This window comes from Emys orbicularis, chromosome 8, assembly GCF_028017835.1.
Source record: "Emys orbicularis isolate rEmyOrb1 chromosome 8, rEmyOrb1.hap1, whole genome shotgun sequence".
Taxonomy (NCBI): domain Eukaryota; kingdom Metazoa; phylum Chordata; order Testudines; family Emydidae; genus Emys; species Emys orbicularis.
In genome coordinates, this window is record NC_088690.1 from 98440312 (window position 1) to 98512400 (window position 72089).

A 72089-nucleotide genomic window follows, 5' to 3' on the forward strand; every position below is an offset into this window, starting at 1 on the left:
TTAGCTGCTTTCAGTTAAGTCTGCAGCTTTGGGGCACAAGGTTCAGACCCTGGGTCTGTGTTGGAGCAGACTGGCTTGTTTAGCTCAACAAGACAGGGTGATGGAGTCCCAGGCTGGCAGGGAAAGCAGGGGCAGAAGTAGTCTTGGCACATCAGTTGACAGTTCCCAAGGGGGTTTCTGTGATCCAGCCCATCACAGGAACTATACTACTGCATCAAGGAGAAAATAGTCCTTTGAGTGTATTCTAATGATCTTTTAGGGTAAGGCCATTAAGAGAACAGAGCTTACAAGATTCCTTTAGTTGCTGTACTCAGTCAAGATTATGAGCAGAGGGAAGGAGTGCAGACTGGCAACAAGACAGTTACTGAGATCTGTTTTGCAAAGCCAACCTGTCAGGACAATTGACTATGAGCAGAACTATGGATGAAGTCCGTGCATGTATTCATTACCTCAGTTGCTGAGTGAATAAAATGGAGACCTGTCTTTGGGAAATAACGATGCCAGTGTGTATTACAAGAACTCCATGGGAATGCCAACCATTTAGGAGCTGTTAGGCTGGCTCAAATGCTCAGGCTTCATTGCTCAGGGCAAGATTGCACTTGAGAGTCTTAGGAGTTTATGGCTACACTCAGATGTCTATCTCCCTAAACCTTCTGGCAGATTATGTAAGACACCTATTACCAAAGCACAGATTTGGGTGGGGATCGTTTGGCCTTAAATTCACCTTTTCATTCTGGGCTTCCAGTTCCTTTTTATTATCCTGTCCCTTCTTACTGCACATCACCAGCTACATCACGGCCCTGCATTTCTGCAGCTGTGTGATATATACTCCGTAGGCATGCACCTGGGTTCTGTGGTCACCCACTGGAGCATGCTTGAGGACTGAGCCAGATGAAAAATGTCACTTATGTGATACCATCGGGTTCTTTCCAGTGGGAGGTTATGGAGTGCTGATGCTGAACTCTATATTATTTTGAAATATAACCCTGATGTGGTCAAAAAAAAGTCCCTTATCAGTAAAATCCAGACTTTGAACGTGTTGGATTTATCCCAGTTTCACCCCTTTTAGAATGGCCATGTAAATAAGTTGAGTGAACAAAAAACTAAAATGTATTGTTGCACTGAAGAGGCCAACTTCTGTCCTTACAGGAGGTGACAGGAGGTAACTGAGAATAGAATCCAGAAATTTCATAAAAGGGAGAGAGAGGGAGAAGCAAATGTCCCTAATTGCTCCCATCCAATCTCAAACATAATAGCTTTGCAGTCAGGCCTAGGCATTGCACAATCCAATAAATTAAATAAAACAAAATGGGCCCGGCTGTAGTTAGTGTTGCCAACAAATTTATCTTTGTAGCCTGGTTTTCTTATACAGATGTGTTGCATTATGGCCACACTGGTTTTAATTTGCCGGACTGGTCTGGAGAGAGGTGATTCTTAGATGCACATCATTTTTCAAAGCAGATTTTTGAAACAGAAAATCTGATTCTTCTCTTACTTACACTGGTTTTACACCATTGACTTAAGCTGAGTTACGATTGATTTATGCCAGTGTAGCAAGTGGAGATTTAGGCCTAAGTTTCATGTTCCTTTTATTAGTGACCATTTTACCTGAGTAGTGTTTAAGGTAGAAGGAGAAATTCTTTAGGAATATCAGAAACAGGAAGTCTTGGGGAAAATCAGTGGGAGTCAGTCATCTAAAGGTGGGAGTCTTTTTTTTTTTTTTTTCTTTAGCTTGAGTTTTTGTTTAAATTTCTTCCCTGATACTAGATTTAAAAAATTCTTGATTCAGACTGAACGTGATTAAATCTAAACATATACATGATCATTAATTATTTTCAATCTGACATTTCAAGAGTCTATTCGTTAAAAATGCTCTTGAATAGTGAGTCTATTCTGGTTGCCTGGAAAAATAAAACACAAAATCATGACAAGAATAATTTACAGGATCAAATGAACTAGATCTGGAACATGGGGGTGGGAGTCAAGATGGGGAGATAAAAGGGATGGAGTGGGAAAGATGTGAAGAAGAAGAGAGGAGCATTCAGAAAGGAGCAGATTTTATTGTATTTATTTATTTATTTTATTTATTTTACTAGAACATTCCCCTGTGGAAGTGTTTTCAGAGATAAGAAACTGTTTAGTGCAGACAAGAATCAAGATAATTGAAGCCGCAAGAAATTTGTGAGGCCAAATAAGGAACATCACTGACGTCAGTGATGATAGAGACGTATATGGTGGGTGACTGTTCTTATTAAAAAATCAAACTCAGCTAGATGCTGAGCATTGCTCTCTCAGAGCATTGTTGTGAGCAGCGAGTTCTGATCTTCCTTGTTAAATCTGTGGCCAGAGATCAAACCCATGATCTTCAGTCCCAAAAGGTATGCAAGATAAGAAGCTGCCAAAGGACATCCTAGCATCACTGCTCAGGCACCATTCCCTCTGAAGTCTGTGGGAATCTTGCTTGAGTAAGGATAGCCAAGATTTGGCCTAAAAAGTAGAAGTGATCTGGACATAAGTTGTTGGTCTTGAGCAGTTTGGAAAAGGACAAGACATTTGCAAGACTTCAGAGAGTGCAGTGAAAGCAGCAGATTTGCAATACCTTTGTTCCTGCACACCATGGGGTGAAATTCACCCCTTTGAAGAAGCCCCACACAAGGTGTGTGCACCACTCCAAGTCCCACATAGGCCCTATTTTTGGGACATAAGTGGTGCACAGGCCTTCTGTTGGCTCTCTGCAGATGGGTGAATTTCCACCTCTGCTGGTATGTTACAACCTAGCAATGTTTCGCCTCAGCTTTTGATATCTTACTCTCAAGGATGAAGCTTATAGGTAATTAACTGTAACATAGGTTTGGAAATCTCACTAACTGCCAGATGTACTGTATAATATCTTCAGATGACAATGTTGCATGTCAGATATGGATAATTGGCAAGGAACATATATACCTTTACAGAGTAGGTGTCATCATCAGCTGTATTTCCTTATGCTACCTCTAATTTTTAAATCAATTTGCTGCTGATGAAATTGAAGGCCCTGGAGGTTCAAATCCTTGATTATAATAGCAATAGCAACATTTAGATATTTTATCTCCTTTTTACAGAAGTGGAAACTAAGGGTAGGTCTACACTTACCCGGTAGTTCGGCGGCAAGCAAATCGAACTTTTGGGTTCGACTTATCACGTCTTGTCTGGACGCGATAAGTCGAACCCGGAAGTGCTCGCCGTCGACTGCGGTACTCCAGCTCGGCGAGAGGAGTACGCGAAGTCGACGGGGGAGCCTGCCTGCCGCGTCTGGACTGAGGTAAGTTCGAACTAAGGTACTTCGAACTTCAGCTACGTTATTCACGTAGCTGAAGTTGCGTACCTTAGTTCGAATTGGGGGGGTTAGTGTAGACCTGCCCTAAGAGGCAAAGAGATTGTATCCTGATTTTCAGAGAAGCTGAATCTAAATTGGCATACAAATGACTTGCACAGGCAGTCTGTGATAGCGAAGGCTCCTGAGCACGTTCAGTCCTTGGCCTTTTGGCTGAGATTTCCAATAAGATCGTCAGCTAGTATCAACTGTGATGGTGATTTTTGTCCTGTGACTGGTGACTGTATTTAACAGCGCCTCTATCTGTAAGACACACAGACCTATTACTGCAGACTGTGCAACTGAATGGAATCTGAAGAATTTGGTCTAATATTTACCCTGGGTATTTGTCCCTTGATAAGGAATGGGTCATTCACAATCATGTATATGACACAATGTGGGCAGGTTAGTAACAGTGTTTGCTTTGTGTTTCACGCACTTATCGCTCACATTCTTCTGAGGTCTGTTGCACATTGTGACTTTATGCAGATGAATAGGAAAATTTTCTTTCTTCTCTTATTTCCAGGAGCTGGTTTTAAAAAGGCAATCTTATCCATCAACATCCTTTATTTTTTGTTCATGTATTTATATTATTATTTGTAATGCGATAGTGCCAGTCATGGACCAGGACCCCACTGCGTGAGGCGTTGTACAAACTGAGAACAAAAAGACAATCCCTGCCCCAGAGAGTTTGCAGTCTGAGAAAGGGCTGAGAATCCCTGACATGCTGTGCCTTTCCCTAACTTTAACCAATAACATTGTACCTGCATGCCACAGCAAACCTGCATGAGTATGTGGGGAAACATTCACCAAACACCAATGAAATAAGCTGACATTTGCAATATTCTTTTGCTCAGTGACTACAAACAGATTTACCTATAAATCTTGGTATTGAACAGTTATTTATTCCCTCTGACGTCCCTCTCCATGGGAAACAGTGCACCTGACTGTCCTCTCGCTTATACTGCTTTGACTCCTGTGTAGCTCCACTTGCTTCAGGGAATTACTGCAGATTGACTTCAATGTGAGGGAAGAATCAAGCACAGAGTCTTTATAATGACCAGAGAATAACTAAGGTAGACTTTTGGCTACAATATACAGGCTGACTTTATTGCAGCCTTTCTAAAGGCTTTTGCACTTTGATTATACAGTAGCTACCAACCCCTAAACTTAACCAGGCTTGGAACAGTTGATTTCCCTTCCCCTAAACCCAGGGGCGGCTCCAGGCACCAGCGCAGCAAGCGCGTGCCTGGGGCGGCAAGCCACGTGGGGCGGCCTGCCGGTTGCTGTGAGGGCAGCAGTCGGGCTGCCTTCGGCGGCGTGCCTGCGGGAGGTCCGCCGGTCCCGTGGCTTCGGCGGCAATTCGGCGGCAATTCGGCGGCGGGGACGCTGAAGGCATGGCACCAGCAGACCTCCCGCAGGCATGCCGCCGAATCCACGTGACCAGCGGACCACCCACAGGTGTGCCGCCGAAAGCCACCTGACTGCTGTGTTTGGGGCGGCAAAAACCATAGAGCCGCCCCTGCCTAAACCACTGCTCCACCTTGAGCTCCTTGCCTGGTTAATATGTATTATCTTTCAGTACATTCCTCAACTGTAACATGAAGAGCCAGATTCTTAGCTGGTGTAAACCTTACTCCCAGGGGCATTCTGTGCCAAAAAATTAAAAATTCTGCGCACAATACTTTAAAATTCTGCAAAATTCTGCTAATTTTATTTGTCAAAATAACACTACGTAATCATGCCAGTTGCAAATATTTTGGCAATTTATTTCAAAATACCTGTTGGCAAGTATGCCTGTAACAATATAGACACACACAAAAATTCCCCCAGGAGTAGAAAGTTAAAGAAACTCCAATGACAACCCACTTCCTCTTTCTCTGCCCCCTATCTCCTCCCCCCCCAAGCCCAGCTGGGGGGCCAGACACTCACAACCCCTCCCCCCCAGAGCCCACCTGCGGGGCCCCCAGCCAATACACCTGGACCCCTGCCCAGAGCTCAGTTGCGGCCCCCACCCCCTTTCCCAGACACCCATATCCCCTCCCCCCAAGCCCAGGGATCCAGAGGGAGAAACAACCTGATGCTCAGTCCCAGGTTTGCATGGAGTTTCCTGCATGTGCCCTCTCCTTCCCTCTGGGCATGCTGGGAAATGCAGCTGCCAGGAACCCTCTAGCTCCCTCCCCATCCCCCCAGCAGCGTCTTCTATGTGCAAACTGGGCTCTGACGAGTCCAGTGGCCCCTAGTGGTGGCTAGCAGCACTGCAGCCTATTTCTGTGGGGGAAAGGAAATTCTGCGCGCACAATGTTAATTTGTTCAAAATTCTGCATTGTGCAGTGTCGCAGAATTCCCCCAGGAGTAAAACCTGTTACATCAACTGAGAACCTACACCGGATTTACATCAGCTGAGACTCTGGCCTGAAGTCTTCCTGTATTTCCCAAAATATGAACAAATACTTCTGATCATATTGATAAACAAGAAACCAATTTCTATGTTGCTTTACAAGTGGATCTCGTCCCAAGAGCCCTTTCTCAAACTATGGGTTACCGAGTCACAATACAGTTGTAGGTCCTGATCCTGCAAACAGATTGACCCCTGTAGGAGTACTCATGTGAATAAAGTTTTACATATGTTTAAGTGTTTGCAGGATATGTGCCTTCGTCTCAGCAGTGACATCGAATTTTGTCTGGGACAAGTAGAGACTCTTCACTAATGTAATGTTGATTACTAGATTGTTTGGAGGAGCTGAAAGCATTTTTAAAAATTCCTTCCTATAGGCTTCGCTTCAAGGGTGAATTCCATTATCTACAAAGGATTCTTTTCAAAACAGTGAGAAACTGTCTTTCCATTTTAGCTTAGCATATTGGTGTTGTCTGTCATTACTCTTAAATAGTGAAGTGCTTTATTTTATTTTATTTTAGTGTAAGCGTAGCTGTTTACAGTTCACCAAACCATTCTCTTTTCTACCCTACCTCCACAGCCGCTCTCTCTTCCTCGTACTTGTTTCTACACAGATACGTACATCCAAATCTCTTGGAACAAGTCTGCAGTGCTTCCTTTAATCGTGATTATTATTCTGTTTCACAGTGGGGGGGAAGAAGATGATCATAGAGCTATGGGATTGATACCCCAGGATGAGGAGTTGTAGCATGAATAATGTGCAAGCCATCCCCTTCCCTCTGTCTTCTGACACTTGGACAGTGTCTGTCACAATAATTTCAACCTGGATATGAGAAATTACAATTGAGATATGAATTCTGAATCCATGCCAAGATCATCCAGCCATTCCAATGGCATTTCTTTTCCCAACCGTGATCTATCATCAAGTGATGGACACTTGTTTAGAGGATACCTTTTCTTTTCTGGTGTTGAAAGGCGTGAACAATATATAATAAAATGTTCAGGTGTGAATATGAAATTTACTACTATAAAGCTCCCTAAAGAACAGCAGATATACAGTACATATAGAAGGACCAGAGCTATGATAGGACCCAGGAGTCCTGAATCCAAATCCCACTGCTATACTCTCTAGTCTACATTTCTTAGGGATAATGACTGATATTTATATAGCACCTTTCAACCACTCAACAATGTTTTTAATAAATTAGAGTAATAAAAAATGCTGTTCATCAAAGACTGGCTGTCCAACATGGGGCTGGCTTTGTGGATTGTGTTGAAGGCTATTGGGGCAGCTTTTTGAACTGTCTAGCATTCGCTAATTTTTAACCTGATTATGTTTGTCTTGCTGGTTGAACAATGAAATCTGTCTGTTACTCTGCAGTTCTACTTCAAATAGGAAACCGTTTTGGGCAGGGAAGGATTTTGCAAGTATAATGTACTTTACTTGCAGACTGTCAGGATGCATTGTTCTTGGCTGACACAGTGTATTCACATGCTTGAAGATGGCGGTTTATCATTTTAACTTCAAATGTGGCAGTCAGGGCAGAAAATCAGATTAGCAAACTTGAGTTGCTATGAACTACCCCCTCCACATGCCTCCCCTCCCATGTAATTCTCTCAGACACAGTGTACGTAGTTAGTGACAAAAACAAAGGGAAGAATTGGATGTGATCATTTTCTGTTCTGCTTATTGTAAGCCATTTACTCTTTAATGAATACAGTAGCATAAAACAAACTTACTGTGTCTGAGCAGTGTCTCAGTTACTGCATTGTGTGTGATGGATTCGTTAATCATTATAGTTTGAGTGTCTATGTAGTTCAGTTTCTATCATACTCAAAAACTCATGCTATATGAGTTTAGGGCCATATTTGGTAACTGAGACAAAACCATATGATTATATTTTTGCAGCAAATACTTTATGGGCTGTGTGCTTCCTCGTGCTGTACACTATGGAGAGGACAGGAGAGCAAAGGACCAGAAAACCTAGTAAAACAGAGCTGGAATTTGCAGAAGGCTGCACTACATCCTCCCCCCTTTTCCTGAGATCTCAGCGGTTGTTTTGGAGGAACACCATGAAAATTGTTGGGGTTAGGAGCTGTGCTTGGCTTGAGGGTAGCAGCTGCTCGAGATGGTCTCCTGATGCCCTGAGGAAACTTTGTATTTTCAGATGGATAAGTTCACTAACACTAATGCTGCTCAGAGCATCAATAATTTCCACTCCATTAAGTTTATTCCTTCAGAAGGAGTGGGAGCACACAACGCAGTGGGGGGTGGGGGGAGGCCAATAGCAGTATGAATCAGTGGTATGCCATGCTGTTGGAGGCAGAGGGACTGGGGAGTGGGATGGATGGGGAAGTTATGCTGCAGGGATGATCCTAAATCTGCTACATAAGGGGCAGGATTTCCCATGGATCACTGGGCTCCATCTGTTTGGTATCTAATGTTCTGTGCTACTTCTGCCTGGCCACTAAGCCCCTCCCAGAATGGACAATTTGTTGGGATTTCCATTTTCAGAGTTTTAGAATAATTCCCCCATATGTCCTGATTGCTTTCACTGATGCTGACCATATGGCCGTTTGTGCTTTTAAACATCAAGCTCAGTGAAGACAACAGTGAAGCCATTTGAGAGCAAAATCCTTACTTCCAAAATCCAGACTAACATGGCTACCCCTCTGATACTTAAGGGATGAGCATCTGCAACTCCCACTGAACTCCATAGGAGCTGCAGGTGTCTCTAAAGAAGTTCTGAGGCCCCTCAGCTCCCATTGAAGTCTGTAAAAAGGCCCAGCGTTGTGAATCTGCAGGATCAGGCCTGTATTTTAGAAGGCAGAAGCATTATGCTAACCAGGATTCCAATACTACCTGGTGTTAAGAGCCTCCTGCAAGGTGGTAGTTGCCCCTGACCTCTATTGACTACCCAGGGGGAGTTGAGCGCTCTCAGGATCAGACCCCAATAGATTGTGTGTGCTCTTAGAGGAAAAGAAAACCTACTTTTTCTTTCAAATTCATTTATACTGAAACACCACAAAGAAACATTGGAAAGTTTCTTGAATGCTACTCAGTTTTGTGTTGCAGTATATGGGGGATGGGTATCTGGGTGGGTTTAAAAATGTTTTAATCGCTCAGTTACAATGAGCCTGTTGTAGTCATTTCTGGGATGACTGGGCCTGATTCTCCTCTCACTCACAATGGTGGGAATTAGGTGCAATGCCACTGAAGCCAAGGAGAATCATGCTCATTGTCTGCAATGGGTTTTTTCCCACTAGGTTTAACTGCATTAAACTGCAGTTTGATTTTTTTTTAATATTGGGATTGACACAGCTGTGTTTTAAAGTCAATAAGATTGCACAGACAGAGAAGGCCAAATATGTCAGGGATTAGAGTTTATATAATGTAGCTGCTGGGTTGGATTGGTTACTCATTGATTGGGACAAACGCTCTCATTTCCAAGTGCTGCTACTTCCTACTTTGTAAAACACACTAGGTGGAAATGTGCATTTGATTAATTAATGAAATACTAGATTAAAGTTGAAAATATTAAATATTTAATTGCTAGAAGAGGAAAAGGTGTGGTTGAAAGATATTCATCAAGAGGGGTGACAGTCCATTAAAACATTCATGGTTTGCCACCTGCTTCTATCTAATGAAAGCCAAACCTGAGCAGCCACATGAGATTTCAGAGTTTTATTGCTATTGGGCTTGATTGTTGGAAGAGCCCTGGACTTCAGTGGGACCTGAGAACACTCAGTTCTCAAGCAGTGTGCAGGACTGGGCCCTAAAATAGGTCAGTTTTCCTCTGCATACACAATACAAGATGAACAGGCCATAGCCACTGAGTTTTTCTTTTCCCCAGGGGTGTTCCAGCCCCGCTCTCCCCAGAGGTCCCATCCCCACTCCACCCCCTACCCCGAGGTCCTGCCCTCACTCCACCTCTTTCTGCCCCAGCTCCATCCCCTCCCTGAGGCCCCCTCCAGCTCGCTGTGCTCTGCACTCCCCAAACCCCTCCCCCAGCTGCCGATGAGCTGTTTGACGGCGTCGCTGATGAGCTGTGGCTGGAGGGTGCAGAGCACCCATTATTTTTTTCCGTGGTGCTCCAGCCCCGAAGCACCCAAGGAGTCAGTGCCTATGGAACATGCCACTGACTGTTGAGTAAGTCACTTCTCCTATACTTTCAACTTGAATGATAAAACTAAGCTTGCCAAAGACTCTCATATGTTTAAAGAAGTCCACGTGCACATATATGGACACTTTTTTGCACATACAGGCAAAAAAACCAAGCTATACACTCTGGAGATGGGGCAAACGGTTCCTCAACCTTCCCTGTCTCAAATATCAAACTAGAAATATTTCTTTCATTCAGATGTGATTGATTTTACTCCATTGATCAAGAGTTTTACAATCTGTTTAGAGTAAATTCTCATATACTGTAACTCAGTGTGTAGTGAAGAGGAATGAAAAGCCCACGTGTATCAGTGCATCATACTGTGTATATTGCTATTCTGGTTCGTGCAAGCCTCTGCCTATTTTGGTGCCTGACCCTAGCTGCAGCCATTGTTTATGTGAGTCAAGAGGAGTACTTGTATTAATAACGGCTGCAGGACTGGGTCCAGAATGGAGCTGGTCAGTAGGAAAAAAAATGACTTCACTAACTAAGGCTCAGTCTTACAGCACTTATTATGTGAGTTTAACTCCCACTGATCACCCAGGAGCAAATGTAATAAGGTTCCACTGTTTATGGTGCTGGAGTCGGACCTAACTGAAATGCAGTTAGATGCTAAATATACAGGATGAATTGTTTTTGATAGTGCACACAGTGTGTGGAGTACTTAATTACTGCCTGCTAGGGACATCAATTCACCTCCAATTGGAAGGTGACCCCTAAAAATTCATTTTGTCACCTGTCCACATCATATTAGCTGCATTTGGAGGACCAGTGGGACCTGTGCTCCTTGGAAGTGGGCTAGAAGTCTGAGGGGAGTGAAAATGTAGGGGAGAGGGGAACAGAGAGGGGAATGGAGGTGAGAGAAGTGATGAGGAATAAACTGAAATGTTTAAAAAGGGATAAAAAATATGACAAATAGTCTGAAAGAAAACATGGACACAGATTGATTCTCAGCAAGGGAGAGAGGGAAATACCCAGAGACCCCTTGTTCCTCTCCAGAAAGCTTGTTCTAGATACACTTTGAATCATTGATGTTTCTAGTAATTCCCCTGATTTTTGGATGGGAGATGGGCTGACATCTCTCCCACAGACCTGACCCACTCTGGATGCTATAGACTGACTTCATGTTTCACTTTGGAAAAGTCCATTCCAAAGTAAGAGTGTCCAAGACTAAAATGGTCATCCCAAAGTGAGCATACATGTCTCACAATTACTAAACCTATTCACAGGCATGAATCACTCAGTGTAGGGGAAATCTGCCCCAGGGGTTCAAACCATGCTTCATATTTATTAAGTGTTGCTTTAGGCTGCACTGATGGAAAGATTGTGCCCGTGAATTTATAATGTAACTAAACCAGCAGCACTGCATGCTTTGTTTAGTGCAAGGAGAGCTGTTCTCCCTGGATTGTCAGGAGAATTTAGAGACACGATAAAAAAAATCTCTGCTACTCAGACAGGCCTTGGTCTAGTCTGGACAAGTGTTGTACAGAATGCCAAGAAAGTTAATTGATTAATTAACAGCAACCAACATAATCTAAAGAAGTCACCCCAAACAAGAGCAAATTAAAGAGAGGAAGAAAACTTATCCTTAAAGGAAGGATAAGATTTGTCCTTGTTAATTGGCTGCAGCTTAGGGTCACCATTCTCCATCTGTACAGAGATATTTGCCAGAAATTTAAAATGTTTTTATGACCTATTAACTGGGCTGCTAATATTTTAACAGCAGTAGAGTACTCCATGAATAACTGTACTATGCCTTAGGACTTGTGCCAGAGCCTACAACCTTTACTCACAAGAGAATCACTTGCACAAGTATACTCAGTAGGATTTTTCAGATCTCTCGTTGTTACACTCTCACTAGTGGCAGGGGGAGTTCTAATGCAGATAGGGTACATGTTTTTATCGCCATGTTATCCATACCTGATTTGAGCAGAGTTACTGTCCACAGAAGAGATGCAGAATGGACAATAGCAGTGTAAGCTTCCCTACATTGCCCTGCTATTATTGATATTACTGTTGTGCTTAGGAACCTAATCAAGGACCAAGGCCTCATTGTGCTAAGCTTTGTATGGTCAATTCAGAAGTAGCATGGTCTAGTGAATAGAGCACTCTCTTGAGACTTAAGAGACCTGGGTTCTACTCCAGCTCTGCTGCTGATCTGCTGTGTGACATTTGGGCAAGTCACTTCCCCTCTGTGGCTCTGTTTCCCCTGCCACACTCTGTCTTCTTATTTATTCAGATGGTAAACTCTCCGGGCTTGGGGGACGGGGTGGAGTGGGGGCTGGGCCTGGGGCTCTGTGTGTGTGTGTGTGTGTGTGTGTGTGTGTGTGTGTGTGTGTGTGTGTGTGTGTGTGTGTGTCCTGGGCCCCACTGCCCTACTCAGGGCAGTGACTGTCTCTCCCTGCACAAAGGGGCCACAGTCTCAGTTGGGGTCCCTGTGCACTATTGTAATACATACAGTAAATAATAACCATATGGAAATCAAGTTGGCTTTAATTTTCCATATCAAATGTCTACCTTGAATGGTTAGTGACTTTATTTCTTCCTTAGATTTTTGAATGATACACTACTAATGCACTTGACTCCATCTGCTGTTTTTCTTGCGTTTCTTAATTTAATGCATGTCATTGTAATCCTCTGACAAGGAAAAGACAATATAGGCTGCATGCCTGGAATGTGTACATTGTTCCACAACTGTGTACTACAAGGTTGCTGGGACATGTCTAAGACCCAGAGATAGCATTCTATGTGGCTACTTAGCCACTTAGCAACTTAGGAAAACAATAGCATCGTTTTAATATCAGTTGCATTTTGAATGTGTTTCCTTTTTCCCTATGCAAAGGGGTTTTGGCTCCACATAATTGTTTAAAACACATTCAGATTGAAGTTTCCGATTTCAGGATTTAGGGGAAAAAGCCCAAGAGTGTAACAGGTGTCTCATTTACCATAACATCTACATTTTGGAGGTGGTATTTGGACACTATGCCATCACTCCAGGTGGTCTTATCATTTTCCTGCCACTTCAAAGATGTGAAATGACAAGGTTCGGCTTCAGACAAACAGCATGGATGTGCATTGTCCCATTCAGTGCTGGCTAGTTTGTTTAAGCCAGATGTTCGTACCTGTAAATTCCTCTAGAGTAACAAACTGGTATTTTCTAAAGTTTTGTGAATAAACCAGAAGCCTCTTCTTCTTCTTCTTCTTCTTCTTCTTCTTCCAGTTATTGTCCCTATGGTATTCCACTTCAAGATGTGGCACCACCTATGCACTCTTGACTGGAGATTTTTGTCAGCAGTGTCCATGAGTCTAGGCATCCTTGTGCTCCAGCACAAGTGTACATAGGGGAAAGTGGATCTGCCACTGCTCCAGTTCCTTCTCAACTGCCTGCAGCTTGAGATAGAGCATCGTGATGTCCATTATAGCCAGCCATGCCACTTGCTGACTTTTCTCTCATTGTTCTTTATTTTTTCTTAGTAATTTCTTTTCTCTTTTTTTGTGGGGGGGGTGGTTAATTTGGCACAATTTTGTGCTCCACCTCGCCCTCCCCCTCCCCGCCCCTTCCTCCCCTGTTCCCTTCTTCATTTTGCCCAGTGTGGGCCTTTGTTCTATCTCGGGCTTCAATCTGCAGCCTCTTCCAACAGGTTATGCCCAAGCCCCCGGCTTCAAGCCCTGTCAGACAGGTCTTTTCCCCTCAGGTATTCAAGCTGCCTCTGCTGCCTTGGAGAGACTCCTATTCCCTGCAAGTGTAAGGTCTGCTCAGGTTTCAAAGCAGGTCTCAAAAACTTAGGGAGGACGGAGACTAAAACTATTGTTGATGCAGTGTTCTCCGAGAACTGAGGGCTCCGAGTCTCCTTCCTGTACATTGGCTTCGGCTGCTCAGAGAGACCCGATGACCATTCCTGCTGTGGTAAGCAAAGACCCGGGGAGAGAGGGTGCCTTCCGAGTCATCCAGACTGCCAAAAAAGAAGAGACCCTATAGTCTAGAATGAGAATCCAAGAGAAGGGGAAAGCCACCCTCTTAGACTGGGTTTAAGGAGACCTTGTGTGCTGGCATAGGTACTGCTGAGGCTTCTACTTCCTGTAGTACCAAGACCCCAGCACCAGCTAAAAAGCTCATGCCAGGTTCTGAGAAGCCATCTGGTAAACAACCCTGAGCAGCACTGACACCAATACCGGACTCAGTGTCTCCGAAGCACAAGGACTCTTCTAAATTGTCTTCAGACCATGGGTGGAGAGTGCATGGCCAGACTGCCCCTCAGTACTATCTAGGCTTCCTGGTATCATTCAGGTATCATCATCCTTTTCCCACAAGACCTTTGGATCCTGAAGAACCTGAGTTACCTTTGCTGAGTGGTAATGAGAGATATTCCTCCCTAGTACTGACTTACCTTCTGGAGTTGAGTTACCCTCCTGGATCCAGGAGATTGGTTTGTCTCTCTTTACCTGCCGGACACTTATTTTCATATAGGCATGCACCCATCTCACAGATGTTTCCTACATTTTGTAGTTGTCAGGGACCACTACCAGCATTGTGTCCTACCCTTTGGCCTCTCCACTGCCCTAAGAGTTTGTACTAAAGTCTTCTAGGCCATCGCAGCCCAACTCCCAATGTAGTTTCAAATAGAACTACATCAACACAAACTAGATATATTTTAGAGTATTGCAGCAGGGTCTAGGAGTGCAGCACAATTGTGCACTTTACAAATCATGCCCCTCTTGTGCACTTTGTCAGCACTATATGAAAGGTTCCTCATCTGCTAAATTAACAAATGTAAACAGTGCATCTAACATTGGTATGAAGGTACATGCATTAGATTTTGATTCTAATTTTATGTCCTTACTGTGTTAGTGCTATCACTTCCCCTAATTCCAAAGCAAACTTTCTGTCTTTCTATTGCAGCTTCAAAAGCTCCAGGACTCTGCTCTTTGCCAGATACTCAGTGTTTATCTGCCTGAACTTCTTAAATGTGGCCCCAGTCCTACCCCACTGAAGTCAATGGGAGTTTTGCCATTAGAAAACCTATTATGCTTGGCATTTTCACATGGTGGCCTCTTTATTCAGGGCCAGAATATAACTTCTATGTCTGTTTGGGTTGTCTCTAAAAAAAAAAAGAGAGAGAGAGCGCTCTTCCAAGAGTCAAGTAGATCTTTCAGACTTAAAAATAGTTTGGTTAATTCCATTTCTCATTTGCATTATTTTGCATGAAAACAATTTTATCCCCCCAAAGAACCCAGCAAAAATTTCCACTCTATGCTGCTGCTCTTCTGTAGCTTTCCCAGAAGCTAGTTAATTTGTTTACTGTGCCTTGCACGTCCAAGTTCCTTTTATAAATTAACTTGTAGCTGCCCCTCTGCTTGGCTGCTCTCTACCTTCTCCCTTGGCTCAAAATGAATGATACCAAGACTGTCTTTGAAACAAGCCAGGAATGTGAGGCTTTTTGTTCAAGCAGCAGCATCACCAGTGAAATCTTTCTCCCCATGCCAGCTGGAATTGTGCATCATTGGGGATTGTAGATTAAAATTCTGGTGAGTTCTTCCTTTTTGGAAAAAAAAAATCATCTTTAACTTTGCCTGGGTTTGGATACAATTTGAATCTCTTTGGAAAGTGGGTCAGCATTAAGGAGCTTGGCACTGAAGCTTTCGAAGAATTTGGTTTCTTTTTATTTTGGTAACTAATTAAAACCACTGCGATCATCAGGTTAAAAGGGAAATACCGAATTAGGTCACTGGATGGGCCCTCTCTGACTCTGCCAAGCTTTAGTACCTTCTGTGAATACATCCAAGAGGTTCTGTGCTGAGGTGGGTTAGCTGGTGTGAATATCTATGTTATGTTTAAGAGCTCCAAATGTCTTTAGCCAGTTTGCTTTATCTGCTTAAGTGAACTGCTTGCAAAGATGTTGCTCATTATACATGCATCATAAATAATAAGAGTGTTGTGTAAATGTCAGGTGCTCCATATTTGGTCCTATAAACATAGGGTGGTTTTTAAACAGTTGGCAGAGTTGCACTCATGTACAGAACATTTATTATACGTGAACTCTTAGCGGCTACTGCTGCTTTTTCCATTGCATTGAAGTGTTTGTAAGGGAGTTCTTAGGCTCCCAGGGCTGAAAGTATTTGCCCGTCTTTATGATGTATATCTTGCTACTGACAGCACAATCTGTGAAGACAGATGGAGTCTCTAGCAGCATTTCATTTTGGTGCTCCCTCTGCTATCAGTTAAGAGAGATTTCACAGGATGTATAGTTTTGAGCTAGAGGATGAGTGGCATGAAAGCTTCACTGAAGCAATGGGCAGCTTTTATTACACCCGTCAAACAAGGCATCAACTAGTACTTGCTTCTCAATGAGTCTTTGTGGAGGTCTTTCAAAAAGCAACTGACCAGTTTCCCCTTGGACAGTACACTGCCCTTTGTTTGTGTTGTGTAATTGCATTAGAAATGATTTACTCAACATGTATTTCAAGCCTGTGAGCACAGTCAGCCCATAATGCTTTAGGATGGGTAGCTTAATTTATTTATTTAAAGTGAAGTTAGTGCAGGTGAAAAGTGCTAGATTGGCTGGGGTCCTCTGTTTAGCCTCAGAATAGATAAAGCACAGGGAATGACAGCAGCTGCTGGTGCACCTTAACCATATCCTAGAGGGACCGCCACTGCATGAGTGAACAGTTCAGTCTTCATGGCTCAGTGTCAATTTGGGAAAACTGTCTGTGTAATTTGTGAATTCTGTGTGAGATTATGAACTCTCTATATGTATCTTTGCCAAGCTGCAAACTCCATTTTGCCTTCTTAGTGTCCCTTTGCCTCCATGGTGGACTGCCTCCGGGGGGAGGGATAGCTCAGTGGTTTGAGCATTGGCCTGCTAAACCCAGGGTTATGAGTTCAATCCTTGAGGGGGCCACTTAGGGATCTGGGGCAAAATCAGTACTTGGTCCTGCTAGTGAAGGAAGGGGGCTGGACTCGATGACCTGTCCTTCCAGTTCTAGGAGATAGGATATCTCTATTAATTTAAATTCAAAAGGTGGATGGCAAAGGGCTAACAAAAGAGGGCTAATGTTAATTTATGTGCCTGCCATACCTCTGAAATGTAATAGTTCTAGACAAAAGACTGTCTGCCAACCAGGAGAAGTGGTTTAGCAGGGTAGAGGTCACCTAACAATGAGTCACCTGCTCATGCTGCCCAGGGAGTCACCTGACAGAAGAGACTGGAAGTTTATAATGGGCAGAAGTAGCCTTTGCTCTTTCAAGGGAAGCTAGAAAGGGAAAATATGTGTAGAGTTTATTTTTTGTATGGATATTGCATGTGTGATTAAGTAAAGAGCAACTGCATTGTAGAACTCTGGGCAAAGTGTCTGTGTATTATATGCTACAGCCACAACGTGCCTCCTGAGAGAGTTAAACTGTAACCCAGAAGGCTCACACCTTCAGTGAGATTCTGGGAGAAGGTGTGTTTAAGCTACTGGGGTATCCTGGGGATCAGTGCTCCTTCTGGAGGCCTAGGCAGGTGGGTTGAGGGGCTCTTTGAAGAGGAAACAAAACAGAGTTGGTGCCCCAGTAATGTGCCAGAGAGGCCAAGGGATGTAACGGTGTGCAACCTGCTGAGACCCAGGGAAGTTTAAAATGCCAGGGGAAACCAGAGATGGGATTTCCCTCACAGCAATCTGGTGGGCAACCATCAGAGGAGCCTGACCATATCTGACACACCGCTCACTCGATGGTGCCTCTGCTGAGCTTAGCATCATGTTGTAAAATTAACACCTATTCTGATGGTGGTTTTTTGTGATGGATGCTAATATGCAAAAGTTGACTCATTACTGACCTGTGTTGGATTCAAACCAATGGCCTAAAGGAGATAGTCTTGGTATCGTAGGGTTAGTCCCCGAAGAGTAATCTAGTTCCTTCAAGTTTTATTTATTTTGAATGTAAAAAAACGTATCCAGTTCTGACGCTGAAGTACAGTGTTGCTACGAGTGGTTGAGTATGGCGTTGTAAGAGGTACCATGAAAAATTATCAGTTGTGCGTGTTCCTTTTGGATGACTAGATGCAGGGCCGGCTGCAGGCACAAGCCTAGCAAGCAGGTGCTTGGGGCGGCCAATGAAGAGGGGGGCGGCATGTCCATCCGTTCGGCGGCGGGGCCGTCTCTCCCTCTCGGAGAGAAGGACCTGCCGCTGAATTGCCACCGTAGAATGAAGCGGCAGTAGAGCTGTCGCCGCTTGCGATCGCGGTTTTTTTTTAATTATTATTTTTTTCTGCTTGGGGCGGCAAAAACGCTAGATGGAAATTATGTAGGGACAACTTATTCTGTTTTATGCTCCAGCTGTCTCCTGTCAGCCCACCTCCTTTCTTCTCTTTTTAATCATATTCTTGTTCTCCCCGTTTATCTCATTCTTGGCTTCTCTCCCTGTCCTATCTTTTCTTTCTTGCTCTGTGCTTTTCTCTGTCTTTGTATCTTCACCTTTTCTCTGTTCCTGGGTTTTACTCCACTATACCTGTTTGCCTGGTTTTTTTTCTCCATCTCCTCCTCCTCTTCACTTCAGTTACCCTTTGCTTTTCTCCTTCTATCACATTGTTTTCCTCACTTTTTCCTCTGCTCAGTTTGCTTTTCCTCTCCGCTTCCCTTCTCCTCCTCACTCTATCCCCTCCTTTTCTCTAGTTCATTTTTCCTCTTGACTTTTGAGACAATGGCACATTTAAAAAAAAAAAAACGTGCTCTTTCCTAGATAAACAGATTATAAAAACACACACACAACCCCCTAAATGTTAAACCCAATCCCAGCTAACATTAAATCAAGAGTGAATCTGGCCACACTGTGCAATAGCAGGGGAGCTACACAGAGTGATTGGATTAACAGCTGGTGCTAACAAGCTGTACCATGTAGCTGCCTTCCCACAGCATTACCAGCTCCAGAGTTAGCAGCATTCAAGCTTCAATCCATTTCCCCAGATGGGCCGGCTCGCTAGAGCTTAAAGTATTATTGAACTTGAGCTAGAGATTTTTGTATGTGGACTGGAGTCAGGTTAGGGGCAATAATTGAGTTCTACCTTGAGATACACTGCAGTGAAGACAAGCCTAGGCTATAATGTATTATTGACAGTGACCCTAATTTGACTCTTTTCATTAAACACTTGAACCAAAGCCCACTGAAGTCAATGGAAAGAGTACCACTTCGGATGACTTTGGATAGGGTCCTAGAAATAGAAACCCACAAAACACTTAAGAACATGCTTAATATGAGGGATCTTGATAAACTGGAGAACTGGGCTATAGACAGCAAAATGAAATTCAACAAAGACAAATGTAAGGTGCTACACTTAGGGAAGAAAAACCAAATGCACAAAAACAGAGTGGGGGAAAGCTGAGTTGGGAGCAGCACTGCTGAGAAGGATCTGGGAGTTGTGGTTGATCACAACCTCAACATGAGTCCGCAGTGCGATGCTGTTGCCCAAAAAAAAAAAAAAGGCAAATGCAATTTAGGTTGTATTAACAGAGGCATAGCATGCAAGTCACGGGAGGTGATAGTACCACTCTATGCTCTGCATTGGTTAGGCCTCGGCTGGAGCACTGTGTCCAGTTTGGTCACCAGTGTATACAAGGATGTCGAGAAACTGGAAAGGATCCAGAGGCGAGCGACAAAGATGATCAAAGGGATGGGATGTAAGCCATATGAGCAAAGGCTGAAGGAACTGGGTATCTTTACTTTGGAAAAGAGATTAACAGGGGATACAATTCGGTCTTCAGATACTTGAAAGGCTGCCATAAAAAAGATGGAGAAAAGTTGTTCTCTTTTGCCACAGCGGGCAGGACAAGAGGCAATAGGTTCAAACCACAGTTTAACACTACATACCACACTTGAGCTACACAGAGTGACTGGATTAGCAGCACAGGGTATGTCTACCGTTGGAGCTGGAGAGGTAGATTTCAGCTCAGGGAGACATACCTCCGCTAACTCTGATCAAACTAGCATGCTAATATAGAGTGTAGCTGTGGTGGCATGAGTGGCAGGATGGACTGGCTGCCTGACTACATGCCTAGCATCTTGGATGGGTATGTACAGGCCATGTACAGGCCTGCCGACAGGAATTCCGGGCCCCAGGGCCAGGGTGGAAGTGATGAACCTGTCACTTCCATGACATCCCGTCACTTGTGGGACTGACCCCATGCCGGCCTGCGGGACCCAGCCCCGCAGCGGTCGCGTGCACCTAGGAGCCCTGTGGCCCACCCGGGCAATTAAAAAGGGCCCGTGGCTCCCGGCCGCCGCTACTACGGGAGCGTCGCCGGCCAGGGGCCCCCAGGCTCTTTTAAGTCACCCGGGCTCCTGGGCATTTGCCCCCTTTGCACCCCACCCCCATCAGCGAGCTTGGATATGTACTTGGAATGGCTAGCCCACAGCACTGCAGCTACACTCTTTTAGCTCTACCAAAGCTAGTGTGGGTATGTCTCCTTGAGCTGGAATTTACACCTCCTCTGCCAAGGGCAGACATACCCACAGAGCGATTGGATCAGCAGTTGATGAGCCTAACTTGAGCTCTAGCCTGTTGTTGCATTCCCACTGCATTAGGATCCTTCTAGTAACTGTTCCAATGAAGACTACCCTGAGGAACAGAAATAATGGACATGATCTGTGCAAAAGTATTGGACTCTTCATTTTTCAAAGGGTCTGATGACTGCTGAATTTTGGTGAATTACTTTTTACCACTACGGATGTCAGCAGTTTCTGGTACCATTAAATATCAATACACTTAGAAATATGACAGGAACCTCTTGAAATCTGCATTAGTTTCCTTTTGTTTATATAGCAATGTCTTTTGGTGTGGCTAATGTAACTAAATATTAACACAGCAGAATAGGGTTTGAGACATGCAAACCAGATGTACAGTAACTCTTTATGTAAAGCCCAGATACTGACAAAAGACATTCATTTGATTGGGGCTGGTGTGCTAGCCAGGCTTGGATTTACTTACTTAGAAAGAAGAGTGACAGTTATACTGATAAAGGTGATTAATCATTATTCCTTCCTATAAAACAATTCTGTTCAGTTAATCTGAAACCAGCTCCTAACAGATAGTATCTTCGACTAACAAGCATAGCAGGACAAAAAGAAAAGGATTTAGGAGGTATTATAGTTTGGTACATTGAGAATGAGCCTGGTTCTTTTCTCAGGTATGCTGGTGTAAATCAGGAATAACGCCACTGGAGTGTCACCAGCATAAAATTTGTGTAATGTCAGACTGAGACTTATTTCAGTTCTGAACAAACAGCTGATATAGATAAGTGATACCTTAAATGTAGTAACAGATTCAGTTTTATAAAGCTACAATATGCAGGAAGTCATACCAGCTTACAGGCTCCAAACATGCATTTTAAAAGGTTAATAGGGCAAGTACACCTGTAGCCAGACCAATTTGCACTGTAATCCCACCAGCCCTCACAAACTTCACATCAGACCAGGTCAGTACCTGGTTAAGGATATGTCTACACTGTGATTAAAAAACCCATGGAACCGAATCTTAGAGCCTGGATCAGCTGACTCGGGCTTGCAGGGCTCAGGCCGCAGGGCTATTAAATTGCAGTGTCTATGTTCAGACTTGGGCTAGATCCTGGCTCTCAGAGCTTGGGCTCCAATTTTGTAACCCCGCAGCCTGAGCTTCATGAGCCTAAGTCAACTGACCTAGGCCAACCATGCCGCGGGCCTTTCTAGTGCCGTGTAGACATACCCTAAAAGATCTTCAAACTACTAGCAGGAAAACATATTAGTGATTTAGAAGGAGGTGCTTTTCCCTTTGAGTCAGTAATGAATTGATGTCCAAGCCTGGTGTTGGGGGAGCTGTCCACTTGCAGGTGCAGTCTTTAATGGTAAAATGGTCTGGATCTCTGCTTTATCCAAAAGACCCCAGGGTACTTTTTGTGATAGCTGGGATGATAATCCTAGCATCCTGCCAAAATTTCAACTCAAGTAATTACATTCTGCCACCCTACATTTTCTGTTTTCAGATGAATAAGATATTCTTCACTTTCTGTCCTAAAGAGATGACTAGTTGACTTGTGCTGTTATAACAACTGCTGTATTCAGTGTTGCATGGAATGACCCCCTGTACATTTCCTGTTACGCACCAGTTCATGGAAAATATTGGATAAAGTTGCCAAGCATTAGCATGAACCTGGAGCCATTCATGGATCGGGTTCTAAAAAATGGATTGAAATCTAGTTTTCATCTCTTCGGGAGTAATTATTTTATTTTTTAAAATGTCATTCCTGCGCAGTGGAATTCAAGAGGCGCTGGAGCACAAAAGTTATGTTTAGAAGCAAGCGTCGCACGTGTTTTCTTTCTATGTAACTCATTTAAATACACACATTTCACATTCCAGTCACACTTTACAGACATTAACATTTACTTTTAAAAGTTAAGCTACTAGAATTAGAACTCAGGAGTTCTTGGCTCCCACGCCTGTGGTTAAATCACTGGACTCCCTCTTTCACAGTGACTAATGAAACATACACCGCCCCAGTACTACATGAAACATACACCGGATATTGCTGATATAACGAGAGAAAGAATGGAATCCCAGGATTTCCCACTTCTTAGAGGTCATATGTAATCTGTACTCCTTTATGAAAACAATTTGGTTGAAATATGCTGAATGTAAAATTTTCACTCATACCCCATTGATTATATTTAGGGCCAGAGTCTCAACTGATGTCAATAGAGCTGGGCTGATTTACTTCAGGTTCAATGGGGTTACACTGGTTTACACCAGTTGACGATCTAGTACATAGTCTCTAAAGCCAGGGCTGTAACCAGGGTGGGGTGAGCGGGGTAGCTGCCCAGACTGAAAGCCGTGGGGGTGGGGAAATGGGGCAGAGAAATGAAGGGGAAAAACCAGTAGGGAGTGCAAATATGCTTGCTCGCCCAGGGTGCTAAAATGCCTAGTTACGGCTCTGTCTAAATCTGTAATCATCATTCTCTATGGCTGTGTTTCAAATGTTTGTTTTTTCTCTCCAGGATCATCTACCTACACATGAAATGTGCTAAATACAATAAAATGTGCTGAGTCACAAGCAGCGAGACTTAATCTGAATTCTTTTCCTGGAGGAGCTGGTTGTCCGTAGATATGGCTTCCTATGGGAATGAGATAGAACGATGGAACCTCAAGCAAGCTGGCAAAATTGCAGAACTGTTGGAGCCAGTGGCCTCACCTGATTATGGAAACAGGCTCTCGCCACTTAAATCCATCAGCAGCATAGACCACCTCTTAGACTCTGCTTACAGCTCTTTCTCTGGTGGCTCAAACGTTCCAGAATATCATTCTCCATCATATTATAATGAAAACTATTGTCTGCCCTTAGAGCAATTGCCATATATGGACTCGGAATATGTAAGAGGAATTTATAATCCTAATGCAATAAACTCTGATCCTAAACCCACACATCAGCACAAGTCACTGGAGCTGAGTAGTCATCACAACTCTGACAATACTGGGCTCAGTGGACAATACAGAAGCACTCCTACCCATGGGACTTTATATCAGCCACCATCACCTCTGGCTTTACCCCCTCATCCACCATCACCACCAGCACGACTTCATAGCTATAAAGCTACCAGAAATTTTGAAAATACAAGAGGGAAATCTAATTCTGGAAATCATTTTGACCATAGTGTACAACTAGCTACTTGTGCTCAGGATATTAGCAATGCCCTTCTCCCCTCTGATTCAGGGACAAACTGGGTATCCAGGTCGAAGAATGAGGGGCTAATGACCGAGGAAAACAAAGAGAGGGATCCATCCCAAGATGGCACAAAGCAAAACAAGCCTCATGTTTTCATCAGACCCTCGTCTATTATTTTTCAAGAATATTTAAAGTCTGATTCTTTGGCTAAGACCCCAGATCTTTTCTGTACTCAGAATTCAGTCCAAGCTTATAAAATTCCTGAGGAGATGACCTCTAAGTCCTCTCATTCACTGCATACCAACCTCAGTGCTGTTAATGATACACAAGAGAACAAACAGTATCTTTTTGCCTGTGGTGTACACAAACCACCCTTTAGAGAAGCAGATTTGCAAAGCAGAGTCTCAGAATCCAGCCAACAAAAGGGACAGTTTCCCTGCATTCAGTGCCCAGGCTGGACTGAAGAGTATTCAAGCTTGGATCAGGATGTATTGGAGAGTAGTGCAGGCTTAAAATACATGGACAGTTCTCTTCCAAGTGAAGATGTGTCGGAGAAACTGAACAACTCTGAGGACAAGAATTGGTGCTCCGGCTCCAAAGAAGAAAACAGGAATGATGTTTGGGAACTACTTCCCAATCAACATATCAAAATGCAGAAATCACCACTGTCCGACTGCTTGGATGGTATAGAAACAGAGCCTACTCACCATGGGGAATTGGATTTTGGAAATAAGCAATTTTCTGATAGTGCTGACCAAACATCTTATTACAGACCAAACGATGACTCCCCATCCCAATTTCTAAATGGACTCCAGAGAGAAATACAAGCTAACAATAGCGGTCCTGACCTTAGCATGAACCCAAAGGAAGAGGACATCCTAAATCCTGTTCATCATAGAAAACACCAACTTGAATTTCAAAAGAAGCTTGAAAGGCAGCCTCAGGATGATTCTGCCAGTGAAAAGATAAACAGGCAGACAACTCCTCTCCTTTATTACCTTTCTGGTGGGAAAAACACCAACATTCTGAGTCACAAAAATCACACTCAGCAAGATGAGGACTCGGGGAGTTTGCCTAAGACCTCTCCAAGGAGCAATCGCCCTGTTTCTGCACAACCTATAGAGATACAAAGAGAAATTAACCAGCTTCAAAAGAACAAACACCATCTTCAGTGCACAGGGCATGATACCATTAATGAGACTGGTGATGTAATTCTGGGGAGCTCTGCTTCATCAGTGGATGAGAGTTTCAAGAATGATTACAGGGAAAAACTTAAAGTTGCTCAAAGAAAGGTACTGAGAGAAACATCTTTCAAAAGAAAGGATTTACAGATGAGTTTGCCCATAAGGCTGAAGCAGAAACCCTCCAAAAGACCTTCAATTGATCATCTCAGATCGTTGTCCTTATCCAGTGCAAATGAGGATGCTAAATTGATTCTTCCTCCCAAGTCTCTGGAAAACAGCAGCAAAGATGAAGAAACAAAGAGGCCACAAGCTGCTCGAATAGGAGGAAGAAAAAGGATAACAGAAGAACAAAAGAAATTGTGCTATTCTGAACCCGAGAAGCTCAATAAACTGGACGATCAGCAAGATCAGGGTGTACCATGGAGGGAAGAAAGCACAGGGGTCAGGTCGGATGAAATTAATGAACAAGATTCAATGGCAGGCAGAAGAAAGATTCTGGAAAACCGAGGGAGTGCGCTTGCCAGTTCCAATCTCTCCAAGACCGAGTTGAAGCAAATCCAGCATACTGCACTTATTGAATACATGGAACGAAAGATTGCACAAAGGCCCGCTAGTGCTCTGCAGAAACCGCCCCTGCAGAAGAGGCCTTCCAATGCTAAGAGGCTTCCTGAGGGCAAGACTTCCAACGCAGATATTAGCAGGAAGACCCAAAATAATGAGGTAATCTGCCAATTTCTCTCTCCAGAAAGAATTCCAGAACCCTCCCCTGCTTTAATTGCCACAGGGATCTGGACCAGTAGACACAGTGCTAGTTCTTCTGCTACTGAGGCAGTACATTCAAAACCCAAGTCTGCTGCCAGGGAAACAGACGGAAACTGCACCGGCAAATGTGCTTCAGCTGAAAATCTCCTTCCATCAGGGGCTTCTGCATCCAGCAAAGATCGAGAACGATCAAAATCATCTCCTTCTCCTGCATGGGTAAGAAATATATTACGAGGTAATTTACAGTTTTGGGCCAGACTGTGAACCCTTTGCTTATACTGGTGAGTAGTTGCTCACATGAGTAGACCCATTGCTCACCAACGGAAGTAAGGAATTAATAATCTGACCCTTAGTGAGCTATAGCCTGTTCTTGTAACCTGGAAGAAAAAAATGAGGATGCTATGTTTGTTATTCTATAGGAAACATCACAGTTGTTTGCAAACCGTATATGCATACCTCCCTGGGAGTTTGGTTGGAGGAATAGATTAGAAGAGAGAACATACAATTAATTGTTTGGAGTTCTAAAAGCAATCCTACCAAAAATGTTTTAAAATATTATGTTTAATTAATGACAATAATGGTTGTTAATTATTGGCATGCATAGTGCTTTGCAGACAAACTGTAGATTTTCATTTTTTAATGGAAAACAAATTGCTAATAAGTATGCCTGGAGGTTGAAAACTTAAGTGCATTGCCATAGATAAAAGCTTTTACATGCTAAGTATTACATACTCTTTCAGGGACAAACAAACAGGACAGGTAGAAATTCATCTGAAAACTCCACAAGGATAGATTTCTGGATTTTGAGCCTGATTTGACCATTTGGAGAGGAATTTGGGTGGGCTGCCAAGGAGGTAGGGGGGTAGTCTGCAAACCTGCTATATCCCAAGTATCCATGAGGAAACCAGAAGAAACTTTTTTCTCCCGGGTAAGTCTTTTGAGGGAACACCTTTTAAGTGGTTTTTGGCCTGAAAAGCAAAGCCATATAGAAATCCATGGGTTTCAGTTGACAGAATTAGTGCAAATATTTTATTTATGTATGTATTTATTTATGTTTGCCTGTCTATTTTGGCTCTTATGAAGTCTTTCTTCCCATACCTGAGTTTCACTTTTGACTTTTTTAATTGAACCCAGATTTTCAAAAGTAAAACTCAGCAGAAACCACTGAGCTTTGTCTAGTTATACATTGCAACTGTGCATCCTTCCCAATTTTCTCAAATCTCACACTCAGCCACTTTAAAAAACGGAAAATAGCTAAACAGATACTTTTGGATAGTTACCCTGATGAAATTAGATTTCCTGCTTTTCTCAGGTAGAAGTAATCCATGGACACTGCAGACTGGCACAGGATGAATATGTGTTCATCACTGTTTATTTAGCAATCTGTTTTATAGGACTGAGATTTCTGTTTCCTAGGTTGGTGGCTCTCCATTTGGTAGAAGAGAGAGAACCTTCCATGGATCCATCTCTTCTCATAATACAACTTCCCACACACTACTTAGATCTCAAAATTACTCATTCTGGGATAGCAAGAAGGTCTCTAGGCTACTTATGGTACCACAATTAGGAAAATAAAACAGTGGTTCTTATCTGATACCTCAGATACTGTTGTGAAGAGCATATGATGTAGATATTTACATATATAGAACAAAACTGCTTGGCTACCAACAGTCAGCTCACCACACACCATAAAAGACTACAATGCTGAGTCTTTATGAATGGTTCCTTTTGCCCTTGCTCTTGACACAACAGCCTTGAGTTTAAATAATACGATGATGTGGCTTCTGGCAAACTCTAACACTTTAGAAGCCTGCTGGAACAGGTAAAATTGGCCATTTGCTTTATTTCCTACATGCTCAGTGAACATTGACCCAGTGTCAGGACAGAAATATGCACCTTTCAGTGCCAGAATTTGGAGGACAATGTACGTCAATATTTCTGTAAAAGAAAGATAAGGAAAATAAACAGAGGCAAAGGGGAAAGAGAAGAGAGTCTTTTCCCCCATTAGCGTCTTCTAGCTAATGGAACTGCCACTGAGATAAGAAACTCTCACCAAAGATGCCTATTTTCAGAACTGTAGACAAGCAAAGGTAGAGTCAATATTTTGCTCCTGTATTGCTAATATTCACCTGCCATGCTGATAGACAATCTATTTGATCATTCAACTTCATGTTCCCATGGCTGTAGCTTTGAATTTTTCAAACCGTGAGCATGTTAGAACTTAGCCTTGTGAAGAGTAACCCAGAACAATACCTGTGAAGGCCATGAATGTCCGGGTTACTTCTGGGTTGGAGGATAGACTAGATTCTCTGATAAGCAGAGGGGATCGATACATGGTTGAGAAGAACTTATAGATAATTAGTCTAGTATGTGCCTAATTGACTGCCTCCTAGCCTGGAAAAACCCATCTATTTTGGATAGTTTAGGGATAATAGAATAAATTTGATTATGATGTATCTGTCTGTAGGATACCACTCACTGTAGTATCCAAGTGCCAGTAATAACCACTATTATACATTGGGATGAGTTGGACAACTCACTAGAAGTCCCTTCCAATCCAAAAGATTCTATGATTCAGCAACCATGAAACACATTATTGACTGTCTAGGCTTCATTAGATTGTGGGGCAGGGTTGAACACTGTGTAAAATGTCTCTACTTAGGCATGTAAAATGTACTTTCCTTGATACTTCTCCTGTCATGGAGAAGTGCTGATAAAATCCCAATTTTGTCTGTAAATCTAGGAGTCTTAACAAACATATTTTTCTAAGGGGAAAAAAACTGATGCTAACTTGGGAGAGAATGATGGGAATTACATAACTGAAAGGAAACAAACACTTAAAATGCTTAGTAAACTGCTACCTGAGCTATTGTTGAGTTTCCACCTTAGTAGGCGTGGGGAGGTGCTGAGTACACAAAAGCAATAAAAATTTGACAATGCTGCTCAAGTTAAGTCTTCTGCATTTTCAGGACCTTCATAGATGTACAACTTTCCCGGCATCATCAATTCAAGGTTGTGAAAACTATCCCATCATCCCCAGGTAAGGTTGTGAGAACTACTCCACCCTCCCCAGATGAACATTGCTTTAGAAATGTTTTCAAACACTAGTGGGCAACTACATTCACTATGTTTCTTTGCAATACAGTAAATTCAATGTGATGTTAATTTTTATGCCCTACAGTGTGATTGATTCCTAACTGAAATCTGTTGTTTCCTCATTTTTTTGGAAGTACAGGTCCTGCCAATGTTGGAAACAAATCTGTGCTAGCTAGCAACAACAGTGTTTAAACACAGTTGTTGCTAGCAGGGTTCGAGAACTGTTTCCTTGACAAGCATGCACAAGGATCAGAAAGGTGTTATTAAACCATGCTTTAGCCTAATCCCCACCCAGATAGCCACATGGCTACTAACAAACATGTTTAATCTGTCGTCTCTCTTATGGCTTTGTTACAGAATTCTAGTTTAGTTCTCAGGCATAAAAAAGAATTTTAAAAAAACCTGGTCATATGGCCCTTGTCTACAATGAGGGGTTTTTTGTTTGTTTGTTTTTGTGAACACCTCTCACCATTGCTGTAGAACCAGTGCAGCTCTACTAGTGCTAACAACTGTTGAGAACGCTAGGGTAGCTCAGAGCAGGGTAGGATGCTCCTCCTGCTATTTACAGCCATAGAGATGCACCAGTGCTAAAGCAACAGTGGGAGAATTTGTGAAAATCCTGAATGTAGACAGCCACTCTGTTAGACAAGAGCTGGTAAAACCCTGCTCCCATCAGCCATGTATAGATACAGCTGTTTCTAGCATGGCTTCAGTCCTAGTGTGGACAGGGTCTAAGTAGAGAGACTTCTCATTAAGTCACCTGTGAAGTAGTCTGATATATGAATCCATGAACTTCCATAGCCCCTCAGACTGACACTGGTACCATATAATTCACAGTGCTTCAACTGAAACCTAACACATCAACTCGAGGAGGCTCTCCAATACAAATAAAATGCAGTGTTGCATTTTCAGCAAGGAAGCGCTGTCATATTAGGGTGGATATTCCCAAAAGAAATGGAGAGCATCATCATGGCCTTAATAATTGCCAAAGTGGGGGGAAATCTACCTCAAAACTTGTAAATGTAGAGTCTGATCCTGAGAGGTGTGGAGTACCTGCAATTCCCATTTGAAGCCAGTGGGGTTGTAGGCCCTCAGCACTTCTTGGGCCCAAAATGTACAAAATACTATTTAGAGATTTTAATCTTTTATAAAGATCACAGAGGAAATCATGCTTAGTTCAGAGACAAAAGGACTGGAGACATTAAAAGCACTGCTTATTTTCAAAGCATTTCCCTTATACACCTCTGCCCCGATATAACACGGCCCGATATAACACGAATTCGGATATAATGCGGGACAGCAGTGCTCCGGGGGGGGGCGGGGGGGGGGCTCTTCACTCCGGTGGATCAAAGCAAGTTCGATATAACGTGGTTTCACCTATAATGCGGTAAGATTTTTTGGCTCCCGAGGACAGCGTTATATGGAGGTAGAGGTGTATTAGCTATTCCTCACAACACCTCTGAGGTACAGAAGTGATGTTCTCTCTGTTTTATAAGTGGGGAAACCAAAGCCCAGAGGTGATTAGACTTAGCCAATGCCTCAAAAGGAGTCAGTGGCAGCGAAATCTGGAGTTTGATTCCCCAGCTCTGTGCTCTTCCCTCCGTTCTATACTGCCCCTCAGTCTGAGGTTTTTTAGTGGAGCTTATGAGGGATCACAATGCCTCCCTGCATCACAAGGGTGCTGTGGGGATCAGTTAATTAATATCTGTACAGCACTTTAGAGATGCAAAGTGCTATGCACATGCCAAATTGTTGTTATTGGCTAATCCCGAGGTCCTAATCCAGCTTTCAATCTGTCCTAACCTCGTTATGGGGAGTTTTATCTGAGTAAAAACTGAGTGAAAACCAAGTAAGGACCACAGGATTTAGCCCTTTATTATGCATCTGACTGTAGGGAAATAGACTTCAGAACAGCTGTCTTTATTCTGCTTTCTATTTATCCTTCTTTTATTTAGCCTTTGTGCTGCCTACGTGGCGACAGCTGAAACAATGATATCTTATTTCCAAGCTCCGAAGATCCAAAGGGGAGGGACGGGGGTTGCTTTTTTAGAAATGTTGGTTAAAGGCAGCAACTCTGTGCTTTTGCCACCAGGGAGTGCTGTAGCAGCGCAGAAAAGGCAGTGTTGCCTGGGAGCCTGCTCTGAAATGCTGAGTCACTTCCAACCGCCACATGATGTCAGTTAGCCAGGCATAATACAGCCATTGCCCCACAGAGCTGCATCTGCCATCTAAAGGCTTTTACCTGAAGAGAGATCACTTCAGGGCCTGCTCCTGAGAGGTGTGGAGCTTTAGTGGGAGTCACAGGGGCTCAGCACTTCTCTGGTTCTTCTCAGTGACCCTACAATCCCACATCCTTAGAATAGGGTTATTTATTCCCCAAATCAGTTTCTTTCCTTTTAGGTAGCTTTAAAAATCATTTTTGCCTCTTTGTGGAACCAAAAAAAAAAGGTGTAAAATGTACAATAAAATATGCATGAAAAGGGCTGGAACTCTTTACAGTAAAAGCCTCCATATTGCAAACCACCATAGCTTCGGTTCTTTTCTCACTTGAGTGCATTGCTCCACCATCTGATCTCTGCCAAAAACAGCACCTAAAGGGTAGGCCAGACCTGTCCACAGAAGAACAACATAGAGATCCTGTCAGAATGCTTAAAGCATGGAGTTTATATATATATATATTTTAAATAAATATTGACATAGAAAAGCTGCTAGTATTTTAACCCCGTATCGCTTGCCCAGAAGAATTGGGAGAGGAACAATCAATTCTTGCTTCAACAAAAAAAATGACACCCATTGTTTTGGCCATTCTAAGTAGTGGGGCTGCTTGATACAGGGTAGCCTTCTCAGCAGGCCTTCAGTGGTCTGTCTGAGATTCCTGATTCAGGTGGAGCAGCTTCACGTTAGCAGGTCATTTTTGATGCAACTAGAAGTGTGGGTGAGTCCATGTATGGTCAGAAACATTTCACAGGTGACCTCTTAATACAGGGCAAGTGAATATGGGAGAGAAGGGAAATCCTGTAGGGACTGATTTTGCTGGCTATTAATGCAGGTGACTGTAAGTTCAGGTTTCATTGTACTACATTTATAGAGGAAGCCATAGCCTCCTACTGTACAATAATCTCTCCCTCTACCTCCCAACCCACCAAGTTCTGCTACTGTGCAACATAATACAGTAGCTGTGTTCCGCTGAATTCTGGTGGCAAATCCAAACCTGTCAGTGAAATTGGTGCAGATTTACTATGTTTGGATATTAATCGCTCCAAAAGATGGGAGCAGAATATCTCTTGCAGGCCTCACAGATGTGCCTTTACTATTGGTTGGAGAGTTCCAGTTGTCCCAATGTGTGTATTGTGTTAATGCAACACCAACCCTGCTGGCAAGAAGGATCTCGTTCCCCCAGACAGGAACTGGCTAACTTCAAGGCATTTATCCAGAAGTTACCCAGGTTCTGGTAACCATTCTATTTTGTAATCCCATTTGAAGTTGTTTCTTCCCCATTATTGTTACCCATTACCTACCACTTTCTCCTCGTAATAACTACAGTTGCTGCATTTACCCTGCAGTCCAGGTCTCACTCTGGCATTTTGTCGGTCAGGCCCAAGAAGTCTCTGACATGTCTACAGTGCTTTTCTTAGGGCTTGTCTCCACAGAGACTTAGTGCACGGTAACCCAGGCTGTGAAAACACAGTGCACTAGTCTGCTACATCAAAGTGCATGGTGGAATTTTCAGTGTGTGCCAGCAGGGTCCACATAGCTGTAAATTTACACCCCAACTTGCTGTGTGCAAGTCTCCGTGTAAACACACCCTTAGGTTGTGGACAAAAGGGATGAAGTAATTGTGCCATCCCGTCATGATGCTGTCTTAATATGAGATCATGCTGAGTCATAATACAACAGCATCACACTGATACAATGCCATGACTCAAACTTGACAATACAACGCCAGGCTGTCACTATTTTGTGGCACACTCTTCAACCCTGATTGACAAAATGATTTTTCCAGCAGTTGAGTATCATTGGTGGGCCTAGACTACAAGTACTGGCTTTAGGTCATGTGAGGTTTGTATTTTACCTGTACTAAATACTTCCATATAATAAATAAAATGCCTCCAAATGGTGGTGTTAGTAATTAGCTAATGTGAAATATGATTTGAAACTTTAGCTTTCTAGCAAAGAATGAAGTCGAGTTGGCAGAGGAAAAAGACTGTGTGAGAGATGAAAAGCAGCGAGTCTGCACAGCCAGAGGAAGGGGAAAGTCTATGGAAGAAATTGGAATTTCAGAAACTGTAAGACTTTCATTGTTGAGCCAAAGCACAGATCAGCTTCATCACATGAAAAGCCTGCACATCTTGCCAGTGCCTGGACTTGAACGTGGTAAAAACAGCTCAGCTGCAAACCATCAAAGTGATCTGCACAGCACCAAGTCTGTATCAGGAAATCTGCCCAGACAAATAAATACTGAAGACATTGTGGGGCTCAAGAGATCAGATACAACGGTCCAAAAACTTGAAAGGCTTCCTAGCACAACAAAGCCCTATGGCATTTCCTTAAGTACTGAAAATCTACCCCCATGGTGTGTATCCTCCCTGGGCACATTGCAATCTCCACTATTACATTCAGAGTCTCCTCTTCACTCTCCACTGCCCCTGTCTTCTGTGGAAGAAGACAATGTTTTCTTCAATGACTCCGTCACTAATGGCTTAGAAATAACGTCAAAGCCTTCTTGTCTCTATGGACAAAGTGATACTTTAGTTTCAAGAACAGACATGCCAGAATCTCTCCTGACAGTATTGTCTTTGCAAGTTGCCTTGGAGGGAAAGCAAAGTAAAGCAGAACAAAAAGCCAGGTAACCTTTCTATTCCTGAATTATTGCTTTGTGTGCATAATTTGACATGTGATCTTCAAAATAATCACAGGTACAAAACCATACCAAGCAGAAAAGCATAGAGATATTGCCTCCTGTCCTATCTCTACAGTCTTCCTCCATGCTCCCTCTTCATAAGACTCCATTCAGTTATCACAGATTTTTAGATAGAGGAAAAAATAGTCACTGTGAAAAAGCCACTGTATAAAATAAACTCATTAAGAAATCTGAATGGCCAGAAATCCAGATAGTTTGGCCATTTACACACTTACTAATTTGTGCAATAATGCAACCATGAATTTGGTAATTGCATGTGCAAATATCGTGATCACTTGGATGTGCAATAACATGCATACACAAAACAAACACCGTAATTGCACAAGCAAACTGGCTGCATAAACTACACCGGTTTTGTGTGTTCATCCTTGCACTTAAGTTGTTACAAAATCTGGATTTAAAGGGTACTTTAAAAAGATGGCTGTGGTTATTCTATATAGCAAATGCAGTATGACTAAAATGATTTATTCCCTATAGTCAGTAGCCTCTGCCATCAAAGCTTCTGTTTGAAGTGCTGCATCAAAGCCCAAAACTTTAGGAGGAAACCAGCACAAAAGGAGAAGCCTTGACTCCTGAGCCTACTGACTGAATGGATTAAATAAATGTTTCACTTTTATCTCTAAAACAAGTGTTACCCCTCCCCCCAACCTCTCCCCCGCAAAAAGCAGCAGCAGCAACCCACAAAACCTCAATAGCTGAATATACCAGGGTTGTTGCCTCCTGATCGCCTCCTCGTGGCCAGCAGAGGCTCCACTGCAGCTTACCTCTGGTTTCCCTCTTCAGTCCCCTTAAGACTCCCACACAGTCTTTTTTGTGGCTAACACCCTCCTCCCCCCCAGGCTGAGGTTTAGTATATAATAGAGTTCAAAATAATCCTCAAAATAAAGCCCATCTCCCCAACCCAAACATTTATACTCCGCTCTGGCCCTTCTACCACACAGAGCTCTTTTCCTATTATATCCCACTCTGCCCCTCATGAAGTCCTCATTCTTGGCCCTTCTCAGCAGGAGCACAGCCTTCTGGCCCTGGATTCCTTCTTCTGTCAGCATCTCCCCTGTTCTGAGGGAGAAGGCAGCATATATACTGCCCGCTTTCAGAGAGCTCCTCCTAGTTGGCTGGGAGAGAGGGGAGCCCTGCCCCACCTACACCACAGGGCTCCTGGTCCCAGGGCCTTAAAGGGACAGTGTCCTGGGTTTTTCCTCCCATCCAACTATTAATTCCCCATTACTGCTTTGACCATTTCCTGAGTCTTTGTTTCATTGTTTCTGGAACAGGGTTTTCTTGCCCCTTTCAGGTTTAAAGGGCCAGCATGCTCAGCTACACTGAACAATTTCCCCTTTGCCTAATGCCTTCTGCTTCCATATTTGTATTCAGCCCATTTAAAAAGAGAAAAATATTAAACAGTCAGCTGTTATGCCTCTCTTTTAATAAAGAATTAGAATTAGAAAATGAGTGTCGTTTGTGAAGAACAGATTGAGGGAGTGGCTACCTAAACTCAGGTGATACTTCCTGGGTTATGCCCAGGGGTGAAAGTAACTTAAAGGACTTACCGGTACGCCGGAGTCCTGAGCGGGGGCGTGGCCTCAACCAGAAGAGGCTGGGCCTTTCAAGATTTAAAGGCCCTGGGGCTCCGGCTGTGGCTGGGAGCCCCAGGGCCTTTAAATCACCCCGGAGCTACCAGCTGCAGAAGCAGCTGGGAGCCCCGGGGCTCAGGGGCGAATTAAAGGGCCCGGGGCTCCGGCCACCGCGGAGCTCCGGGCCCTTTCAATCCCTGCCGGAGCTCAGGCGGCACTTTAAAGGGCCCGGAGCTCCCCGCAGCGGCTGGAGCCCTGGGCCCTTTAAATCACCGCCGCAGAAGCCGGTCCAGTCTGGCACGGCGTACTGGCTCTTGCTGGTACACCATACCGGACCGGCTTACTTTCACCTCTGATTATGCCCAAATAAATCTGTTAGTCTTTAAGGTGCCACGAGGACTCCTTGTTGTTTTTGCTGATACAGACTAACACGGCTACCACTCTGAAACCAGTTTCCTGGGTTAGAGGGCACTTGCTGTAGAAATAAACAGAAGGTACACAGTAAAGTTTCTTCCATTCACAATATTGTAGCTGGGTCACAAAAACTGTTTTGGAGAAAATACTTGGGGGCTGGGGAGAGGTTCCCTTCACTACAGAGGTCAAAGTCTAATCCTGATTTTCTGCATTCTGGTGAATCAAATCTCTGGATAAGTTCAGTTATGTCTCTTGAGGCTGCACTGTTTGAAGCGCCATTCCTCAACTACAGGAGCAGATCTCCATTGCCAGTCAGTTCCTGTGGCGTTTAGGAGCTGAGCAAAGCAACTGCACTACAGAGCCTAAGAAGTCAGCAGGAATTTAGCTCCAACCCTGTGGGGCTGGGCACTCTGCTGAACTGCAGCTCTCAGATATTTAAATATCAAGTTTTACAAAGTTTTTAGATTTCACAAAGACATTAGTAAAATTGGGGGTGTTTTACATGCGCCTGTGAAACTATTATGAATGGACCAAATTTCTAGCTGATGACATGCAGTGAGAACAAAGCAACAAAAGTGCTCTGAAGGAAAAACCATACTCAGCTAAATGCATCATCAATGTATCCAATGGGAATGTACACCCTCGTTGAGCTCCTAAGGAAGGTGGGGAATGGGGTTGGATGTGTGGTACAGAGAGGAGACAACCCCTTCTTCTCTACCTCCTTAACCCTCATATTAGGGGAGGGCAATGGAGTCCCAGTAATGGTGCTGGGACAAGGTTAAAGGAGTTGTAGGGGCTGACAGCAGCCCTCCACCAGGTGGTACAAAGAAAAAATGACCTGCACTGGACAAGTTATTGCAGATGGTTCCCAGGTGTGTTACTCAATAAAGTTGTGCCCTAGTTCAACCACATTCCTGGTATTTTGTCGGTCTTCCTGTGGCGTCTGGCACAATAGGATAGCAAGCAGTGCGGCAATGGCTCTGCTTCCTTGTGTATGATGCATTCATCTCAAGGTGTCCGTGTACAATGGGGTTTTTAAATGTTTTCAAAGTAGGCGTAATTCAAAGGGATGGAGCTGGAAATGGGAGACTGCAGATTAAGTGAGGACCCCAGAAATGTGAGGGCCTGTGCAGTTGCACATTTAACACATATCTAGCATTGGCCCTGCCCTCCGGCCCACAAGCAAAGTGAGCACTTTTCACAGATTCAGAAGCTCTGAGACTTTGAAAAAGGCAGCCATGAAAATATCAATGTCTTGATCTGCCAGAACTTCTGGTGGAGCAGTGAATGTCCACAGTGAATGCAACTTCTTTCTTCTTTCCTGTAGACTCCAGATTCCTGAGAAAGACGAATCCAGTCTTGGGAGTAGGAATGAGGAGAATAAAGACAGTAGTGCAGTTGTGAATTCATGTTGTCCAGATGTCAAGGAACTAACTCCTGAAATCCCTATTCTGTTCCCCAGAAGAGGAGGCAATGAAGAGACTCAGGTGGAAAAAGAATGCAGAGTAAAATCTCTGGCTGGAAATGCTTCAAAGGGAACCCCCCGTCCGCAATTAGAGGCAAATGATATTGCACTTTCCCAGGAAAAAATAAATTGCCACACGGCATCATCAGCTCAGTCCGAGCAAGGAGATAAAATCAGTAGTTCAGCCTTAAATGAAAAAGCAGCATACAACAGCCAGAATCGTGTCCTGCCAGAAAAGGAGACAGATTTTCCTAAAAGGAGACTGAAATCCCCTGAAGACCAGAGATATGAAGAACTTGTTATGGAGATCATTGCCAAAGACAATTCTCTGGCTGATATCCTCATCCCTCGTCCTACTAGAAAAACTGCACTAGACCTCCTGGAGGGCCTTTTTCCTGTTAACATTTCAATGTCTGACAGATCACACAGGAATAAGGGAGCTAGAATGAGAGAAGAGGTGCAGCCTGTTCTAGAAAATGAGTAAGTAGTTTGAGATTACATATTCCTTCCTGTCTCAATGTCTATTTGTCTCATGCATTCACTGGAGCTAAGAATACCTGGGGATCTTGTTTTTTAAACCAGCAACAAATTCTGTGGCCCATCTTCTGGTTGGCACACCAAGGAATGTCTAAGGAAATAGTAAGAAAGAGAGGTAGGATTCTGACTGGGAAATAGGGCCCTGAATAGCTATGCTAGTGCCCTGGTTGGATTTCTTTTGTGTATCACATGCAATGTGCCAGACTGGAAATGTTTTCATGAGAGATCCCAAAGTAGTTCTGGAGTTATTAGAAGGGAACATGATCATTCTTGGCTGTCAGAAATCTTATGCTCCAGATATTTTCAAAGGTTAGACACATCCCTGCTTGGGGGGGAAAAATGATTCTGGCTAGTCTAGAAACATGTGAATAGGAACCACATTGTTCATGAACTAGGCTCTAAACATTTGTTAACATATTTATTTTCTGCTTCAGTAGCAGGAAAAGTATTGACGGTCCAACAGAACCATGTTCTGAAGCTGAACGCAGTGCAGGTCACAGTACAGAAGATCCCAATTCTAACATGAACCAAATCCTGATTAAGAACGGAGATGGCTCAAGTGACCTTGATGATCTCACTTCCAAGAAAGTAGGTATATGAATGTGAAAAGGACTGTGTGGGTTTCTTTACAGTAACTAAGATATCATCATAAATTTGGTATGTGTAGTGTTAGAGGAAAGCGCTTTTATCAACATACTTTCACACAATATCATTACTTCAAAGTGCGTTGAGACTTTCTGGGCCAAATTCATCTTTATTATAACTCCATTTAAAGTCATGATGAATTTGGTATATTGATTGTAACTGGTATTGTCTAAATTCTGTCCTGTTTTATTCATCTGCCAAAGACATCCACTGTGGGAGTGATCAGGGATAAACTCTGAGCTGAACGCTTCCTTGCAAAACTAGCTTCTGTGCACTAGCTGATTCACAATTGTACAGTATATGAGACCAGATCTGAACCCTAAATTGATGACATCTGGCAGTCTAAGTGAAAGATGATCTTTACATTCAGAGAACTGGCAGCAGTTTCTGTTGATAGCATCGGCCTATTGGCTTTCACATGTGTAGAGAGAAAGAGATAAGCTTAGACTATAATTCCTAAAGTAGAAATACTGTGCTTCTTTAAAAATAACCCACATCACTCTTCAAAAGAATTAAGCTTGTTAGTTGTAGAAACGTGGCCAAATTAATTATAATCTGCCTACTTAAAATTCTTCCTACAGTGGATGTGGTAGTATTCTTCCCTCCGCACTGTTTAGCGGCTGCTCCCTTCTATGTCAGAGTTGGCTGCATTTCAGTGAAAAGTGGTGTGATCCTTCTCCCACTCTCATCTCTGAGCCTTCTTTCATGCTGCCCACTATGCATGGAACACCCTCCCCAAATCTGTTCACCAACCTACCTCCCTTGCCTTATTCAAATCCCCCCCATAGAATTCAGTTCTGTTATGCTGACAACAGGAAGTGAGTTGAATTAGCTTTTAATAGAACCATCACACTGTCCGTGTCTTACTGAGTAACCACATGATCTTAATACTATAACCCTTCTCCTCCTCCTCCTCCCCCTTCCTTTTTTTGCCTGTTAATTACCCTTGCCAGGTATGTTATGGAAACTCTTTGACTTTACTGAGGCAACTACCAGACATTGACTTTTGGGGGTGAAAATAATAATAATATAGTTTATAAAGTCATTGGAACTTGTTTGTAACTGTCTTTTGTAAAGGCTTGAAAGTATTAAAAAAAAGTTTAAAATCTGGAGGAGGCAATCTGTGGAAAAAACCAGTGTCTGTAAGCAGTTTGGATTCTGGGAGTTAGTAACAAAGTTTCCATTTTTTTTTTATTTCCCCTGCAGAAGGAACTTATTTCTAGCATCCAATCAAAACTGTACACCCTCTGGGAAGAAAGGGAACTTGTCCTATCCGAAACCAAGGAGTATGCTCTGCGTGGCAAAGAGCTAGAGGCAATGGTACAAGATGTCTGCAAGCCCAATGAATATGAGCGCTACCTGATGTTCGTTGGTGATCTGGAAAAGGTAGTGAGCCTGCTGCTCTGTTTGTCCAGCCGCCTCGCTCGCGTCCAAAATGCCATGAGGAAAATCAATGAGAATACAGATGCTGAGGAGAAGGTGAGTCACAAGAGGTTTGGAGATTTAGCTGCTTTATTTCTTTCACACTTATCTTTCAAGCTAGACCTTCACTGGACCCATTTCTCTGTCTCCGAACTGTAGAGTTCTGCATAAAATTAGACCCAGATCTGAACCCTGGCTGGCTTTGCCAGTAGTAGTTAATAATTAGCGTGGTGTATTTCCGTAGCAGAAAAAGCGTGAGCCTCACACGAATGATAATTGCTCAGTGGATGAAAAAGTAGGCTTCTGCCTTCAGCAGGAGTGCAAGGTGGTAATAGGAACAGGTAAGCACTGTGTAGATGCTGAACTGTAGTTGTGGCTTTTGAAACTGTCAGTATATGGGACTGATGATCTGGGAAGCCACTTAAACGTCTCCTGTTGGTGTAGATCAAAAACCTGTATTCCAGATATTTTCCACTGAGGATCATTTCTTCTGAGTTTGGAAAGCCTATTTAACACAATGGCCTTGTCTTCACTGGGGGGGGCGGGGGGGGGGGGAAGTGTGTTCCTAACTGGAGGTGAAATCCCCCAAAGTCTTTAACTCAACCTTCTAACTCATGCGAACGCCACAAATTGCCTTGTCTTCAATAGGAATTTAACTTAAGTTAGCTAACTCGAGTTAGGAACACTGCTTTTTTTCATAGCGCAGACAAAGCCATTATGTCCTAAGAATGATTCTTTTTTCTGCTGTCCTTGTTATATAAGACATGCCCCTTTCCACAATACCACCCACATTGCTGATTCCCAAATGAGGAACAAGTTGAGCACAGAGTTCCTCTGTGATCTTAACCCCATGAGCAACGCTGCTCCTTTTCTGCAGAGCTTTGTATTCTTGTGGATCGTTTTCCTTTACGTTATCAAATGCATATAATCAATCCAAATTCAGAAACTCACCACCAGAATCTTACCATGTGATGCCTCTTGGAGATTCAGAAGCAGTCTGCCCTGGAATTGAGCTCATGGTAGCAAAAGTGGTTTTAGACAATATTTTAAATTGGTTTTGGCTAACACAGTTTAAAACAAGGCAACGCCTGGCCTCTACTCTTCAGCCAAAGCACATTTAAGCTGTTAGCTGAACTGGTTGTAGATGTTCCCAGCGAACAGTTAATTTCTAGTGGGGTAGTTGCCCTAAACCAGCTACACTGAGAGCTCTTCACGTTAGTTAGGGTACTTTACTCAGGACTTTGGATAAAGTGCTCTAAAGCCTTGTCTATATTATGGAATTTTGACAAAAATCTCCAATCATTCAGCTGCACAAGCTTTAGCAACATTGGGAGCCCTCACCTCTCAGGCTCAAACAGCCCTGTTTAGCATGGAGTTGATTAGACTTGTTCTGAGCAGGTTTAATTGATATGGTACTGAAAACTGAGAACTTCCCACATTGCTAACCTTACTAAAACCAGTCCAGCTGAACTAGTGTTAGCAATGGTGGGAAATGTTAAAATTCCCTAATGTAGGCCAGGCTTAAGCAAATTAATATAAACTGTTTTAAAAGCCACCCTCGCTTAGTAGCTACTCTTGTTTAGCAGGTTACTCTCTTCCAGGTACACTAATAGTTATAGTTTATTCTTTTATATAGTTTATTATTAGTAATACTAATTTGTTATGCACTGACACTATGTTTGGCTCTGTTCAGGCCACAAATAAAAACACTTTATGCCCTAAAGGTTTTGCAATCTACACAAGACAGATGCAGGGTAGACAGGACATACTGAGATGATTAGGATTTTAAATATATTATTATTACTACCTTTGACTTGCTTCCTGTGGACAACATGAAAGAAGTGAATCTTGATGGGAATTGCCAGCCACCTTTACCTTGCAAGCCACAAGGGAAAGTACTTCAGTCTAGGAGAAGCCATCCAGAATCTAAAGCCACAAGGGGAAGTAATTAAGTTTAATACACTGTGGCTCCTGAATGAAGATCTAGAGTCTGTCAGAAATTATTGGTTTTCATGGTGTATGCTGCTTTTGCTTTTTCCCTACTAGCAATCATTAAATGAGCGGCACAACCTCCTGTCTAGACAGCGGGAAGATGCAAAAGATCTGAAAGAAAACCTGGATCGCAGGGAAAGAGTGGTTTCTGGTATCCTTTCCAAATACCTGACTGACCAGCAACTCCAGGACTACAAACACTTTGTTCAAGTGAAGACCTCTTTACTGATTGAACAGAAAGACCTTGAGGAGCAGATTAAATTTCTCGAGGAGCAGCTGGAGAGCCTAGAGAAGAGCATCCTGCTCTGATGCACAGCAACAGGCCACCCGCTTTCAGGAATGGAGGAACTGGGCATTGTGTTGGAACTCCGCACATATTCACTGCATTGCTGCTAAGACATGAACATGGATCAGTTTGATGAATTCCTATTAGTGTCACAGTGTTGATAAGTGCTTAGATGGTCTAGGGACATGTTGGAAGGGTTTTTCTCTTTGGATGAGCTGAATGACAAAATCTTACAGTATGTAGCAGATTGCATCTTGAAAATGACTGATGAGACGTGTCACCCTTATTAATTTGACATTTTCCCTTCTCCCTGTCATCTGCCCGTCTGTTTCCAGACTGACATCATCTCAATAAAAGAATCATAAAAATATTTTCTCTTTGTGGGTGGGTTGAATATTCAAAATAAGAAATGATGTGGGTGTTTGAATTGTGAATTAAACAGAGGATAAACAACTCCAAAGCACAATGCCATGGGCCACTTAGTGAAACTCCTCTGACAGTGTAATGATAGCTGTCCCCAGTTAATACCTAGGAATGACATGTAATAATGGAACATATTGTCACGGGAATAACACTGAGCTCTTTTCATCAGCAATAATTCCCATGGCCTTTTGTGACTCTGCAGCTGTAGAATGCAATGGCTATTCCATCTGAATCTGGGTGAGATGTTCAACAGAAAACTCATGAGGGCTGCAGGAAGAGCTGTGGGCATGGGTTCCCGCAGGCCACAGAGAAGTATTTAGTGGTGAAGTTGACATAAAGGGATGCTCTCAAAGATGGTAAATCCAAAAATTGCATCTACCCTAGCTATCTGCAAAGTCCACGCAATGCTTCCTAGGGGACTATTTTTCAAATTATTGCTACACGGTTTGTTTGTTTTTCTTCACTTAGTGCCAGTCACCCAGCATTATTATGGACCCTGCCATGAAAAACCACTGTGCTGTGATACAAAGTGGTTGAATTTTGAAATGTTTTTGTAAACCATGAGTTTAAAAAAAAAAAAAGACTTTAAAAGGTGGGAAAAGTTCCTTGACAATCAGGGCCGGCTCTAGCGTTTTTGCCGCCCCAAGCAGAAAAAAAAAAAAAAAAAAAAGCCGCGATCGCAAGCGGAGGCAGCTCTACCGCTGCTTCATTCTACGGTGGCAATTCGGCAGCAGGTCCTTCTCTCCGAGAGGGAGTGACGGCCCCGCTGCCAAACAGCCGGACATGCCTCCCCCCTCTTCATTGGCTGCCCCAGGCACCTGCTTGCTAGGCTCGTGCCTGGAGCCGGCCCTGTTGACAATGTCCTTTTAAAATAATGTGTATTGAAGGTCTTTCAAGTGATATTACTGTATTGAAATTGTTTCATTTAATACTCCTTTACCACTAGGTGTATCAGCTGTAGGTTCCCTGAACATCGAATGAGAATCTAACTGGAGCTTCTTCCAGATCTGGGCAAGAGGAGAAGGCAGGTCTTGATGTTTTCACAAGTGACAGAAGTCATCAACATTTGTTATACTGAGAAAAGGAGACAATTTTATCCCCTGCATCAGAAAGGAAAGCTCCTTGGGTCTGATGCGGCATAGAAAGTTTTCATGGTTGATGCTCATGGAACTTTCAGACGCGCAACAGCCAGTGTTCATAGAACCATGTTGCAAATAAAACTCACTATTAATTATCACTCTTTTCCCCCCCTACCAAATATTGTGGGTTTTTTTCCTTCAGAGCCTTGAGGTTTCCCTCTCCACTTATACATACTGCTCTCTACCATTAAATACTTCACTCAATCACACGTGGAGGAGGCTCTCTGGGACTGGCCAACCCTCATATCTGCCAGCGGAGGTTACTAAAGCATGAGAACAAGATACCCCCTGTAGCAAGTTCCCACTCCTAGTGGGTCTGATTTCTGATCCTCCATATTACACTGCCCCAAAGACCCTCCCACCCATCCCCCTTTCCTGATTTGCTCCAGCTTTATCTGCTTTTCTGGGATCAGCTGCAGTGTGGTGGCATTCTTCTATGTTGGCACTTCAGTAAGGGCATACTAAGCACAAATTATGTGGGATAGCCCTGCAAACAAGGTGATTCCTCCTGTCCCTCCCCCCCCCCCCCATGCCTTTGTTAGCAGTACGGAAAAGGTTAATCTTGATTTTGTATAATTGATATCAGTAAAAAACTATTCCTCTTGGCTCATCTTGAACAAAAGTCCTCCAGACTCGGAGGTGAGATGAGTAATTAAAAAGACATGTTCTCATTATTTTTCAGTTCTTGCCTTGTCACATGACTTGCTGAATGTGGAGGATGTCTGGTTACTTAGTATGCAGCTGTACAATAAACGGAACCATGGTTCAATACAGCCCAGACACCAGTGAAATTGTGCTCAAAGAGGCACTGGTCTCTGGCTGTAGAACTTTGACGCTCACGTTTTCTCAGAGGGAATTGCTTCTAAAGCTCAGCTCGCATGCAGGTTTCACAACACAGAGCGAAAAATACCCTGTCAGTGATGCTACGAAGAGCCTTTGCTGCTATAAGCCTTGCCTTCAATTCTTGAAAGTCTGTGACTCACGTACTGTATGCTGCCTGTCTTTTACATGTATTTGGTATAAGGCACAGAACTGCTTGGCCTAGGAAGCAGACAGCAGTGAGTTGAAACCAAATAACTTAAAGTTTACAACAGAAATATTTATTTAACAGTCAAGAGAGCTCGATGTCCCCATCTTACAGAAACACCCACAACCAGGAGAGTGCCGGGGGCAAGGAAAGGTCAGTGAGGACCCCTGAGGAGTTTTACTCATACTTCCAACATGGGAGCTGGGGCGGATTTTGAGCCTCCCCCACAGAACAGTCAGTGGCTCAGCTCCAGATGACCTACATGGAGCGATGGGAATCCACTGGAGGCCAGGGCTATCTGTACAAAAGGTTACTACTGCCCGTCTTCCTGGAGCTCTTCCCCTGCGATCTTCTAAAGGAGTGTTCCACAGCAGAGAAGGGGCTTAGCAGAAAACTGTGAAAGCTTCAGGCTTTATGGACTTTGCAATGGATCTCTTGCAGAATTGGGAATGGAGCCCATCCTAGCCTTACCCTTGCAATCCACAAAGCCCCGTCCACATGAGGGCCTCCTTTGCACGAGGAGCCAAGTGCAATATTGCCAATGCCAAGCATTCAAAAATAATGCATCAGGCTCTCCCCAGTCATGAAACTGGCTTAAACTCATGTTCTAATTGGTAATAATTTTGGTTTTTTTTAATTTGCATACTTTAGTATTAGGATACACTCAAGCCACATTTTCAAACTTTCATCTGCAATCATTTTTCTTTGTAACCCCACCCCCAGACCTTTTTTTTTTTTTTTTTTTTTTAATGAAAGCAGATTCTCACATATTCACAGGATTCCAAGAGCTGGGGCTTGAAGAAAACCACCAAGTAGCATGAGACTTGTGATAAAATTGTGAAAGCTGGTGACATGGCAAGTAGTACAATCTGCCCCCAAAATACTATTCTGGTCTTATGTCCAGTCCAAATTGTGTCTGCCTTAGTCATGGGACTAATTTTAGTGAACTCAATACTGGTATTAGCAGAATTTGAAAAGTCAGTAGTTTGTTTTAGACTCCATATGAATTTTTTAAAGAGATGTTATGCATTTCAACTGAATATTTTAGCACAATTTATCAAAACTGACGGTGGCATTTTTAAATGTTTCTTTCCTCCCCCTTCCCGAAAACTGGGTTAGTGTAAATTAAAAGCAGATGATATTTCTATGTATTTAAACATTTATTAAGCCATGTTAGTGCTTTGGAATGTTGGTTATGTTGAAATATAGAACTATGGACAGAGAAATAACACATTTCTTTCCAACCGTCTGCTTCATTATTGTTTCATTACCTGTCAGTAGCAAACACCCATCATCATTCACAGAGATCCTTGTATATTATTGTATGTACATCTTTATACAGTGGAAGAATAGGCATCAATGAGAAAATGCTTTCCTGTCTGATGCTGCTCTTCATGTCAGATTCTAGACAGACAGAAGGTCTTCATACAAGAGTATTTCAGTGCAATAGATAATGTGACAGACATAGCAGAAAATACATCAGATGCTGATTATTTTCAAAAGCATTTTGGTCCTGATTCTCCTCTCACACAATCAGAGGTAACTCCACTTAAGTCAGTGGAGTTCCACCAGGATGAGGCCAGTATGTGAGGAAAACTAGACCCTTCATGGTTAAATCACCTCTCCTGAAGGGCATTTCAAAATGAGTGTATAATTTACCAACAACATGAAGTTCAAGGTACCTTAAAAATCTCCATCTCCCCACTGTCAGGTGATTCAAGCCACACATTTAGGTTCGTTAAAAACAAACCTAAGTACTAATACAAATATTGTAAATATTTTTAAATTCCAACTAAATCAGGTTTGGGTTTGGATTGAAACATTTCTCTTACGCTGTTTGCAACTCAGGTACTATAGCCCTGGAATCAGAACATGAGACTGAAATTAACTCATTAGGCTAGTTTCACTGTCTAGGATGAAGGAAGTACACAAAATAAACAGTAGAAATGGTAATAAGTAAATTAGGCCCCAATTCTGCATACAGTTATGTACATTAACTCAGTGGGACTACTCAAAGTTAAGCACATGCATGAGTATTTGCAGGATCCGGGCCTTGGTCTCATTAATCTAAGGTATTATTAATAACCCAAAGAAACCTTTTACTATCTAAAGATTTAACATGACAGTCCCCCTTCAGAAGTGGACTTTAAAAAACACTTACAAATTAAATGTTCAAGGAATGGACAGTTCTAAAAGATCATTACGTATTGTGACAGACCCAGACCAGTGGGGTACAGGAGTCTGGTAGAGGGCAAATATACTGGTCACGGAATGAGTGGTTTTCTGTTCCCTGAGTGACCAGAGCAGGGGCTGCACTAGAGTAATCAGGAACCTGCTAGAACCAGTTAAGGCAGGCAGGCTAATTAGGACACCTGGAGCCAATTAAGAAGAAGCTGCTAGAATCAATTAAGGCAGGCTAATCAGGGCACCTGGGTTTTAAAAGGAGCTCACTTCAGTTTGTGGTGCAAGTGTGAGGAGCTGGGAGCAAGGAGCTGAGAGGGTATGCTGCCGGAGGAGCACAAGTGTTATCAGACACCAGGAGGAAGGTCCTATGGTGAGAATAAGGAAGGTGTTTGGAGGAGGCCATGGGGAAGTAGCCCAGGAAGTTGTAGCTGTCATGCAGCTGTTACAGGAGGCACTATAGACAGCTGCAGTCCACAGGGCCCGGTGCTGGTACCCGGAGTAGAGGGTGGGCCTGGGTTCCCCCCAAACCTCCCAATTGACCTGGACTGTGGGTTCTCCCAGAGGGGAAGGTCTCTGGGCTGTTCCCCACACCACATGGTGAATCTCTGAAGCAAGAAAATCCGCCAATAAGCGCAGGACCCACCAAGATAGAGGAGGAACTTTTGTCACAGTATGCTCTTGTTAAATCAATAGGTTTGTTTGTATGAATATATATCAGGAAGTTTGATTTGAAGGTGCAATGCTTCCCCCCCACACACACACAGCTGCTCCTTTTACAGAGATGTTTGCCTGGATGACCACTGTAGTTCAAGTTTAACTTTATTAGAATGAATAAAAGTTTTAAACCACTGGAAGTGGTGAAGAACAATGCCTTGCCTGTCAATTGGCAATGCTACCACATGGGTGATCTCTCTGTTGAATTGAAATCAAACGTATAGTCCCTTTCACAGTCCAAGAATATACCTGTAGAGGGCTGTTTATGAGATGTAAACTGTCTGCTTGATATTAAAAGCTGGAACTTGCTTGGTATAAATAACAGCTCAATCAATCCCTCCCTCCTAAGGCAATGATGTAGCTTTAAAACTAACAAATTAAAAGGGTATCCTTCTGGTCTTTCACAGCAGAAATGCAGTTGGTTTGGGTACTAGGCAAATTCTCACTCTCAATATTTTGGTATTTGCACATAATGCTTGATAGACCTATCTTTAGAACTACCAAACTTTTTGACATGACAAGGCCTTAATGAACAAACACAACAACTAATCTGTTGTCTAAAAGGTAGTTACAGTGCCATGTATGTGCTATTTTTATTTCTCCTAATTCCTCTGTCATGTCTCTGCCAAGGTCTCAGGAAAGTGTAAAAGTGCAAGAGTTGATGAAATATGAAAACAACTTCTAAGTAGACAAAGGGGAAACTGCCTCTGAGGAGCATTAGCAGGTGTGGAGGTCAGTTGTTCTTAGATTAGTACCCTAAGCCCCATGATACCGGTGGTGTAGTTCAGGCTGCACATATGAGGCTAGTCCTACATTCCTTGTACATCTAAAATTCCCACTATGGGCTGGGGTGTTCTGCTTTAAAGTTAGGGTTAGGAGTACAGCTGGGGATATACATTTAGTCTAACCTTATTGAGAGTTACAGGGATTCTTTTTTAAAACCTGCTTGGCCCAGCCCTGAATAATTCCAACAGTGGTGTAAAGGCCTATTAACCTTCCCACAAAGAGCAATCAGCTGCTAGCACTCACCATGCTTTGCCTTTCAAGTAGACAAGATGAATACAAATACCACCTCATTCCCAACAGTGGTATGCCCCTGAGTCTCACTGGCCTTGCTCTTCTAAGGTATGGAGAGTACCAATATGTATCAAGAAAGTCTCCACAATCAACAAAGGGGAAGGAGGTTGAAAATAGACATTTTCAGAAGAGGTAGAAAAGGTTCTCTCCTGCTCTCCCCACCCATTGACCCAATGGCAGTCCACAGCCTCTCATTTGTTCACACGCATTACCTGTGCAAGGTAACAGTTATCTCTAAGTAAGGAAGCCTTTTACTGTGAAAAGTGTGACCCTTCAGTGTTTCCATCTACATCCATCTTTTTCACTGTGGCTCTGCTTAGGTAAAAGCTGGGAGCAGGAAGAAACAATGTCATAAAAGGACCCAGCATTGCTGCTTTCAGAGTCCAACAGTTCTCTGAAGCTGTAGATGCTGAATAAGGTCCCGATTGTGCAAGTCTTTCCCCTGAAGTCAATAGGCGTTCTGCCCAAAACCAGCACACAACTAAAGCTCGGTGCAGTGCAAATAAATACACCTCCCCCATACATATGATAACCTTCCACTTGTAACCTCTAATTTGGGTGGTGGCCATGGATTGCTTCACATGCATTCTCTTCTTCTTCAGCAAAGATAGTGACTTTCCCTCTGCCAAGTAGATTAAGGAAGCCCCAGTGCCTCTGATCTTCATTCCAACTCCTGTTCAAAGCACTGAAAAATTACTGGTTTGCAGAGTTGCAGGGTATTGGCACCTCACCACTGCTAGACTTGCTGGACTGCTTCTTACCCAAAGAGGAAGTTAGATAGGGAAAAATGTCAAGAATGAATCCACTCGCTGCCAGAGGGGCTGAGCGAGGCACTGCAGCAAATCCCCAATGCAGTCCTACAGAACTCACAAAGTGACAGAATAATCAGACTCCAGCTGAAGCCTGCTACCTCTCACTTGATGAATCTGCAGGCCTGATCTTTCCCACAAAACCCAAACAAAAGAGTGGCTTCAGCCCACTGCCCAAGAAAGACTTGTTACTAGTGCTCTGTAGTGAGAGCTTGCCTTAGTAAGGTTTCATTACTTGCATAAAATAAACATAATAGGTACTAGCATAGTGGGCAGGAACTAATTACAGCTAAAGCAAGTGGGATACAAAGTACTGGTGGCAGAGAGTGATTAGAGGGGAGGAGGAGGAAGGGCAGGCATAATGTTAGGTGGGAAAAGCCTCCTCTCCTTAGGAGAGCAGGTTGGGGGGGAGGGCAAGGAGTGTTAGTGACCACTGCAGGATAGAACCATCACTGTATCGGCATGAGCCAGCGATGGGAGTCAGGGTTATTCTAAAAAAAAAAAAAAAAAGTGTTCACTTAGGAGCTGAATTCAGACCTATTGAAGTGACTGGGAATCTTTCAGTTGACTTCAGTGGGTGCTAGATCAAGCCTGGACGCACAAAGGCAGCAATGAACTCCTTTTGGCCAAGCCTCATTGCCTGGAGCCCCACTTTATAGATTCATAGATTCATAGATTCTAGGACTGGAAGGGACCTCGAGAGGTCACTTAAGACAGTTTCAGTCATCTGTCTGTCTAGAGTTCCTTGCAGGATCTGCAATGGGTCTCCCAGGCCTAGGCACTGGCGTGAATTAATGAGGTTCTACAGTAATTATTAAGTGCAATGATGCCCTCTGCTTTGGGAACTCATGGCAACATTCTGAATGTAAATGAATTCTAAGCCAAGAGCAGAGCCACGTATCGCACAACTAGTCCTCCGTGCCCAGAAGGGAGCCCAGCCCACGTATTAGACATGAAAGACTGAGCAGGCAGTTGGGAGTCATACAACCTCTTGGGTTAGCACCAGAGGCATCCCAAAAACCACTCAAGAAGCAACAACTGAACTTTACCGTTTGCCCCTGAATGCATCTGACTTGTCATTGTAACAGAGACAGCTAAAATGTCACAAGCCCCCTGAAGCTGAGCCCATTTGTGGCTGAAGCCATGTACTAAAATACTGTGTGAATTATAGGCTTGGTTTAGAGAATAACAAGGCTCCTCTTTCACAAATATTAATGTGAGGGGGTTTTCTAACAAGCTTTCTGGCCATGACTTCTCCCTATCCCAAGCTACCTCACAGAAGATACCACTTCAAGAACAACCTCTAGTTCATCACTTCCCCTTTCCCTGTCCCATGGTAACTCCTGCTGGGATGTGGAAAATGGCACCAGCTTCCATTTCAGTGGCCAAGATGGATACTGCTCTGGAGATGAGTCTCATTTGCTGGTCAAGACAAAAAGGATGGGGCTGGTGGTCGGGTTAAGTGGTGATCAAATGCTTTGAGTCAATGTCCTTGGGAGGCAAATGAGTCTTGCTATTCTATGTATTTATAATGCACTCCCCATCATTAGGTTATCTAAGCAGGAATCTGGTATATGGCTGCTAATGATACACACACCAGGGCTTGCAGGGACTGGAAGAAACTACCCAAGGAAAAGCATGTGGGAGGGGTGAGGAACCCATAACAAAACATCATGTAGCAATAATCTTGGATGCTTGCACATATTGCTCTGTTTCTGCATCACCATTGTACTGGTAAATATTGAGGGAGTGGCCATGCTGAGACCACCTGCTTCACTAAGAAGAAATAGGGTAATAGCGTTGTCATTTAAAGAGTGAATGATAGCATCCCTTATCCCCCATCCCCACCCCCTCCACACAGCTCATTACATACCAGGATTGTTCATTTGAGTTCCACAGAAACCCGAATGTCTTGGTAACTCTACAACAATTGTGAGTGTTTTCTCTACAGGGTCCCCCTGCACACTCTTTGGGGTGCTATTTATGGGACAAAATATCATGCAAGCTGGTCTCCTCATGGTGTTCCAGCTACTCCGGGACTGAAAAGCCATGAGGAGAGCAGATCACTTGTTACTGTGCTCAGAAGTGGCACCCTGATGCATAAGGCAGCTTGAGCAAAATGCAAACACAAGCCACACAGACAGATCTCGTGGGTGCTCTGGCTACAGAGCAAGGGCCCAATCCTCTGAAATGCTGAGAACCTCCTGCCGAATGCTGAGCACTGTCATCTTCCACTGAAGTCAGTGCAAATTGAGGCCACTCAGCTCCTCTCAGGGTCGGGCCCTAAGAGGCAATCCTCACTATGGGCCTGAGCCTGATCAAAGCACTCATCCAAACTGGGGAGGTTGAGCTGGGATCTGAAGTCCAGGGCTTGGCCCCGTATCTCTAGCGAGTCCACAGTCTACCTCAGAGTTGAGCTCAAGTCACATAACATTTTGATTCTCTTTTGTTGACTGTTTATTCTCAAGAACTAGAAAGCCGGCATGGTTTAAATACATGAATACATGATTTACCACAGCAAAGCTGAATGGATTCTTCATTATGTTCATACACTAAATTCCTGGACTGGATCCAATCTCAGCTATGTTCTTAGACAATCCAGAGACTTTTATTTTTTAATATAAGAGGGGAGTGGGACAAAAGGAGCGGGGAGGGAATGCTGAGCCTTCCAGACAGTCATGTTTTGGGTAGCTGTCTCAGGCAGAGAAAGCAGCTGACGTGCAGCATTCCCTTAATACTACATGTACGCATTCTCCTGCTCACACACATGAACACACAGAGCTCTTTTCTGCTCACAGGAAAAGGACTTACTAACATAATGCTGATATTAACAGGGGGTATCTGGTTTGTCTGGTTCAAGGGCACCTTCATGTTCTAATCTAAAATCAGTACATTTCTTCATCACAGTAATAATTACAAAGCTGAACTTCGTGAAATGAAAGGGATCAGGCTAACAGCCCTGGGGATTCAAGTCCTCTGACAGCAGAACAAGTACAGCGTGGACTATAGCAGTGCAAACTCTCCCCCACTCTTGCCAATATGCCTCAAAACCCTGACTGGGGAGAGGCTGACACCTTCAAAGGGCTCCCATTCCAGATCTGACCTGGTCTGGCTTGTGGAATCTACTAAGAATCACAACACAAATTAGTATGGCTACAGCCTTCCTCTTGGACACAAAGTAACTTCACTTACATGTGCCCATCACAGCATTATTAGTGATGCAGGCCCTTTAAATCTGTGCTTTGTGTAATGCTTGATAAGGCACAGACATTGCTAACTCTTAGATATGGCTGTCTCTCAAGTCAGCTAGCAGAAGGAAGGATACTGCAGGTGCCAAATTAAACAGGATGAGGAGACTATGATGAAAAATCTCTTTAAATGAATTCCAATAGGGTAAAGTTGCTTCTAAAGACCCTAGTGAAGCTGCTGGGTAGCTTTTCTATACAGCAAGTAACTCTTCTCATAAAAAGAGCAAAATCCAGAAGGTTATTGCTAGAGGAATTCAGAGCTGCCCATAAAGGCAGACAGAGGGTGTTAACAATGATGGGGACTAACAAGTCATGATCCTGAGAGCAGAAGGCCTTTAGTTTCTCATATGATCATTTTTCTGTGGCTCAGACCTGTGTGCCCTCAGGTCAATGGGAGGTAAATCCCAGGAAATGCTCAACACCTGTCAGTGGAAGGTTGAGGGTGCTAGGCTGAGACTCAAGAGACAGGGCTTCAATTCCCTGCTTTGCCACAGACTTTCTACATGTCCATGGGCAAGTCACTTAACTTCTCTGGGCTCCAGTTCCCGAGCTGTATAATAGGGATAATAGCACTTTTCCACCTCACAGGGGTACATGAGGCTAAATACATTAATGATTGAGAGGTGCTCAAATACCCCAGTAATGGGAGTCATCTAAGTATCAAAACTAGATAGCATTAGCCCCAAAGTCATTTCCCCATAGGGAAATGCTTGTGTGACTTATACCTTTGGGTTATATTTTCTCCTCTAGTCTCCATATGGGTACTGTCACTTGTAGAAAATGAGTGAATGGGAGGAAGGAGAGGTCTCTGGTATAAATGAGGAGTGTGTGTGTGTTGGGGGGGGGGGGGTTATGGTAGGAGAAGACCCTGCCTGTTATGTTGAGGTTAGGTAGGGGTGGGCTGGAGTTTCTGACACATCGCATGATGGTTGCAGTGGACCATAGGAAAGGGTCACTGTTTTCCATACAGCAGAAAGTGGGGGGCCAGGGGGGAGAAGGTGGGTCTGTATGATGGGATGGGTGAGGGCGTGGAGGACAGAGTAAAGATTAGTGCTGGGCTAAAGTTGGAATCTAATGGCTTCCGCTTCTACCCTGTTAGAATCCTGATGTGAGACTAGGTGATGCACTTGGTTGTGATGTGGGAACCTCCCGGGTACAGTAGCTTCAGCACCATTTCCCTCCCTGCTAGGAACCTTGGTGCCAGTGGTCTCCTGAGCCTTATAGAAGGGCCTAAGAGCCTATGCTAGTGTATAGGCCCTGTGTTATTGTTGTCAAAACAAGTAGCTCCTTAGGGGGAAAAAACATCTCAGACTTGTACAAACAAAACCAGGCCTAGGAAGCTAAACTAGTAACGTGAAACACACCTAAAATACCTAAGGGCCAAAGCTGATCACATGCTGGTTGAAGTTTAATTTCATCTGTGCTTTATTGCCACTAAAACCCTCTTTGTTTGATTATATTTTTTAAAGCAATGCCTAAAATCTCTCCCTCAAGCAGCGGGCTAGAAATACAGTGTGCTGTTCTATAAAACGTGTCTGCATAGGAAAACCTTAGGTGGATCCATTTTGAATATTAAGCCTTTAGTTCTGTCTCTTATGAACCGTAGGTGGGAATCTTACAGCTTTCAGGATTGTCTGAGCAGAGAGGCGGTGAGACTTCTTCCACAGATAGACTCCTCCTGTGCCCCATCACTAGTGCAGGGTCTCCGCTGTTTTGTTTCTTCCTACAGCAGCTAAGATTTCACTCAAATTTTCTAGCCTCTTTTGGTTTAAAGATTATGGACCGGATTCTCCCCTGCCTAGGGCCCTGTGTCGTCATTTACAGCTCGGGAGCAAAACACCAGGGACAGATTCTATCCCCTGCATGCTCCTCTGGCAGTGGATAGAAGCTGCAACTGGCAAAGGAGAATTTCTCCCATCACACACACAGTGTAGGGCCACTGTACTGTTCTGTCCCCCTCATAAGCCCCAACGTAGGGGAAGTGCCAGGGGTGGGACTGGCAGAAGGTGAGCCTGTAGTGACCTGAGCATTGCTTTGCAGCCCAGAGTGCAGCCCCAGGGCCATTTCAGTCCCTAGAGTAGCCCAGAATCTGGAGGGCACTAAGGAAGCGAAAAGGCTCCCCTCCCCTGGGGTTGCATCCTGAGCCCCTGAGTTGGTAGCATTTGACACTCACTGTGCACAGGCTTAGGTAACTACAGGAGCACCAGGGAGTGGCGAATCAGGCCCACATCCCTGGAACGTAAACCGGTGTGTTCTGCCCAGCTAACGTCACCTCTCTGAACACTGCACACAGCCAGAGAGTAGCTCCAGTACAGTCCAAGAGGCATGGACTGATCTTTGGGACTGCCCATCCCCAAGCTTATCCCTACTCCATTCAGGGTACAGGCAGGTACTGACTGGTGGGCTGGTTTGTGGTAGCTCAGCAAAGCAGCGCTTTCCCCCCAGAAGTTGCCATCTTGTGTTCCAGTATCCAGGCTTTCATAAGTCTCTAGCCTGTGTAAATCAATGCAGTGAAGTCTGCCTGAGTCTGCAGACTGACAGAAACAAGAGAGCTGAATGTTGTGGGCTGCCCCCGTTCGTCTCAAGGGGCTGAGGAAGCTGAAGTCTAGTGATGACCATTTAAAATGTCACCGTTGTAAACGCTTTCACTGCTGGTTGATAGCTGGCCTGTAACTGATTGAAGCAACAAGGGAGGTGGTTTAGAGCATCAGTAGTGGAAATCTTGCTCAGTCTTCTTGTTTTTTTACTCCCCTCTGCTGTTTGGGGAGCCAGGATGGAAGTTTAGGCTGAGAGGAATCGTTGTGTGAAGAGGGAAGTAGAGGAAACCAGGCAGGATGAGTGTGGGGAGGACCCTTCCAGAAATGTGTGGTGGGTCTGGGCCCACTTCAACCTTAACTGCCCCCACATCCAGGACCAGGACAGGAAGGTCATACAGAGGGAGTGAGAGAAAGGGATAGGAGTCCCCCGGGATGTCATGGAAGGCTTGGCTTATTTGTCAGACCTCCCAATGATTTGCTCCCTTCCTCCCTCAGATTTCATGCCACATTCAAAACCTCACATTTGCAGTTAACCCACCAAGGACTGGGGTCCCTTCACAGCCAGGCACTGCTGCCCTTTAAAGGGTAATGGGTATCATTTTTCAGAGTAGCAGCCGTGTTAGTCTGTATCCGCAAAAATAACAGGAGTACTTGTGGCACCTTAGAGACTAACAAATTTATTAGAGCATAAGCTTTCGTGTGGGTTGTAGCCCACGAAAGCTTATGCTCTAATAAATTTGTTAGTCTCTAAGGTGCCACAGGTACTCCTGTTATTTTTGCGGGTATCATTTTGAGGAGCATGTGACTCTAGCGCCCCCTGCTGGGATGAATAATAATACCCAGCCGTTATATAATGGCATTTTCCAAGTGATGTACAAACATTAACTAACATGCTGTCTCTGCAGCAGCCCCCAACACAAAGTGCATTCGGGTTTTGCCTTATATTTTTTTTTATCATTAATGAACTAATAGCAAATGAATGTTCCTCAGTATGTTACAGAACACATGCTCTATTTCTCCCCCTTAAACAAACAACATGCTCTTTGTGCCTAAACTGCATCAGTGCCAAAGGCATGCTAGTGCAATCTTAATTTGGAGATTTCTTCATTAGCACAAATCACTGGAAACATCAATAACTGTCATGATGCAGTTTTACTTTGATTCATATGTAAATCAGAAGGCAAGGGAATGTAGGTCCCAGGGTGGCAGTATGCAGAGCAGGAAGGAGAGGAGAAGAGCAAGTAATGGGCAGGACAGGGAAGAGGCTCTTACTCATGTTATGTTTGTACTGTACCGTATCTAAACGCACTTGGTATAGAAATAGTTCAATAACAGTGATTAGCATTTGACTAAAAAGTACTCGCTCCTCCCTCAATGCCTTTGTGAGTCAGGGATTATCCCATTTGACCGATGGGGAAACAAAGGCAGACAGGTTAAGGTCAGCATTTTCAAAAGGGTCCACTCTTTCCGGGTTCCCACCTGCAGCTCCCACTGAATCCAGCTAGAGATGTGGGGGATCCAGCAACTCTCCAAATCTGGCCTTGTGTGTTTCAAGGTCAGCATGTTTTTTTTAAAAAAGGAGACACCCTAAAGGGAGACACTTTAAAAAATGTTTAGCCTAAATGCCTTGTGAAATGACACCAGAGCTGAGACTCTATTGCTTCTAGTTCAGTCACTAGCCTGAAGCTAAAATCTTCCTTAAGAGGTTCTTTTCCAAGGCGAGCTCTCGAGATTTACAGAGAACCGGCCTGGTTTTGAGAGGGATGTTCAGCATCCCACAAAAGGTCATTAGGGACCTGACACTGGGAGCATGTCATTGTGTTGCGATCACACAGCTTGTCTTGGAGGCCAAAATCTAGTCTAACTCTGGGTAGTTATTATTGGGTGGAGCTCTCTATCTTCTGGGTTTGTTTATTTTATTTTTTCATAATAGCACCTCTCAGTGTCCTATCTGAGCACTGACTTTCTGAGCTACTGGGATTCTTTGGAAAAGGCTGAAATATCTATGTTGAGGGGGGAAAACAAACTAAGCAACTTTCGCCAAATGTTACTTCTTTCTGACCTTGAGTACAATTCAATTAAAACATAATCTAGTTTTAACTCACCTGATGTGGGTGTTGCACTATAGATCTTGTAGAATTTGGGTAAATCAGCTCAATGTGACTACATGTTTATAAAATGTTACGCTAGATTCTGATTTATATTTACAGTGAGGATATCAATATGTAATTAATTGTATCATCAGATACTAGGGGATAGCCAGCTACCCGCCTTCCCTTATTGTGTAGTATGTGCTGTATTATGATGCATTTATTAAAGCATCAAGGACCAAATCTCACAGTCATTCATTCAGATGAAACTCCTATTGAGTTCACTGGGGATTTTGCCTAAATAGGGGTTGTTAAATTTGACCCCAGAGTAATTTGAAATAATGGAGAGCTATAAAATCCATCTGCTTGTAACTTCAAAGGGCAAGATTCAGTCCCCAAATAGAAGAATTAAACTGATATAACCTTGATCATTGCCAAGAAATGTGCCTTTCTGATTGGTTGGGAATTAAATACTATGTCTCCTTTACAATCACAACTGTAGCAAATGAAAAAGAAATGCAGAACAATAGAGCCATTGGTTTGAATTCAAGTTATAGTTCACTAGAATTCATTTCCATAGAATTACAATGGATTCATTCTTATTACCTCTGAGTATTGTTTGTACTTGTGGAAGTCAAATGGTATTGGGAACACTAACGAGTGCCTGGGTAATTATGTTTTTAAAAAATTTGTTTACTAAGAAGGTGGGCATGAACTGAGTCACCATATAAACTTGTTAATGGTCAGCCGCACCCATCTATTTTATAGATTGCAAACTCTTCCCTGTTTGTTTTGCAAGGTGCTTAACACACCCTTGAACATGGTCCAAACGAATTATAATAACGACACACAGGCTTTGTCTTCACTGCAAAAATAAAGCATGTTTTTTACACTGAACTAGCTCAGTCAATGTAAAATCCTAGTGGAGACAAGGCACACGTAGCTTTTACCTAGATGTAGATAGTCAAGGTCAACTCTATAGCCTCCACTTGGGGTGCCTTGTCTCCACTTGGATTTTACATCAAGACAGCTATGTTGATGTAAAAAAACCACACACACCCTTTTCCTTTTTTTTGCACTGAAGATATAGCCACAGTTTGTTGTTCCAAGAAACACTTACTGCAAGTATGCTTTTTATCTGCAGAACATGAAAGGACACTTTCTCAAAAACAGTATAAAAGATTCCAATATAAAATATGAACATGGTTTGAGCATATCCGTATTTTATCACGTAGCCTCAGACTGATAAAGGGCCGAGTGACTCAAGTGATAGTTTTCATGGATGTAGCCACTGAATATTTTTACTAGCTAAAGTGCCTTTACTTTGCAACATGGCTGCAATATCTCAGGCTTTGTAGTATGCCCATTTAGGCTGAAGGAACAGAACGAGGTGTATACTGTCAAGAGGTCTACAAGTGAATCTTAAGAAATTCATATAGGGTTATGTATGCTGTATTAATTGCATGGGTTTTTCTTCTAGAGCGACAAGGGTTTGATTTGCATTTGCACTATGCCAAGGGTAGTATCTATCATATTGATCATGTTGACATCATCAGCTACAGAACCAATTGGCTATTTTTTTATTTTTTTTTTACTCTACCAATGCCAAATATAGAAATCATGAGGTGCTTGGTCATTAACATTTGCTTACCCGCTTGATTAGCTCAATACATGAGCAGGGCCCATCCAGAACAATCCATTATCTTCTGAGATAAACAGGGCCAAAGCTATCCCTGGAATCAAGAGTTCCACTTAGGATGAATGTGGCCACTCCATGTAGTATTTTTAATGAGGACAAAAGGAGGTGGGGAGGAGAGCAAGATGCCTTTTCCAGTCTGCACTGGTAGTGCAGTACCGTTTGTGGAATGTTTCAACAAAGCCGGTTATGCAGACAGAAAGAGGAAGTATTGGGTTTAATTCAAGGCTGAAATCAAAAACATTCCGAAAGTTACTGACTTGCAAAGAATTTCAGAGCATGCAAGTAGTGTGGCACTTCAGAAACTTGACCACCTAATGGGGATTTAACAGGCAGAGCAAACATAATTATACTATCAGCTTTGTCCTCGTATGGTTGAACTGTATGCTGGTTTTTAAATAGCTTCCATTTTTAAAGAGAAAATTATTGTGGTTCAGTAAACTGGTCACAGGAGTCAAACCTGGATTCTGTTCCCAACTCTGCCCCTTAACTATCTCTGATCTTAGGCAAGTCAGCTGACCTCACTGTGCTTGTTACGCTGGGCCAGCTCCTCAGCTGGTATGACTCCACATCACTCCAAAATCAGTGGACCTAAGCCAATTTACACCTGCTGAATATCTTCCCCTCCATTTATAATATAGGATGATATCTACCTACTGTAGCAAAGAGCCTTGAAATCTGCTGAGGAAAAAGTACTACATAAATACAAATCATCAAAGGGACTTAACAGAGGCGACTAATTGGTCCTTTAGGTTCACCATAAACTTTGAAACTGAGGGTATGTCTTCACTACCGGCTGGATCGATGGGCAGCCAGTGGGGATCAATTTATCGCATCTAGTCTAGACGCGATAAATCGATCCCCGAGTGCTCTCCCGTCAACTCCTGTACTCCAGCTCGGCGAGAGGCGCAGGCGGAGTCAACGGGGGAGTGGCAGCAGTCGACTCACTGTAGTGAAGACACCGTGGTAAGTAGATCTAAGTATGTCGACTTCAGCTACGTTATTCACGTAGCTGAAGTTGCGTAACTTAGATCGATCCTCCTCTCTCTTCACCCCCCCCCCCCCAGTGTAGACCAGGCCTAAGTCAAAATGCATGATTGTATACACAGAACCAGACACATTAAGAAATTTTATTTAGGTTAGTTTTACTTTTAACCAACTTTAATACACTCATTGGAAATATCACATGGCACTAAACACAAAATTCACATGCTCTTTGGAATTATGTTGAACTGTGTGAACATCCAGACAGAAAGAAGAGGCAAGAGGAACACACTGTTCAGATACACATTGTTTTAGTAGAGGTCATGCAGGCATTTTGTTATGAAATACCTAACATCATTAAACCTTGGTTTTATAACTCTTTATTGTAATTGGGTCAAACACAATACTTAACATTTATAGGACAAGCAACACAAAAATAGTCAGCTAAACTTGTATTTCCAGTTGGCTATCCATATATAAAAATCTATAGTCTGAGGAAAATTTCCCTGTTGTTAGTTTTTCACCTGAATGTCCCACTATCATACATTTTTAAAGTCTGTTAGATTCTTTTAAAGGTGCATTTGTTAAATTACCATCACACTTAAAAGTTCACAGTATTATCAAAATAGCTGGTTGGTACTATTTGTTTTGTGGTCAGAAAGTTCTAAAAAAATGCTGAAGTCAACAATGGTAATCTAGCATTTAAATTGAGGTAGACAGGTTAGTGTTTCGATTGGCTAGGGTTGCTTTTTCTCATTGCATAAATGGTTTTGTATTCTACACATTAGACAACAATTAGAATAGTTGCTAGTTAGCATTTCTAGCAGAGAAGTTTGTTTTTAAAAAGTTAGAGTACTAAATAATCTTTTAAAAAACAAACAGATTTTCCTTGTCATTAACTATTTGTTACCAAATTAATTGGAAACGTCATACAGAATTATCCATCTTCCTTATTATTTAACTTATTATTTAAACCTGTAAGATAAAACGCCATTTTAAAGTACAGTAGGTTTGATCTATCTTAAAATCAAGGTGTAAATAAAATATGCAACAATCCCTTACACCCTATTCCTATTTTCCACCTCAAAGAATTACAAACTCACTGGAGGAATGTGTAGATTAAGAAGATTGTATGTTAAGCATTGTAACCTGTCCACACAGTATTTTTTTGAAAAATATTTCAGCCATTAGGCATAGAGTTAGGGAGTCTTTGTGGATTAAATTAACACATCAGTACATAGGTAGGTACAGTATTTTTAAGAGAATCTTGTTTTCTGTGGGCCTGATCCAGCTTTGTTGAAATCAATGGAAAGACTGCCATTGACTTCAATGAGTTTTGAAATCAGACCCTATATAGTTGACCGTTAAACAGCTTGTGGGGGAGGGTGGGGAGAAACAGACTGCTTCTGTGAAAGAAGACCAGGGCTTAGATCCTCAAAGGTATTTAGGCACCTAACTCTCATTGATTACTATGGGAGTTGGGAGCCTAATATCCATGAGGAGCTGGGCCCAAGAAAACTTCTATACATTATTTGCATTACTTTGATTTCAAGAAGACAGAGACTAGTGACTGAAGAACAGCTCAGAAACTGGTCTGTGTTTCACTGTGGCCTCCTCCTCCTGCTCTTCCTCCACTGCTTCGACAAGAGAAGAATAAGACGGGAAAGTCCCCCTAGTCTTAGGCTTCTTCCTTGAGCCTGCAGATGCATTAAGGAGCTTATTTAAGGAAGAAGTCTTCTTCAAACCCCTGCTTAGATCATAGAAGGGCATGTCGTCAGATAAGACTCCAAGGAAGGTGCTGGTGGAGCTCAAGATGGAAGCAGCAATTTTTGGATTTTTCTTGATTGGAAAGGCATGTCCAACACTGGTGTGAAGATCAGGATCACCCAGCAGATGCCTGACTGCATAAGAGGACCCTTCTTTTAAGTAGTGGTGTGGCTTTTTCCCACTGTAGTCTCTCAGATTAACCTTGACATTGTATGTCTTGACCAATGTGGTAATGACATCTTCTCGGCCATGTATTGCAGCGATGTGGAGGGGAGTGTAACCTCCGTAGGACTTGGCATTCACATCAATTTCAGTGCCACCTTTCTTGGCCACTTCAATGATCTTCCCCACCATGTCACAGTTCCCACTCTTAGCTGCCCAGTGCAGAGCTGTGAACCCGGACATGAAGTCCCTTTTCCCTGCCAGATTAGCATCGCTCAGCAAGAGGCCATGAAGCCGCTGGGACCACTGGCCGGCGGTGGCTTTCACCAGCCATTCGTGCTCCAGAGATTCCAGGGGAACAGCAGCAGTGCAGCCGGTTTCTTCGCTCACCTTCTGAGTCTTTGACACCCTTCGCAGGTGGGGCGACCTGGCACCCGCCTCGTCCACCTGCCTCCTCTTCATGTGCGGGGATCTGGGGGAGGCCGGCTCAGGGAGGTCCAGCAGGGTCCCCACTTGCAGCCTGGCTCTGTCCTCAAGCTGCTCCTGCTGCCTTGGCAGCTCCTCAATCCCTCTAGCCGGCTGCGGGCAGCGCACTGGCAACATGCAGGGCTTCTGGGGGGCCTCTCTCCTGGGGGGCCCAGCCATCCCCGGGGGGGGCCCAGGCGTCTCGCCGTCCTGGCTCTGAAACAGCCCCCTCAGCTCGGACACAGGCTTCGGGGACCGGCTCTCCTCGGCTGCCGGCGGGGCAGGGGGCGGCCCCTGCCCGCCTGCCCCGCTCTGCCCAACGCCCTCCGGAGGCGCCTCGGGGGGCTGCGCTCCCGCGTCCGGCTCCCCCCCAGCCTGGGCTCGGAGCTTCTTCCGCAGCACCACGAACTTGGCCCCGTCCAGCTCCTTCACCACGGCCACGCTGTTCACCAGCGCCTTGAAGCGCTCGCGGCGGGCGGCTCGCTCCCCGGGCTCGCCGGCCTCCAGCAGCGGCTTGAAGCGGCCCCGCAGCTCCGCGCTCCGCACCTGCCCGCCGTGCTCCCGCAGGAAGCCCAGCAGGGCCGCCCGGCTCGGCTCCGGCTCGGCCATGCCCTGCACCTGGGAGCGCTGCCTCCGCGGGCGCGACTCTACTCGGCAGCCGCTCCCCGCTGGGGCGGGGGCCGCGCCCGGCCGGGGGGTGGCGGAGGGACCGCGAGCGGAGGTGTCTGGGATTTGTAGGCGAGACGCACCTGAGTGTGACCCCTGCGGCGCCCCCTGTGCCTGCCCCGGGGAGCGCTGGCTCCGGCCCGCGAGGGGCGGGTCCTGCCCGCTGTTCACGCCGCGGAGCAGAGGCCACCAGCCGCAGTGCTTGGCGCGGTCCCCAGCCTCCAGGGCTGCGCTTGGCAGCGGAAGGGTTTGGCCGCAGCATGAGTAGCGCGCATCGCACCGTGTGGGTGGCACCCTGCAGCCTGCGCGGAGACTCCGCGGGGAGCCCCTACCCCCGGATCTGCTCGGTGTATGGTTAAATGCGCCCATCACCGTCGTCTCTGAGCACCGCCTAACTGCGGCCAATAAGCCGCCTGTGCCGAGGATCAACAGCTTGACAGACATCAGCGAATTCAGCCCAGTGACTCCCTTCCCACCCCCTGCCCTGTCAGGAAAATATTATCACTATCTCATAGGTAGGGAAATCGAGGCACGGAGGAATAGGGTAGGTAGCGAACACTGGCAGCTCCCATTGACTCCTCCAGGATCAAACCGAGTGACTCACCTAAAGTTGGGACCAGTCCTGCAAGTGGCTCCACAAGGGCAGAGTCCTGCACTGGCACCAGCATAGGAGCTGGGCCTGGATTCTAACTCTCTGTTCTGGGTTGCTTGTCACTGAAAAGAAATTAATCCTTTTGGGGCTGACTCTTTACCTGCAGGGCCTGACCCCCCAAAGGGGAAATGTATCTTATTTTGGAAATTCTGAGCAATCAGTTCAGCTGTCTGAGTTACCCAAGTGGGGAGGGGGGCGGGGGAGGAAGGTGGGCACAGCAGAGAACCACTTTTCAGTATTTTTTTAAAATGCTTCATTCCCCAGGGGAATGCAGCTACCTGAGGAATACAATCCCACCCATTGTTTTGCCAGTGCCTGTGCCAACTAAACTACATAATGGTTGAGATAAAATGTAGAGATTTAAGGACTTGGTCCTGAGAGATTCTGAGTAGCGGCAATTGCCACTGTCTTCTAACCTATGTAAACACAACTCCAATTTCATTCACTCCATTAACTTTGGAAGGTAATTGCACAAAGTTGTGTCTCATAGAACATTAGTTCCAGCCATGTGGAAATTGCTTGGACTGAGTTAAGGTTTCATTAGTTTGCTTCTGCCCCAACTTTCTAAAATAATGATTTTTGTCTCAGTTATTATCAAATCGATGACACAGCTTTAGATATAATTACTTCGCTCCATATAGTCAGATCTTTATATTTCTGAAGAAGCTTCCATTGATATTTGAACAGCTGATCAATTGTGATTCTTGTGAGTTATAGACTCTCTTCTCTGCAAACAAGATAAGAAAAAACATATGAATTAAACTATATTATATAGCTAAACAATCTCTGTAACCCACTTACATTAGTATTTCAGAAGGAAGCTTTATAAATACGTTGCCACATCTGTTATTTCTAATTGAATTTTTTTAATGTCTAAAATTATTAATTTTTTGTAAGTGGTTCAGAAAACTTCAAGCAACTTTCCCCTGACATCACTGGGTGCAGGATTGGGCCTAAAGGCCTTTTTGGAAGAAAAGAGTAAATGACACCCATTCCTCAAGGCTTATTTTCTTTTGATCACTCTGTTCCCAACCAGCTCATGAAATTGATTCTTGAATGACCCACCAGTTTGACTGGAAAACAACAAAGGAGACTGAACATAAAATAAGCGGAGTCAGTATGTTGGGAAGGCAGAGAGAGAAAAGTAACTGTTTGTGCAAGAATGAATGGGAAAGGGAAAATAAATTTGTTTAACTTACAGTGTCTTAAACTTGGAAACAATGTAGTATAAGCCATTTCTAAACCCTGCATATTATTACCATTCATGGTGCAGCCTTCCTTATGGTCTTCATCTTTCTGTGCTCCCCATTCTTCTACTCATCTGGCAGTGTCTTCCTTTCTCTTCCTCCACCCTTATTACTGTTGGTGCAAGAGCCTTCTTCTACAAGTCCCACTGGCTGCATGGAATATCCTTTTTGTATCTCTTCACCTTATCTCTCCATCTCTTCAAATCTCATCTTAAAACATATTTCATCCCTTGACAACAGCTGGCACTGAGCCAGTTCCTCAAAGTGTCTGTGCTGTACTGTACTAATGTTCTCTCACTTAATTCCGTGTTATCTGATCAGAGCCTGTCCCTCTGTAATGTTCCTACATTGATTACTTCAAGAAGCCTAACACTGCCTCACCATGCCTGTCCTACCGTTTGCACAGTAACCACATACTTTGCTGGTGTTGTCTCTTGTGTATGGTATTTTACTAATGCCACCCCTGCATTAGCCATGCCTTTTTGTTTGTAGCAGCCCCATGATGCTGGCTGGCTTACCACAGAGAGCTAATAATAAATAAGCATCCAAAACTAATTGCTATGACTTGCTTTAGAGGTTGGTTATTAGAATCTAGTACAGACATATGAAAGCCTCAGAATTCATTCTGCATTCTTTGTGTTGCAAACCTTTCCTCTTACCTTGTGCCTATCCTTCACTTCTTATGTTCTGTCTCACAGAGAATGAACAAGAGGAATAGGCTAAGGGAGAGAGAACTAAGGACGATAGGGTTTTTGGAACCACTTGCCTTATTTTACAAACATTTGTGGAGAATTTGGTGGCATTCCAAGGAGACACTGTTGGCACTGGTGAAAGTCAAGCAGGGTGCATCTGTGCTCAGGCTGCCTCTACACAGAGAGCTCTGAAAAATCTCTGCCATTCTCTCTGGAAATCAATGCAGTTCACGGGTGCTGACTACTGCGTGAGCATGTCTGTAGGCTGGCCTGCTGTCTGGACAGCTCCCGTGAAAGTGAGAGCGGGTTGGATCTCAAAAGCCATGGATACCTAGAGAGCCACATGGATGCTGTTGGATCTTTGCCCATTGTCTCTGCATTGTTCCCCTCACCCAGCAAGTTGTTGTCCCCTGACCACCAGAACCCCATCTGCAGTAGCTTATGAAGGTTTACTGCTCAGCTTAGGGGGGCAAACGCTCCACATATGACCAGCACAGTAGTGTCATCCCAGCCCATCCTCTCTCCACACAGAGACCTGTCATCTTGTGGGATGGGGAAAATGTGCTACAGAGGCAATACTCCTCCTTTCCATGTTCCTCAGCTGGAATCAGTGTCTCCTTCACCCGCAGAAGTGGAGGGGAGCATAGGGCTTTATGATGACAATAAAAGCACTGGAAAAGTGTGCGGAAATGTGTCTTGCATTGTGATGGATGTGAATTGGTTTCCTCACTTTAACTACCCTGTCCTATAAACTCTTCCCACAAGTTACTCTCTTCTGCACTGTGACTAAGGACTTGTCTACACGTACAGTCCCGCCATAGTGCTTAATGAAGAAGCTACCTATGCCAACAGGAGAGCGTCTCCTGTCAGAGTATGTGGCTGTGTCGATAGGAGAAGCTCTTCTGTCTACACTGGAGGTCAGGTTGGTCTTACTACGTTGCTTGGGGAGGGGGGATTTTCCACACCCCAAGCGATGTATTATACCAACATAAGTCAGTAGTGTAGATCAAGCCTCAGTTACACATACTTGTTCTTCTCCCCCCACCCCGTTATCATTATGTTAATGGGTGAGTTTCCCTTCACAGCCTCTCATTTATTGAGTGTCTGTTAGAAGGTTGGTACTTATGCCTTGCGCCAATTAAAACAAAATACAATATACCTGACTAACTAAGCTGTACCATTTCAGACCCGTGCTCATTTGTTTGTATGTTGTGTCCCCAGCCTTTGTCTGGTTTTGTGTTTAGAGTCTTTAGACTTTAAACTCTTCAGGGCAGGAGTTGCCTCATTTCTGTATTTGTACATGCCCCAAGCACAGTAGGGCCCCCAGCCCAGTTGGGGGCCTTTGGGTACTACTATAATATAAATATTTAATAATAATAATCCTGGCATGGTGGAAAATTGTGTAGTCATGTGGGGAATCCTCACTACACTATTTTTGGGTTCATGCTGCTACTTCCAGTTTTAATTGGATTTAAAAACAATAATGTCCATTTGTGGCTCGCTGGGTGATCCTGGGCTAGTCACTGCACAGCTCTGTGCCTCAGTTTCCCCATTTATAAAAGGGAGATGATAATACTGCTCTCTTTTCCAAAGCACTCTGAGGCCTATGGATGAAAAGCTCTATATAAGAGCTGGGCATTATGAATTAGTATTGTAGGATGGCAAACGCTTGGCTTGGTCTTGTTCATTGATACGTGGTTCAGACCTTGTGAAGGTTATCCATTTATAGACAAGTCCCCTGGGCATTTCTATCTGTATGGTGTTTAGTTTATTTCTCCATAACTGATTAAGAAGTAGATTGAGTTACAGAAATGATGCTGACTGATGATGTCTTTGAATACCACCATAAATATATTCAGGCAAAATCTTTTAATACAGAGAATAATCAGGCTTGAACCGTATTGGTGTTGTGGTACCTAACTCCTTTGAAAATTCCAGCCTTAAGGGGAAATTTTGCATCCCTCTTTTTCCTTTTGCCCAAAACCTAAAAAGTGTGTATTTTTGGATTGGTTATTTATGGAACACTGCAGGCTGCCTCTCAGATGATTTCTAGCCAACTGTCTTGGTGTTTCCAGTTTACCAGCTAGGGCAAAAGAAAAGTACAGAAAACGGAAAAAAATCTTTTAATTTTCTGCTACTTATATTTTAAACCAAACTTTACAGCTTGCTAACTCTATATCGCAAACATTAGGGAATTGTCCCCCTTTTAACATGTTTGACCGGGAAGTGTTGTGGGTGTTTGTGAAACATCACAGCCCTAGGGACCCATCAGTATTGCCATGTTAGCAAACACACCTAACAGTGGACATTTTGCCATTATCCTCAGTAGAAGGAGGATCCTATTGCATGGTTGCAACAATTCAAATGATGCAACACTGGAAAATGAAGTGGGAGATCCAGCATCCACATCCAGGCTCTGCAATCACAGTACTATCTGTTGAATCTTCAGGGTTCAGGTGGAAGCCTTACCAGTCCAGTGCTCCCCTCCTGCTACTTGGCACAGGAACGCTAAAGCTGTTTAACAAAGAAGCCATGTGACTTTGCTCTGAACTGTAAGAAAGGTGAGGCATCATATTGCAATACAGAGGAGAAGAGGAAGGAAAAATGCAAGGATGAATGGGCAGGGAAGATTCCAATCTAACAGTGGACATTTTGCCATTATCCTCAGTAGAAGGAGGATCCTATTGCATGGTTGCAACAATTCAAATGATGCAACACTGGAAAATGAAGTGGGAGATCCAGCATCCACATCCAGGCTCTGCAATCACAGTACTATCTGTTGAATCTTCAGGGTTCAGGTGGAAGCCTTACCAGTCCAGTGCTCCCCTCCTGCTACTTGGCACAGGAACGCTAAAGCTGTTTAACAAAGAAGCCATGTGACTTTGCTCTGAACTGTAAGAAAGGTGAGGCATCATATTGCAATACAGAGGAGAAGAGGAAGGAAAAATGCAAGGATGAATGGGCAGGGAAGATTCCAATCTTCTTCCAGCATAAGGAATGTTGGACAGGAGAATCCTGCTTTAGAGAAGATTGCGGATTTCCCTTTGGTCTGTATGGCACTGGACACTGATGAAATTTGTACCTTCAATGGGGAAAGGTAGATTTTTCTTCTATATGAAATCCAACAAGAATGCCCGAAGCCACAATTTTCCAGTTTCCTCGTTGATATTTCCCTATGAAACAAAGGGTGAGTTATGTGAAGGCAAAGAGCTCTTCCTTTGTTCCAGAGAGAAATGCAGTAACTTTCAATGAATACACAATCAAACAAAAGTCTGAGAAGGAGGCAAAACATCTAGAGATAAAAGGCATTATCTGATGGAGGAGTAAGCCTCCACTGCAACTCAAGGGCCAATTCAAAAGAACATTACTAAATGGACAACAGCAGACAGCGTTTCCATGATATTTTCCATGTAACCAAAAGTTTATATTTATTCAAATTATTGCCTGTTGTTCCACACAGATTAATCTCCTGATTCTGCCCCCTGCTCCTCTTCCCACAGTAAATAGCCCCTTAGTCACGAGTGCGACTCCTTGAAATTGTTGGGATTACTCACAGCATCAGCTTCAGTGAGGATGGGAGATCATGGCCCTTTCTGATTAGGAGTCAGGGGATTGGGTTCTGTTCCCAGCTATGCTGGTTACACGCTTTCAGACCTTGGGCAATTCGCTGGGACTGCTCCAAGGACTAAAGTACAACTCAGGGTGTGTGAGGAGGGAAGAATGGACCTGATTTTCAGGGGAGCTGAGCACCTGGAGCTCCCATTGACTTTAACTGGCGCTATGAGTGCTCAGCACCTCTAAACAATCAGGCCTTATAAACGCAAAGTGTTATGACTATTACTAATGCTATTCAAAGCCACTCAGCTCCTCAGTGGTCTTGAAGCTCAAGCAACGACTGTGGAGCCACTCCAGTTCAAGCCATATTGCAGTAAAACAAAGGCGGAAGGAACCGTTTAAGGTCCACAGAATGTTTACTTGTTTGGCCTGCGTTGAATAATGTGGAAGAAATCAAATCCAGCCCCCATCTCGGCCTGTGCAGATGATACAGGAAGATCAAGGGTTTTATCCAGCCCTGAAAAATATGTAACCATGTACAAAAGGGCTGCATGTGGCTTTGGCATGGCATAAATGTGAAAGCTAGGAAATCAGGGGTAGGACAGTCACGTGCTCAATGCGTCTGCACAGGGGAGTAAAAGGCCGTACAGTGCCTCCTTTTCTCTCCTGCATGGGCTACCTGCATCCTAGGTCACAATGTGCGGGGCCGGGGGAGAAAACTGCCCTGGTGGGGCTGCTGCTACTCCTTTGTTTCTGTGGGTGGAGTCCTGTCCCTCTTACTCCCAATGCCTCTGCCAGCACATCTGATTGGGGCAAAGAGGAAAGCTGCACCAAGGAAAGGGCTGGTGCAGATTCCTTCCCCCTCTCCCAGGGCAAGGAAGGAACCAGGGACCCAACTGTGAATCTTTGGCTCACTAGTGGCTCCCTGTTCTGTTCATGGGGCAGCCGAGCTTACTCAGGGCTTGTGGCAAATCCACAATCTAGCCCTAAGTAAGCATAACATTCAGTAGGCAGAAATACTCCACCAGAGTTAAAGATCCTGGAAGGAACGCCCACCCAACTCAATAATAATATAAATTTAATTCCCGAGTGCTTAAGAACAATCTGCAGAATGATAGGTGTCTTGAAGCCTAATGGGTCTGAATCTGCTGTCTGTTACACCAGTTCTACACCAACATAAAGCCACTGAAATTAACAGAGTTGCACTGCTGTAAAGCTTGTGTACAGGAATAGAGAATCAGGTTCCTTCTCCTTAGGAACAATGTGTCCTCTGAAATAATAAGGTGTTAAAAATAAAATCCTCATGCTGTCTATCTGTCTCTCTAGGCATTTATCCTGTGCTGATCATGGGGCAAAGCACGTATCAACGACTCCCCTTTTGGTGCAGCCAAAGAAAATGGGAAGAGGCATCAACCTCAGAAAGGGAAAATGTTTCAACAATCAGGCACCATCTTCACTACAAATACAATCAGGTCACAGGACCCAGCTACAACAGGGTGGTCCCTTGACCAGTTACCATATCTCTGGATTTTTCCCTTTCCTTCCTCCCCTTTTCTCTCCATCTTTACTTTCTTCGGGCCTGATCCAAAGCCCACTGAAGTCAATAGAGGCTTTCCACTGGCTTTAATGGGCCTGGACTATGCTTGTTTTACCAGGGGGAAAGAATCTTAATTGATTTACTAAGTGCATTCCTATTCAGTAAAGCACTTATGTATGTGTTTAACTTTAAGCACAGACATTGGCTTCAGTGGGAATTAAGCATATACTTAAAGTTAAGCAAGTACTTTAAGGGCTTTGGTAATTTGGGGCCTTAAAGATCACTTGCAAAGAAAAGGGGGGGAAAGTTTGTGGTTTTTTTCATTAATTTATTTTGCTTCTTTGTGATGTAATAAAGAAGGTCTGCAAGGTTTTCTTTGCCTTTTTAAGAAATCTGCCTTTTGTGCACATTAGAAGTATCAAGTCCTGACTTCCCTGTTTTTGCTGGAGGATTCCTTGGAGGACTGGAGAACTTATGGGAACGAGACACCAGAAGAAAGCGGAGACGACAACCTGAGCATCTGTGAGAGGAGGGGACTTTTAGTGGGATTTTTGCTGGTTTGTGCTAACATCTATTTAACTCAAACTCCTGACAAACAAATGGGAGGGAAAAGCTTTGTTGGTGAAGGACTCAGTAAGCATATGCCATTGGTCAAGGTCTGAGAAAGTTCCCACTCCATTTCTCAAAGCCTCTAGCAACACAGGGAAGACAAGACTTTGTATCCTTGTTAGTTCTAAGGTACTAAAATGATCGAACAGAACTTTTTTTTTGGAGGGGGGACAGGCAGGGGAGAGAAAATAGACTAAGCAGGCCTACTTTATGCAGCATAAAAAAAGCAAAAAAGGGCATTGGCACCTTTTTTTTCAGCCTACATTTAAAAATACAAATGAAGGCCCTGGTCTTGTATGTAAGCAATTTTGGACTTAATCCAATACCCACTGAAGTCAGTGGAATAACTCCCATTGACTACATTGGATCAGGCCCACGGTTAGTCCCATTCAAGTGAATGGGACTACTGACAGGCATAAAGTTATGAACCTGGTTGAGGGTATTCAGGATCAGGCCATAAATCTGTTTGATAAAGCCCATATTCAGGAAAGAACCCGTAAAAATGACATCTTGACAGCCTTGCTGTCAGAGTGCAGATTAACAGAGCAGGAAACCACTTGGAAGTGAATGTACAAAGGGGAGATGGGCTCAGGAAAGACAAAGCAATATATCTGCCAAAGAGCATTGGGCTTATCATCCTTCTTTGATGTAATCCACAGTGCAGCTCACTCAGATGATACCTAATTAGAAAATACCTCCAAATTGCTGCAGGGAAAATACATCCTAGCACTTTCATCATAGGACCTGGTTTCTGTAATAGAGACTAGAATGCTTATTTCTGATGACCCTTGCCCCAGTCACTCCAGTTATCTCAGCTACCTCTGATTTTCATATCCTGCGGTTTTATTTCTCCAGTTTAAGCACAGTCACATGCTTCTCTGATCTCCTGCAAAATGATTCAGGAACAATGGGAAGAATAAAGGATCATATGGA

The 72089-nt window shown here is 43.7% G+C and overlaps 2 protein-coding genes across 2 annotated transcripts; one reads left to right on the forward strand and one right to left on the reverse strand.

Annotated features, from left to right (window-relative positions):
• Positions 1-23022: 23022 nt before the first annotated feature.
• On the forward strand, positions 23023-41899 carry SHROOM1 (shroom family member 1). The gene is made up of 7 exons (XM_065410129.1): positions 23023-25740; positions 28494-28564; positions 32783-33466; positions 36857-37474; positions 37966-38119; positions 39383-39655; positions 41645-41899. The coding sequence occupies exons 1-7, from the start codon at positions 23023-23025 to the stop codon at positions 41897-41899; spliced, it is 4773 nt and encodes a 1590-aa protein (XP_065266201.1).
• Positions 41900-61367: 19468 nt separating this feature from the next.
• SOWAHA (sosondowah ankyrin repeat domain family member A) lies at positions 61368-63308 on the reverse strand. The gene has a single exon (XM_065410159.1). The coding sequence runs from the start codon at positions 63306-63308 to the stop codon at positions 61368-61370; it is 1941 nt and encodes a 646-aa protein (XP_065266231.1).
• Positions 63309-72089: the final 8781 nt, after the last annotated feature.

Bases quoted from the DNA above. Each gene is read 5' to 3' on its own strand.
- SHROOM1 (XM_065410129.1), top strand. From the start codon at position 23,023: ATGGCTTCCTATGGGAATGAGATAGAACGATGGAACCTCAAGCAAGCT. The intron at 25,741-28,493 runs GTAAGAAATATA...CTGCATTTTCAG, and splicing joins CATCTCCTTCTCCTGCATGG to GACCTTCATAGATGTACAAC. The intron at 28,565-32,782 runs GTAAGGTTGTGA...TTGAAACTTTAG, and splicing joins AACTATCCCATCATCCCCAG to CTTTCTAGCAAAGAATGAAG.
- SOWAHA (XM_065410159.1), bottom strand. From the start codon at position 63,308: ATGTCTGTCAAGCTGTTGATCCTCGGCACAGGCGGCTTATTGGCCGCA.